The 72,089-nt window shown below is 35.1% G+C and overlaps 1 protein-coding gene, 1 long non-coding RNA gene and 1 pseudogene across 2 annotated transcripts; 2 read left to right on the top strand and 1 right to left on the bottom strand.

The window, feature by feature from the left end:
• Positions 1-5,012: 5,012 nt before the first annotated feature.
• Positions 5,013-7,837, top strand: LOC141839595 (zinc finger BED domain-containing protein RICESLEEPER 3-like; annotated as a pseudogene).
• A 5,194-nt stretch (positions 7,838-13,031) lies between these two features.
• Positions 13,032-13,982, bottom strand: LOC141837102 (uncharacterized). The gene is made up of 2 exons (XR_012602522.1): positions 13,789-13,982; positions 13,032-13,339 (listed from the first exon to the last, which is right to left on the bottom strand). It is a non-coding gene; the product is annotated as an uncharacterized LOC141837102 (long non-coding RNA).
• A 10,296-nt stretch (positions 13,983-24,278) lies between these two features.
• Positions 24,279-68,536, top strand: LOC141838852 (vacuolar protein sorting-associated protein 52 A). The gene is made up of 19 exons (XM_074726450.1): positions 24,279-24,379; positions 25,404-25,461; positions 27,293-27,388; positions 31,728-31,829; positions 36,006-36,089; positions 36,791-36,871; positions 37,753-37,896; positions 40,046-40,137; positions 45,787-45,868; positions 49,631-49,813; positions 59,748-59,863; positions 59,958-60,016; positions 63,468-63,568; positions 64,608-64,658; positions 66,471-66,650; positions 66,772-66,906; positions 67,011-67,085; positions 67,850-67,907; positions 67,993-68,536. Exons 1-19 carry the CDS (start codon positions 24,279-24,281, stop codon positions 68,292-68,294), a joined length of 2,100 nt encoding a protein of 699 aa, XP_074582551.1. The 3' UTR covers positions 68,295-68,536.
• Positions 68,537-72,089: the final 3,553 nt, after the last annotated feature.

Raw genomic sequence — 72,089 nt, 5'->3', positions numbered from 1 at the left:
CAATCGTTGATTTTTCGATCAATTAGGAGTCATGATGACTAAATGTCATTCATGATCGTTCCTTAATTAATTGTTAATTACGGATGATCAATATAGCCAAAAATATATTGGGTCATACGCACTATAAGTTTCTCCAAAATACTTAAAATGAGTTTGAGAACTGGATTCTCAATATGAGAGAAATAAAGTCTGATTGGATCGGACAAAGGGCAAAGATGATGAGATTCACCTTATGAAGACAAAATGAACCAAATGGTTTGGTTTTGATTGAAGAAATTTTGGTAGATCGGAAGCAATGATGGGTGTCTTCTTATGAAGATGAAGTGAACTAAATGGTTTGGTTCTGATTGGAGGTGTTTTGGTAATTAAATCAAACGATTTAGTTATGAACTAAATTAGACCAATTTGGTTTGATTTTGAACCGAACTTAAGTTAATTGACAAATGAGTTTTTGATATTGAGCTAAGAGATGAGGTTCTGGATTAGATCCAAACCCAGTAAAAGATATTGTATGAGATATAACATTAAAAGAGGAATGGACGATTGAGATTGAAACTAGATCTAATCACAACCATCCATCTTTTAACCATCAATTATAGATGCTACAGTAACTCTAAAAATGGTTAAGGGGTTTTTCTTTGGTTTTCGCATGAGAATCGCAAGAAACAGGGGTTTTCTTTTCTCGCGATAACAGCTTCCCTAGTTGTTTCCTTCGACGGCGAGCAATCAAATAACCCTAAGCCAGTCGACCGTCGATCCCGATCGGGTTTTCCTTGAGTGCGTGCGCCCAGAGCCGACCGCCGGAGAAAGGGGAAAGGTTCCTCGACGTCGTATTTTCCCTTCTCTATTGGAATCGCGATTTTCTCCCTGCAAGGTCGGTGCTCCGATCGTGATTTGGTCGCCGCCTCCTTCACGAGAGAGAAGCGATCGGAAACCCTAGCATCGCGTTTTTCCTTCCTCCCTGGCTTCTCGTGATATTAGGGTTTTCCTAAGGTGGCCAACCGTATGAGAACAGAGGACATCGCGATCTTTGCCCTCCGGTGCGCCATTGGCCTTCCATGCCCGATTGTGGTTTTCCAGCCGCCTCTTCTTCTTCTCCTTGCTATAGCGACTGTCGTCGGAGGAGAGAAGATATCCAATCGGCTTCTCCCTGAGCCGCTTCTCCCGTTTCATACCAAGAGAAGAAAGGGAAAACCTAGACGACTTCTTCTCCCTAGCCCGCTTCTCCCCAAGCAGTTTCTCTCTACGTCGGTGGTCTGGTTTTCTATGGACTGTAGCCGTCAGAGAAGGAACATCGGTGAAATGTTCACCATGTTCAGCCGCCGGAGAAGGAACGTCGGTGAAACGTTCACCGTGTTCAGCCACCGGAGAAGAAAATTTGTCATTGTCTAGTTGCTGCCAAGCAACTCTAGTTGTAGGATGACCATCTGTCTTCCTCGCAGAAGCTTGTGAAGCTTTCAAAGAATTATTCCATCTTCGTTGGAAAGAATTCTGGCCATTTTCCCTATACCGACAGTCAAAGATTTGTTGGGATCATCCTAGTGCATTGCGTGTGTTTACATGTTTCACAAACGTGCGCAACAGAAATAAACTAATAATTACACCTAATTATTATAGCACACGCAAGCAAATATAGAATATAACAAGTACATGACATAGTTGGAAATTTAAAATTTTATAGAATAATAAATTATTCTTCGCATACTTGATAGATGACATTGAGCGGGTTGACATCAATCGAGTGATCCTTGTCGAAGTTCTGCCTTTACTGGTGATCTACGTCAAGCTCTCGTCTGAACGACTTCCGAAGGCACGAGTCGCATCACCGTCTTCGATACTAGCCGACGATCGACAATGATCGATTCAAGAAAACCCCTAATTTTGAAAACACGCAGCAGCACTTGTCGCGATTATTTTTTAGAGCTTTCTAACTATCACCAAGAATCGTATTTCCGATATAATTTTTGGTAGTCAACCTTTGACCGCCGATAAAGGGGCAAATAGCCAAAACGTTTCTGACGTTGATGGAACGATCTCCGAAAACTTCACAAGTTTCTATAGAAATGGTTGATAGTCGTAGACGACTGGGATTGATTAGCAATGGTCGGACAACTTGTCCAATGGCTGAAAATAATTTCTAGTGACTAGATAGCAAACTCCAATGGTGAAACAATCCGACAACAATTTCGACATTAATGTAGCAGCAACTCCGCTCCGGTAGCAATTTCGGCAGTGACTCCACTCTGATAAACAATCCGATGGTGGAACCCTAATTCGGCATGGCAGTAGTAAATAACAAAAAAAGGAGAAAATAACGATCTTCTCAGTCAACCACCGCTACCCGGCACCACCGTCAGCCACCGCAGTCAAGCATTGCCGCCCCAGCCACCCTAGCCAGGCACCGTCGTCAGCCATCGCATCCCACGATCGGGAGAAACAAAGCACTTAGGAGTAGCCTTGGCCAACGGTGTTTGCGCGGAGGAGATGCTCAAGCAGGCGAAGACTCTTCTCTCTACAGATGGTGGTTGACATGGGAGAAGAAACAGGGAAGGCAGTGCTCAATTCCGGCGATCTCCCACACGAAGGCAGGCGACTGCTCAGGAAGAAGGAAACCCCAAAGCACTAGGATTTCAGTATGATTCCTCTGTACCTCACCTCCACGCGGTCGGCGAAGCTGTATATCACGACCAGGGGTGATTCTTCTGCAAACAGACACGGTCGGGAGGGAGGAAATGGCTGAGCAGGCGGCGCGATCCCATCCTCTATTTTTCTCGCACCCAAGAGAAGCTACAAGAGTTGGATTTTTAAACCAAGATCAGAACGTGATTAGGGTTTGGGCTAAACCAGGTTTGGTTTAGACCAGTTACTGTAGCGAATTAGATTTAGATTTGGTTTAGACTTAAGTCGCTTGGTTCAATAACCAAACGACCTCCGATTTGATCCAAATTAATTTTGTTCACTTCGTCTTCATAAGACGAAGCCCCTCATCTCTTCTGTTTTACCAAAATATCTTCCATCATGAATCAAACTAAGTTGGTTCTATTTGATTCAAAATCAAATCATTTGGTTTAATAACCAAATGACATCCGATTTGAATCAAACTAATTTTATTTATTTCATCTTCATAAGTTTAAACTCATTATTTTACCTTTGTCTAGTACAACCAGACTTTATTTCTCTCGATCTGAGCATCTAATTCTTAAACTCATTTTAAGTCCTTCAGAGAATTTGTAGTGGGTGTGACCTAATAGGTTCTCGGTTATGTTGGTCGTCCACAATTAACTATTAATTATGGAACGATCATGAGTGACACCTAGTAGTACATCATGATCCCTAATTGATCAAAAAATCAGCGATTGATTTCAGAATATTTCTAAACCCTTCAGCATCTATAATGAGACATGTCTCGTTCCTTTCACCATCTTATACCCGCTTGGTTCAGGACATGGTCTATATGTGTCAGTCCCCTTTAGGCTGACTACATCACACCTAGCCCAAGCTTATTTTCTTATCTTGTAGATTCAAGTTACATGTATATGTGTCTAAGAGTATCATGCTCTTGACATATGATGTTTTGGTCAAAGACTTTCAGTAACAATCCTAACAAACGGTCGCAGGGTATACATCTCTTTTTACAAAGAATAGTGAATCTTTTGTGGGTTATTCAAACACCTTCAGGCACTTTGACTTATACTCAATCATCCCGAGTCCACATCTCCTCAGAGATGTTTGCTTAAGATGTCAAAGTATAAGCCTCCACGACCAAGGTGACTTGAATACCGCAAGTTTAAGGAAACTCGCACTGAAGCTGCATTGAGATCTTCATTGACATGTATCGAACCATATGAAGTCTCATGGCTAGGTTACTCAAATGAACTGGTTACCTTTAACCAACATCCACGTTTAACTCTCAACATCCAATGTCTCCAACAAGTGAGAACAACTGCTTGGCAAACCAAGGAGTTTAAATGTGTTAGTCTCAACAGAATTGATGATGTCCATGTTCATCAATTCATAGACTAGAGATAATTTCAATACATTCATAATTGCACGTATAGAGATGCTCACAAGTTGCAAATTCTATCATGCTATGAATCATATTGCGGATATTCAGTAAATGAGTTTAAAATCCAATCAAACACATAGAAAATATGTACTCAAATAGTGAATTGCTATTTATCCAAAAATAGTATAACCATAAGGTGATTGCCTTAAGACACCTATCAAATATAACAAAATTGACCACCGAAAACTACATCGGGATACGATTATCGGTGATAGTAAGAAAACCTCAGAAACTTATCGCGATAAGTGTTGTTGCGATATTAGAGTTTTTCTCTTGAATCGACCGTTATCAATTGTCGGCTAGTACCGAAGACGATGACATTACTCGTGGCTTATGAAGTCATCCAGACGAAAGCTTGACGTGGATCACTTGTAGAGGCAGAGCTTTAATAGAACCGCTCGATTGATGTAAATCTCATTCCATGACAGTTGTCAAGTATACCTAGAATAAATTGTTATGCTGTAAAATTTTAATTTCTAATTATGTCATGTACATGTTGTATCATGCATGCGTGTGTTGCAAATATTGTAATAATTAGTTTTAATTATTATCTTTTTTTCCACTGCGCACGTTTGTGAAACATGTAAACACATGCAACGCACCGGGCCGATCCTAACATCTTTGTCTCTCTAACTCGTACAAATAAAGCCCTAGCTTTGACCGTCCCTATCCCATTCGATCATTCCCTCCCATCTACCTCATTAGTCATCGCTTGCCTCCACACCCTCCTTGCCTCCCTGTGAATCGCACAAATTGAGAGAACAACAATCCCTGTCTCTGATCTCCAAGCACGAATCTCATTCCCACCAGTTCAGCAATCTCTTAATCTCCAAGAACGAATCCCATCAGTCCGGCAGTTCTTGATCTCCTATTTGAGGTGAGATTTTTTGCTTCCTTTACAAGTTTCATTCTATTTTCCTTCTTTTTTTCTACGTTTGTGGTTTGCATGGCCTTTTGCCCCTTGTCTTCTGCCCGTGTCCTACATGATATGTGCGTCGAGCATGGTAAGACATTAGACAAACTACCGTGCTTGTTTCTTTCTCTCCCTATACACACATAAACCCTAGTTTCTTTCTATTTGCTTGATTATCAAGCTTGGAATCGCTGCAATTAGCACCAATCTTTTCCTTAATGGTGATCAAAATGTGTTTGCCTGTAGAGTTTGCTCAATTGATTTGATGCTTAAAACTGTTGGTATTTTAAGTGTGATTGTGTGAACTAAAGTCTAAAATTTTTTTATAGGAATTTATATGTGTATACACCATGCAAATTAGATTGTTTGTTTTTAAATGTCAATTAAGATTTAATATGCTCTCAATCTGATAACCTTATGAATATAGAATGTTTTAACATTTATTTTGCAATAATATTTCATCATCTAGTTCTCTCTTTTGATGCTCAACATATCTTTGAGAAGACATGACTTTAAAAGAGCCAAGTTTTGATTTTTTTTTTTTGTTGAGATCCAAAGGGGTAACACAAAAAATAAGTTTTTATTGTTCTGCCGCTATTGACATTTTTATGTTTTATTGATTTTATATTTTTCTTTTTTATTACAGATTGATTTTGAGGTTCTACTTCTCAAAAGCAAACTATTAGTTTAAATGTTGATGAATTGGAAAGTGCTAAGCGGGATAAGGGGTCATAAAAAGTCTAGAGAAACTTCTATTAGGGTGTGTTTTAAGAAAATCACAGAGATTGATGGTATCATCAAGCTGAATGTAATGGATGTAAAAAATAGTATAAATATGAGGGTAAATATTATAGAACTTCTATGTTGTGGCATCATCTTAAAATTTACAACAACTGATTCTTGATCAAGATACGAAGATGAGATTTAAGAAAATAGACCAAAAGATTTTATGTGAGTTATTGGCTTGTGCAATCATCAAACATGATATTTATCATTTTCATTTGTCGAGTATAAAGGTATTAGAGCTTGGATGAGGTACATACATCCTGATGTTGCTTATATTTCTAGAAATACTCTTGTTTCTGATATTAACAGAATCTACTTGAGGGAAAAAGAGAAAGTTAAATATGTTTTGGTTACTATACAAAATAGAGTTTGTTTAACATCAGATTTGTAGACGGTGTGCACTAGTAAGGGTTACATTTTCTTGACTGCCCATTTTATTGATAATGACTGAAAATTGAACAGTAAAATACTTAATTTTTCTCATATGCCTCATACAAGCTCAGGAGTTGAATTAGTGGCAAAATTATTTGAATATTTGAAGGAATGGGGGTTGAGAAAAAAAATTTCCTCTTTGGCATTGGATAATGCATCTAGTAATGACAATATGCAAGTTTATTTGAAAGAGCAACTCTCTTTACATGATAACTTATTGTGTAACAGTGAGTTTTTTCATGTTTGTTATTCTGCTCATATATTGAATCTCATTGTCCGAGAAGATTTGAAAGTTGTTGTTGTTGTAGCTTTGAATAAAATTAGAGAGTCGGTCAAGTATATTAAAGGTTCAGAGACTAGGATGAAGAAGTTTGGAGAATATGTACAAGCAGTTAATTAGTAAAATTGATAGTTTTTTCTTCTCTTCAATTCAATGACAATAATTACAAATATTGTCCTTCAAGTGAAGTGTGGGAAAGAGGAGAGAAAATTTGTGAGTTCCTTGAGCCATTTTATGACACTACTAATTTGATCTCTGGTTCTTCTTATCCTACATCAAATTTGTATTTTATACAAGAATGAAGTTCTATTAAGGGAAAACTTATCAAATGAAGACAAGTGATCAGTTATATGTGTAAAAGAATGATGGAGAAGTTTGATAAGTATTGGACTCAATATGGCATGGTGCTTGCATTTGGGGTTATTCTTTTCCCATGAATAAAGCTATCAATGTTGGAGTTTTTTATTCAAAGGTTGAAAGTGATTCTCTTAAATGTCAAAAGAAGATGGAATTTGTAAAGATAAAATTGTATAAGCTTTTTGACCTGTATTCAAATCCTAACAAGTTCATCACAGCTACATTCTTCTTCTATCACATATACACATCCTCAAAGTGGAGGAGGAATTAAAGGAAAGAGCAAAAAAATCTTTGATGTAAGTACTTTAATTTTTTTTTTCTTGTATTCTCTAATTGGTTTATATTTTTTTGTTACTACTATTCCAATTAATATAGGAAATAATGGCATATGACAGTCAAACAATTACAAGTGTTGGAAAATCTCAATTGGATCTCTATTTGGAGGAGCCAAAATTTGAATTTGCATATTATCAAGATTTAGATGTTTTGGAGCATTAAAAGAATCAAAAGCATCGATACCCAACCCTTACACTAATGGCATGTGATGTTTTAGCTATTCTTATAACTATTGTTGCATCATAATCAACTTTTTCCATTAGTGCTCATGTGTTTACCAAGTATAGAAGTTGCATCCTTCGTAAAAAAGTGCAAGCTCTTATTTGCACTCGCAATTGGTTACATGGTTATACTATTGGTAATTTTGTTTACTTTAGTTATGTTCTTGACTTATTGATATATTAGTTTATTATGATTTTATTTTTAACTATCTCCATCTTTGTTTGTATATTTATATGTAGATAAAGGTAATGAAGACAATGCGAGTATCAAAATAACATTGTCCAAGCAAGGATCAAATACTCTAGAAGAGGATATTAATGAAGAGAAAGGAGATGAAGAAGAATTAGTAGAATTTGATATGAATGATGTCATGATTGATGAAATTTAAAAAATATTGTATTATTTGTTTAGTTTTATAGACTTTATTGAACTATTTGATTATGTAAATGATACGTGATGTGTGTGGTTGGAATATGAGTCTTCATTGGAAACATAGACTCTCTTTGTGGTAAAGTCTTAGTGAAGTTTCAGGCCATTCCTTTTGATTAGATGTGTATTGTTTGATACAATATAATGGGTCAATAGATGTATCAGAAACAACATTTAAGATAGTGAGAATGTCGATAGTTCCTTTGTTATGAGCTGGGAATACAGTATTCCTTTAAATCTGTTATAGCAGCTAAACTTGGAGCACAATAAAGGTTCATGTCATATGATCAAGTGTTATATATGTTTGTATTCTCCTTACTCCCGAGAATCTTCATAGGGCATTGGTTTTTAATTTGCTTGTATTTATAGGAACACTCAACCCAGATTTCAATTTATCATGATGGATAGGCATAACACAGGTTGGAAATTGGTTCATGTTGAAGTCATTTTTAAAGTTCTTTTATTTATCTATTTTGACAGTTTTCTTAATATTTTTTGTTATGCTTCTTCCTTTTCTTAGTTCTTACCTTTATTTCCCCTCCTATTTTTGTCCAAGTAAGTACTCTTAGTGGTCAGTTTTAGTAGTCAAAATATGCAAATGAAAAGTCATCTGTAGATCTGTTGTTGAAAATCTTTTCTTGCAGACTCCAAATGGATCGTCTATTTGATATTTTCAGAGACATTTCTACTTTTCAATAGCCTAGGGATTATGTTGTCAGTGTTTCGTGGAAGGATTTAGAGCTTTGAAATAATAGAGATTCTAAAGAATCAATAATGAGCAACTGTCAAGTAATAAGTTGTAGATTAGGGATGCAGTAGGGAATTACATACCTAGTTTTCTCAATCTTTGAAAATCGATTGTTGGGAGGGACAATAGGAAGTATGAGAAAGTCATGTGCATGAACCTGAACTCTACAGGTCTACAAAACTTGTGAACTCTACAAGCCTACAACTGTAAGTCACGAAATTAAATTACATAAAATAAGAATTTTGAATAAATAATTTTTTTATTTGTTCTATTTTTTTAGGTTCATGGGCTGATCCGCTTAACCCGCAATCCACCTTGAATTGGGTTGGATTAGAGATTTTGCAATCCTCCGAGATGGTGGGTCGCGCGGCTCGGCCCGACCCGTCATATGTTGAATTTTTTATGGGTCGGCCCGCCTCGTCATGGGTCGGCCCGCTCCATCATTGGTCGGCCCGCCCCACTATGGGTCGACCCGTTTGACAGCTCTAAGTAAAGATCCAGCTTGGAAAAGCGATAATGGTTTTAGAATCGAGTATTTGATGCATTTGGAGAAACTCATGGTTGCTAAAGTACCATCAAACAATTTGAAGACTACCCCTCATTTCAAGTCAAGGTACAAGCTACCGAAGAAGTAGTTTCATGATATCAATGAGATGCTAAATCATAGTAGTGGATTTGAGTGGAACGATATTAAAAGTGTATCATTGCAACAAACGATATCTTTGATGATTAGGTTAAGGTAACTTTTTTATTTTTGTGATTTTTCATATCTTTGATGATTGTGGGTTTTATTGCTAATGATATGTTTTTAATTTAGAGTCATCCAGCCGCTATTGATATGTTCGGAAGGTGTAGCAGCTAAATGGCTTGGAAGGTGTAGCAGCTAAAGCAACTGGATATTTGGATTAATTAATATCTTCGGTCAAAAGGTGAAATTCGTCATCTATACAATCGATTTCATGACCATTTATGAGGAGGTAAATTGAGAAACTACAGTTGGTCATGACGCAGGAGAATATTGTCTGACTTCGCCAGGATTCGAACCCTTACCCTCTTCTGCAACTCTATTACATCGTAACTAACTCAGCTATGATATCTAGATTAATATCAATGCTTATAAGAGGTGGTCCTGGTGATTCTAGTACATGGGTCGATACATGTATATTTGTCTTATTTGTTATACTTAACTGTAATATAATTTTAAAAATTAATAAATTAATTATATATATTATAAATTTATTATTATCATTAATATTATTAATTTTAATAATATTTATTTTAAAAAATTAAATATTAAATTAATTTAATTAAAAAGTATCTAATATTAAATTAAAGATAATAAATAAATATTAAATTAGGTTATATATTAAAATCTCCAAACAAATAAATTTTTATTATATTATTTAAGATTGAACTATATTTTATTTTGTATAATTTTGATTATGTGCATGATTATTATCTTCATGGGCCTCCAGCTAAGGGGACGCCTGGGGGCGGTCGCCCCCCTGCCCCCTGCCCCCTGCCCCCTGCCCCCCTGTGTGCTAATGAAAATAACACAAGGCTCATTTAAAGCTCTAATAACACAAGGTCCTTTTGAATTAAAAATCTCAAACCTAAAGCTCATAATAGTGCGAGTTTTTTTATTAATTTTTTTTTGTTTCACAAATCTCTCTAAAAATTTTACATTGGAGATGTCCTTTAAGTAAAAAAAAAGACATATTATATTATTATATTAATCAAAGTATGATCTGTAATCCACCGGATAAACATTGGAGTTAAAGTCTTAACTCTTAATCAAGTTCTATAATCTAAAATTAATTACAATATAATTGACAACAGTTCTAAATTTATTAGTTCCATTTCTATGGTGCATGTGCGACTCCACTTGCATCCATTTAATTATAAAAAAAATTAAATTAAAAGCTCCCCACATTTTCGTATGTTCCATCTCATTTGGTGGCTCCACCTCATGGGTACCTCACAATTACACGACATGAGAAATGAGAATGAAGACAAAAGAATCACAAATTTTATTTTATTTTATTTTTCATGGCTTCAACATTTTTATTGTTTGTGGGCCTTCCATTTATTCATTTTTTCTGATTATTTTTATTTTCCTTATTGTTATTTAGTAATGTGGCATGAAAAAAATAAAAAATAAAATCGTTAAAGAAAAAAAAGGAAATTGAAAGAAAAAGGGCTGGGAAAAAGATAAGAAGCAAAAGAGGGGTTCTAGAACCGTCCATCTGAAGTGCTGACGCACGGATCGTGAAGTTTGACGTGGTGATGGTGGCTGCCGCAAATATTGAGAAGGATATTGTTCGCAGTTTTGATGTTAATTTTGTCATAAATGAATTTGAGTCTATGAAAAAGCGAAGAGCGCAATTTAGATTGCGTTGAATGTAACTTATTTCTTAATTAATTTAAAATTTATTTTATTAGTATGACAATGCGATGTTAAAAAATGGCTCCCCTCGGTAAAAATACTGGCTCCGCCCCTGATTATCTTGCGTAGGCAATGGTCTCATGAATAATAGCATAAATTTTGTTTAGAATGTGACGTCATGAAGGAAAAAGCGCATGGGCTATTTTGTTTTCGCCGATATTTAATATCTACACAAAAATAGAATGGACACCTCAACTCAAATAAACAGGACGAGATTAATATGTCGAAATATTACATAGATACTCATGTCTCTTGCCCCAAGTATCGATGCATATAAAAGTAATTGATCGATATTAATTATACAAGCAAATTTTAAAAGAGAAACACATTAAGAAAAGGAAACAATTTGAACTACATGATTGATTCAGTGGAGGAGGAAGTAACCAAAGAGAAGCGGCGCAGAGAAGGCGGCGATAGCAGCAGCAGGCGCAGAGACGGAGGCGCTAGTGGCTCCGGATGCAGCAGGGCCGGGAGCAGGAGCTTCCGCCGCGGCGGCCTTCTCTACCAATGAGGAGGAAGCCACGACGAGGGCCACCAGGGCCACGGCGAAGAGCCTGAGCTTGAGAGCAGCCTCCATTGTAGACAAGAGAGGGATCGATCGGATTGGCCTGCACGTTGTTTTGAAGTGAAGGAGGGGAGGGGTTTAAATAGCAGGCAGACGACGTGAAATCCAAATCTATAACAAAAGAAGCTTCAAATATAGAATTTGAGGGCTTAATTAATGGGTGCCAGATCTTTTTGGAACAAAGTCTCCGTTGACTTTTCCAAATGTTTTTGGCCTTGAGTTAATTTGGTTGGCTAGGCGTCAGAATAGTAGTCGATTCTGAACAAATTAAGGAATGGTAGCAGATGAAGTTTGGTTGCATTCACCTATGATTACTGGTGTTCAAATTCTATCTAACATATATATCAAAAAAGAAAGTGATACATTATAAATTGAGTATTTAAATTTCATATTTATCAAAATACATATTTATTTTTTTATTATATCTCTCCTGTTAATATTAATAGTGGATTGATGATGCAGGAGTAGTCGATTGCTATACGGGTAGTCAACTGTCGTAATCGATTGCTAAATTTTTTGTACTTCATTTGTAAATTCCGATCGACTATAAAAAAACTTATAGTTACAAGTGCAATGAATTTGATTTAAAATAATTTTAAAGTGTCCAAAATTTAATATCTCAATCTTAACACTTCAATCTATATTTGAGAGTATAATTACACTGAGAAAATACAAAGAGTATAATGAATTTAGTTTAAAGTATTTTTTATATATCTAAGATAATTAATGAGTTTTGATCCAATCGTTGATGATCTTATAATGTCTAAAATTTTAAAATCGTAAAATGGTCTGAACGAAAAGAGCCTTGGAATCCTTTGGTAGTATTGATAAATGAGTATGATAAGCCTAGCAAGTCCTCTAATCAGCTCTTGATAAAATATCTCAAAAATTATAACTCTCTATTTAGACTATGAAATCAATGTTTAAGGGCATAGTTACATTTAAGAGGATGCAAGGAGTCACTACAAGAAAAGCAGTCATAGATATCGGTTTTCCACCGATGTCTATGAGAAAATCGACCGATGTCGAAGGCGATGTAAAAGGTCTGATATTTTAGACATCGGTTTGTAACCGATGTAGTATCAATTAACAACATCGGTTTGTAACCGATGTAGTACCGATGTAGTATCACTCAAAGACATTGGTTATGCAACGGTGTAAAATCGATGTAATATCTGTTTAACATCAAATTTAGCAACGATTTTCGATCGATGTAATATCACTCAACGACATCGGTTGTGCAACGGTGTAAAACCGATGTAATATCTGTTTAACATCAATTTTAGCAATGGTTTTCCACCGATGTAATATCACTTAACGACAACGCTTCCAAACCGATATCATTGAATTTAAAACTGTTGTAATAACACTTTTTTTATGTTGTTTGTAAATTATAATCGAGCAAGAGTACAAAATTATCATAATATTATAAATTCACCCAACAAATCACAAATAGCAAAGCACCGATATATTTAATCACCTCAATATTTACAAATAACCAAAAGTAACTAACACAAATATTCTTCTTACAATATATTACACATTCCCTCAGCGTTTTCATCCCCAGAAGGATCACCTTCAGCCCCATCGTCCTCTTCCTGGTCTTCGCCATCTTGTTCATCATCATCCTCTTTGTCCTCATCTGAATCACCATCATCCTTGTTCTCTGGCACAACTTCATTCTTGCTCTTTCGAAGTAGCCTAGCTTCAAAGAAACGAAACTAAGATTATTCACTGGTACCATATCATTGAAGTGTGCCTACAACCAAGAAATAATGAACAGGAAAGTCAGTAAATTATGTAAAATATCAATAAAAATACTTACAATGTTCACTTGGACTATGCTTGCTGAGTTTTATCACAGATCTATCCATGTATTCATACAACCACAGACAAGTATGACTACAACAGTACAGAAGAAATGAGGTGCAACCTGCATTCATAGAGAAAAACATACTCTGATGATGATGTATCAATACCTAAACAAAATAACTACTGATATTAAGACTTCCTCTTGACCAGCAACAAATCTTGCCAGTAAATCCACATAACGAACAGAGAAACATTAATGAGAATAATGACTAACCTACTGCAATATAAAATATGAGCTAATAATTACAAGTACCTACAGCTTACTGTGTCTGAAAAACAAACCATACATGTTATTTCAAGGTTTTAATGAAAGGCATTTCATAATGCATTAATAACCTGATGGTAACTTGGATTTTGAGTTATTCAAATCTGCCTGTTTTGACCGGAGCTTTTGCATATCCTTTTCCACTTGTTGCATATCCTTCCCTTAATGATGGAACATGCCCTAGAAAATTTCAAGCATTGTTAATAGAGGTTACAGAAGAGGATATTATATATACAAAAATCTACTCCAAAGATAGTCGAATGTCACTGAGTAGTCAGAGTAATAGAAATGAAATAAAACTAGCAAATCATGCTTAAATTGGATAGAATTGGAAGTGTGAGGGATAAAAGATACACTAGTTAAGAGATTAATATTTCTAGTGGCATAGGCTTGCATAGTATATAATGTCGTATCCATATAGCCAACCCTAGGTAATTTGGACTAACACAACTTGATGCAGAAAAAACTGCTTAGAAGAAAATATGGCCATATTTGAGTTTCCTTCTTTCCATTTTCTTTCCTTTTCTAAAAAGGAAAAACCATATCATTATTATCGATCAACACCATTACTAGTTTATTTGATTTTATTATAACAGCAGTAAATATCTATTATACACACTACTCTTTCAAACTTTTCTCCGTTTGCCTGCCTAATAGATCCATCAAATGAGGGTAGACATCCTATTTACTAGCTAAAGTTGATCAGAAACGTAGCATCAAAGTACTTCATGATATCTTGGTGCAAACAAAAATGCATTTAAACTATAGATATCTTGCTTCTCGTACCGGTCTTGATGAAGGAATCCACTGCCACAGCAAATCTTGCTCTGTTTAACGTATTCAATACTACTGATTTGACCTAGCAAAGATGAAGAATGCACATAATAAACTTACTGAAACAACGGTAAAAAAAATGGTACACAACACCTTAAGCCAACAGAGACTAACCTCTTGATATGAGCTAAACAGATACCCACATGACAAGAATGTGAATGAGGCCACCAAAGATGGATTTCTTTTTTATATCATGATACACAGGCCAGTACCCAACTTAAACAAGAAGAGAAAATTTTCGTCAGTAGCATTTTGATACGGTTCTACAGCAAAAATTTGTAAAGGAAAGAAAATGAGGGATACATCAGACAATTTATCTGAATCTTGAAAGATAACATTACTCTGTCAAGCATAAAGGCAACAGAGTGTAACTTATTCAAAAAAGAATGTATTCCTGATAGTAAGAATGAAGCAAATGCAAGTGAAGAATTGATTGATAGAAGATGAAGATCTTTTTAGAACAGGAATAAAAAATGCAAAGGTTTTACCCTTTTGGATGGTTAGTTAGCGCATCAGTTAGCAAGGTAACTTTAACAATGGAACCACACTTTGTAAAATGAGAGAATAGTGCTTCCCTTGATGCATGCTGCAAAATGTACCTGCATCAGAAGCATCAGATACATGAAGATAGCATTTTTCCTATGACCTTGTGTACACCAGCAATACGCTCTGCGGCTTCCTGCCAGCGCTTCGAGGCGATAAGAAAAACATTGATGAAATGGTCGATGTTGGAAGGATCAAACAAGAGGTACCGGCGGAAGACGCGTAGGGAGGTATCCACGGGAACATCGGGGAGGGAGACAAGGGTGAGATAGGGCTCCCAGATGCGATCGTGCTGGGTGACAGGGAGGGAGCGTAAGGCACGATCGAACGTCCGACGAGCGCTGGTGAGGAGCCGCTGCTCCGAGAGAGAGGTGAGGTACATGAGCCAGATGCGGGGCATCTTGTGCATCGTCACAAGGGTCCGCTCAAATGTGTTGTTGAGAAGGTCGAATGCCGGGTTGTTGATGGGGCGGCCACGTACTGCTTCGAGGCGCTCGCGGGAGGTATGCATGCCACAGTTTGTAGCTTCCAAGTAAGGCCTTGAGCGCGCGTTCGTAGATGACAGCACAACCCCGGAAGGGCGAGGAGGCGCGAGCGATGAGGTAGCGCCACCACAGCTTCAGACCGAAGGGGTTGCGGAGGATCTCCTCCTCGTAGGGCAGATCTTCCTCTCCGGGGTACAGATATGGCGAAATCCCAGTTTGAGAAGCCACCGCCATGACCATCGATGCTTGGATGGAGTTTCCGATGTGGGCGGGCGTCGATATGAAAGAAACCTAAAAGCCTAGAACGCAGAGTGATAAACGAAGGGATGATAGCAGGAGTGGGAAGCGCAAGTCGGGGTTATGTAAAAATACTTGGGGGAGAGAGGGAAAGAAAAAAGCAAAAATATACAATGGTTTTAAAACCGTTGTTGTAGCTTCCAAAACCGTTGTTGTTGTTCCACATAGACAACGATTTTCAAACCGTTGTCGTAGTCTTCAAAAACCGTTGTTATAGTCCCAAAATAACGGACATAGACAACGGTTTTAAAACCGTTGTTGTAACCTCCAAAAACCGTTGTCGTAGTCTCCAATCAACCTCCTAAAGACATCGATTTTTGTTAAAACCGTTGTAAAAAAGTAAAAGACATCGGTTTTGGCATAAAATCGATGTCTTTTCAGTGTTGTTAAAACCCGATTTTCTTGTAGTGAGTGTAATGAACTTGATTTGAAGTGTTTCAGATGTGCCTAAAGTTATTAATGAATTTTGGTAAAAATTCGTTGATGGTTTTATAGTATCTAGAATTTTAAAATCTTGGCATGATTTTTAACCATGAGAGTACTAGAAATCTTTTGGTAGTGTTGGTGAGTATATATGACTGGCCTAAATTTTTTAATGAGTTTGTGTTAAATTATTTTAAGATTATAAAAAATTTAAAACCCACAACTTTCTATCTAAGCTATGAAATCTAGATTTGAGAGCATGATTACACTCAGAAGGATATAAAGAGTGCAATGAATTTGAGTTGAAGTGTTTCAGATGCTTAAGAACATTAGTGAATTTTGATTAAAATTTACTAATAATCTTATAGTGTCCAAAATTTTAAAATTTGACATAGTCAGAACTAGAGGAGTCCTAAGAATCTTTTTATGGTGTTGATCAATGAGTATGATAAACCAAGTCTTTTAATGAGTTTATATTAAATTGTCTACTGTGAAAATTTCAAAAATCCACAGCTCTTGATTTGGCATGCGAAATCTAAGTCTGAGGATATGATTATACTCAAGAATATGTAAGGAATACAACGAATTTAGTTTGAAGGATTTATGAGGTGCCTAAGACCTTCAATGAATTTTAATCAAAAATTTACTAATGGATCTACAATGTTTAGAATTTCAAAAGCTTAACATGGTATGAATTAAAGGAGTTTCAAGAAACCTTTGATAGTTTTGATAAGTGAGTAGATCTAGGTCTTTTAATGAACTTATGTCAAATTATCTCAAGACTATACAGATTTTAAAAACCTAAATCTAAGCTATGGAAGTCAAGTCTAAGGGCATTGCTACACTCAAGAGGCTTCTAAAAATATAATCATTTTGTTTAAAATAATTTTGATATTTTTAAAGTCATCAATGAGTTTTGATCAAGCTCATACACTTTTTACTGTTATAGATTTTTTATAGGCCACTGACATAGTTGATTGGAGTTCACAGATAAAGATTAGAGCATAAAAAATTTAATAGCCAACTAATAGTCGACTACAAATAAAAGAAGAATATAATAGGAAATAGATATATATTTTGGTAAATACAAAAATTTAGAGTACAAAGTTTAGGAACACTATTTAGTAAATTGGCATTATAAATATGCTTCCATCCAAATAAACTACTTAATGATTATTGGTGTAAGGAGCACTAGATGATCAAACTTTAGTTTTGATGATAACAAAAGGTTCAAGTTAAGTGTGTGGTGATTTATAACGTATTGATCTAAGTGTGCAGGGAGCATAGGAAAGTCCTAGTTGAGGTTAGGCACAGACAAATCCTAGTGGAAACTAGGCAATAGAAAGTTCTGGCCGTAGGCTAGACAGCGGAAGTCCTGGTCTGGAGGACTAGGCAGAAGTCTTGGCGGATCAAGTGCACCAAGTGAAAGTATAGACAAGTCAGGTGGACCAAATGCATGGCGGTGGAAGTTCAGATAGGTTAGGTGGACCAAATATTTGGCGGAAAATCTAGGCAGGTCAGGTAGACCAAATGTCTAGTAGCAAATCTTGGGAGTTGAGGATCGAAGTTAAGCAGAAAGTTCAACAAGTTTGGAGGACTTGTTGGTAAACAGGTACACTTTCCCAAGTGGAGTGGAGGCACGTTTCTAGTGTGGGAATAGTAGGCGTCGATCTAACCTAGGATTTCACTGAAATCTAAAGTTAAGACCATAAACAGTTCAAAAACTGTTTAATTCCTTCCTATTATATTTGTTTTGTGATAACTTGTAATGCAGGAAAGGAGGGGTGGAAACTTTGATTCCAGGCGCCCTTATCTGGAATCCAGGTGACTGGAGTCCAAGCGTACGGATTTGGTTCAGGCGCCTGGACATCAGCGGAACCAGGCCAATGAAGCAATGAGGTAATTAAGCAGAGTCCTAGTGGTCGAGACACCTCATCTTTCAGATGCCCATAGTGGTACTAGACGCCCAGATTCAGATAAGAGTTGCGAAAGTCAAAGTTCATCCAGAACCTCCATATCAACATACAGACACCCGGAAAGGGATATAAACGGTTGGAAGTGTCGAGTCAGCACCGTCAATGGTGGATTGGGGGGCATCGTGGAGGCGCCTATAAAAGTTTTTAGGTGCCCGAAAAACCCAATATAAGAGGTTCAAGGGAGATCCCTCAGAATATCAACTAAGAGACAATCGACTATTGTCTACGCACGAAGGAACACCCAGGAACGTCGTCGTAACGTCGGAGTGCTGCACGAAAAGTCTGCAAATCTTCTACTTCGGTAATACTCATTCAATTCTGTACTTATTTTTTTATCGTTATGATATTTTGTAATCGTTAAACTCCCTTTCGTAAGAAGGAGTTACTTAGTGGATTGTCCAATGTAAATGATCAAACGATCGTGAGCCTTGGAGTAGCAATTTGTGGCTGTGAACCAAGTAAAAAATACTTGTGTCTTTTGTGTGTCTTTATGTTTGATATTTCCGCTGCAACGTTACTTCACTCTATCGAATTTACGTAATCGAATTTACAAAAAATGAAAACGCTATTGATAGCGCTATTCACCCCTTCTAGCGTCTCTTCGATCCTACAATTGATATCAGAGCAAAGGGTGCTCAAACACAGTGCAACCACTAGTCAAGCAGGTTTTTCAAAATTTTTTAAATTTTTTTAAAGATATTTTATTTTCTCTCGCACTGTTAATCCAAGACCAAGTCTTGGAACAGTTTTGTTATTCTTTCTGTGTGTTAGAATCAAATGGCCCATCAGAAAGGATTCAGTACCGCAAGACCACTTCTGTTCTCTGGGGAGGACTTCATCTACTGGAAAGGTAGAATGAAGTACCACCTGAAGACACAAGTGGAAATGTGGATCATCATACAGACATGATTCACAATCCCAGACAATGATGGTTTACCTCTTACAAATGTGCGACCAAGGACCTCAGAGGACAACCCAACTCTATGTGACCAAGTTGAACATTTTCATAGCACCTCGGATACAAAGAATTGTCAGCATAAAGGTCAGAGATATCTGCTCATGAACAAATTGTACAACATCAAAATGATGGAAGGAGAATCAGCAAGCGCTTCACACAAAGATCCAAGATATACTGAATGACCTTCATGCAATCGGACAACCCATTGAGAATCGAGATGTCATAAGGTACGCTTTGAAAGCGTTCCCAAGGAACACTTTGTGGGCATCTATGGTGGATGCTTACAAGGTCTCCAGGGACCTTTCCAAAATTAAACTAGATGAATTATTTTCAGAGTTTGAATTGCATGAATAGACTAATGCCAAAGTGGAAGAGAAAGGTGTAGCTCTTATTGCAGGACATCCAAAGAAAAGAAATCCAAAAAGGTGACAGAAGAAGAATTTTATGTACTCATCAGACTCCAAGAGCAACGACGAGGTTACAACAGAACTGGTGAACTTGGTTCGAAAGATGCTGCAAAAGAAGCATGGAATAAAGAAATCAGAGGTGAAGAAGATGGTACAAAAAGTCAAATTCCAACAAACCTTCAACCAGCAAAACGGAGCTCACTTGCTACGGGTGCAAGGAGAAAGGTCACTTTAAATCAGAGTGCCCAAATCAAAAGGAGGAACAAATCAAGAAAGAAGACACTAAAAACAACGTGGGACGAATCATCATCAGAAGAGTCAGATGAAGAACCTACGACGAGCTTCCTGCACTTCCGGCACGGGATGAACCAACGGAGACCGACAGCGAGTCAGACACCGACTCAAGCTTCAAGCCACGGATCCACATTCGTTTTCGAAGGTTCCAATACTGCTGTAAGTTCTGAAAAGTTATATTCCATTATTTTTAGTTTAACAAAGAAATTAATCAAGTCCAATGCCTTAGTTGAATCGCTCCAAGAGGAGGTAGCTCTCCTCAAGGAGAAAGTCAACTCTATCGTCAACCGAAGTCACTCAAATTGAGGATTCAACTCAAGTTCAACTTGAGGAAGAAAATTCTCAATTGAAACTTCAAGTTGACGATCTAAAAAGATCGCTTGAAAAATTCACCTCAGGTTTCTAAGTATCTTGATATGATACTTGGAAACCAAAGGGTTGGATACAATCGATCTGGTATTGGACATAAAGCAAAAAATAGAGCATTCATGACATTACTGCACAGACCCAAGAAACCAAGAGTCCAAGCATGAGTTCCAAAATCTAAACTGACAAATCCAGTTGGATCGAACCAATTCTGGGTCCCCAAGGATCAAATACATTATTTGATCAGACCCAACAGGGGTCGTGATCCAGGGGGACCTAAAACCTTACCTAATTGATTGCCTTTTTTTATTTTTTATTTTTTTATTTATTTCTTGCATTAGATCAACCTAGGCTAGGTAAGGACAAATATTTGATTAATTCTTGCCCAACATAGTACCAGGGTGGGGCGAGATGATAGTACGTTAGGAAAATCCTAGTTTAAGTAGTCAAGTGGGGTAAGGAGTACCTTACTTGGTCTGCTTAGCTAAGTCGAACTAGCCGAAGCTACCTCGCCACATCCTAGACTAGTTAGACCAAAGTTTTTCCCTAGATTAGCTAAGCATATAATTTCCTGAATCAGCTTTGTCTTAGAAAGTGGTCGTTGTTCTGATAACCAAGAAGGCCCCTGTGCCTCGCCACCGCCTGGAAGCTGACTCTTGAAATGTATGTTTAGAGAGTCGAACGGTTAAACTTGAATCTAACCCAAGGTTAATCAAATAATAGATAACGATAAATTAATTAAATAAGATAAAATTGAAAAATCATCTCACACAACTCATAGGATTAACTGTGTGATCATCTAGAAATGGGTGAGATGAAAAATTAGGAAAGAACCAACTATCTCTAAATCCACAATAGATCCAAACCAAGCATCTTTTGTGTAGGAACACAAGGACTTGGATCAATGGATGTTGGATAGTGGATGTTCCAGACACATGACTGGAGATCGATCGAAGTTCACCAAATTGAAGTTCAAGGACTTAGGATCCGTTGCCTTTGGAAACAACGGTAAACTTAAGGTAATCAGATCAGGTAACATTGAATTAGACTCGAACTTTATAATTAAGAAAGTTCTTTTGGTTGAACAATTCAAATTTAACTTATTAAGCATCAGTCAATTGTGTGATTCTGGATATGTAGTTAGGTTCACTAAGACCAAATGCTTAATTGAAAATTTAGAAAATCTAGAAATTAAACTTAAGGAATTAGAAAGAATAACATATACAATATTGACCTACCCATCTCCTCAACCAAGTGTTTATTAACACAACAAGAGGAAACTAAGTTGTGGCACAAAAGATTGGGTCACACTCATGTTAGACTTATCTCAAAGATAAGTCAAAATGGCCTAGTAAGAGGACTACCTAAGTTAATACCACTAGAAAATGAAATTTGTAATGCTTGCCAACAAGGTAAACAAACTAAGTCAACACATAAGGCAACCAATCAAAATCAAACCAACTCAATACTTGAACTTTTACACTTAGACCTCTTTGATTCTCATGGGGCTAAGTCACTAAGCGAAAACCTGTACTGCTTAGTAATAATAGATGATTATTCTAGATTCACTTGGGTAAAATTCCTTAAAATCTAAAGATGAAACATTTGATAAATTTACAAATTTATGCAAATTATTAGAAAATAAAAAAGATATAAAAATTAAAAGAATACGTAGTGATCATGGTGGTGAATTTAAAAATTCTAAATTTATTAAATTTTGTCAAGATAATGGATACCACCATGAGTTCTCATGTCCTAGAACCCCACAACAAAATGGAATAGTAGAAAGAAAGAATAGAACCCTACAAGAAGCAGCTAGGACAATGTTAAATGAATATAACTTAACCAATAAATTTTGGGCTGAGGCAATAAGCACAGCCTGCTATATACAAAATCAAATATTAATTAATAAAAATCACAATAAAACATCCTATGAAATATATTATAATAAAATACCTAATTTAAATTATTTAAAAGTGTTTGGGTGCAAAGTACATATATTAAATACAAAAGACTACCTAGGAAAATTTACTTCTAAAACCTCTCAAGGAATATTTCTAGGATACTCAACCACAAGTAGAGCTTACAGAGTATATAATAAAGAATCATTAAAAGTTGAAGAAACCACAAATGTAGTATTTGATGAAGATAATTCTCTCATAATAATCAACTTAATGAACTTAATCAACTCAATCAACCTAATGACAATCAAATCAATCAACCTAATATTCAATCTAATGAATCAAATCAACAAGAAGAAGAAGATTTACAACCAAGTACTAGGGATATAGATCCTGAAGATAGGTCTGACCCAAACCTAACTGAGCCAGAAACTACTCAAGCACCAAGACTAAGAGCTAGTCACCCAACTGATCAAATTTTGGGTGATCCAACCTTAGGAGTTCGAACCAGGTCATCTTATAGAAACCTAAGTCAGATAGCTCTGATTTCAAAGATTGAACCAAAGACAATAGAAGAAGCACTACCAGACCCTGACTGGATAATAGCTATGCAAGAAGAGCTAGCTCAATTTGAGAAGAAATCAGGTGTGGGATCTAGTTCCCAAACCTGAAAATAAATCCATAATAGAGACCAAATGGGTCTTCAGAAACAAAACAGATGAAAAAGGGGAGGTAGTAAGAAATAAAGCTAGGTTAGTAGCTAAAGGGTTCAGTCAAGTTGAAGGATTAGACTATGATGAGACTTATGCACCCGTAGCTAGACTTGAATCCATAAGAATGTTGTTAGCCTATGCGGCTCATAAAGGATTCAAGCTCTACCAGATGGACGTAAAGTCCACATTCTTGAACGGGTTCATAAAGGAAGAAGTCTATGTAGGTCAACCACCAGGGTTTGAAGACAAAGATCATCCTGATTATGTCTTCAAACTCAAGAAAGCCTTGTATGGACTAAAACAAGCACCTAGAGCATGGTATGAAAGGTTATCAACCTACTTAGTATCCAAAGGCTTTCAACAAGGACAAATTGATCCCTCTTTATTTGTAAAAACCTTAGAAAAAGACTTCTTCATAGCTCAAATTTACGTAGATGATATAATATTTGGATCAACCAATACAAAATACTTAAAGGAATTTGTGGAATTAATGAAAAGTGAATTTGAAATGAGCTAGGTAGGGGAACTTCATTTCTTTTTAGGTTTACAAATAAAACAAACTAAGGATGAAAATTATATTTATCAAACCAAGTATGCTAAAGAATTAATAACCAAATTTGGAATGGAAAACTCAAAAGATATAAAGACACCAATAGCAACCAACACTAATATTGATAGTGACCCAGAAGGAAAACAAGTAGACTTGGCAAAGGAGATCAGATCTGAGGTGAGTTTTTGACTTGGATTATGGTCTTTCTTCATATGGTTTGTATCGGGGGTTAGTGATCTTGATAATCTGGAACCGGTTACTGTTTGAATGGGTTGTTAGCTTTGGTTGGATGCATTGATGATGATTCTTGGGTGATTAATGTTGAATTAGGGTTGATCAGTTGGTGGGTTGATGATTTAATTACTGTTGGATGGTTATGATTGTTGGATGTGACCTATGTTAGGGATTTATGTTGAGAATATAGATGTTTAATTACTGTTGGAACAAACTCACACAATGAAGATATCAAACTTCAAATACCTCCAAGAAGAGTGACTTAAAGGGTAATTAACAAAGATTAAGAGAGTAGATTAGTATGTAGACTAAGAGAAGAGTTAAGATAGATGAGCAAGAGTGAGTGTGTGAGACTTGCACTGCTCAGTATGGGCTGTAGGCCATCTATCAGGTGGAATGGATGAAATATATTTTAGGGACACTTGTTTTTGTATTTCCTCCTCACTATTTTTTTTCCTTTTCTGTTTCTGTTATTCTCGTGCCAGTCAATCAGGCACATGTCAGTCTCTTTGGAACTTAATCTTGCAGCTATTTGTACACCTCATCGTGATCATGTTTCAATTTTTTGGACTAACTTTATATGCAGGCTGAAACAAGCGTCAAGATGCAAGACACTGATAAAGAAACATTTGACTTGGGACTGTTTGTTGGGGAGTTGACTTTAGATGAAGATGCAAGCAGGTTCTTTTTTAAGTATCCTTTATCTCGTTAGAGTATTTCAAACCTATAACTTTTTTGGTGGATGTGAATGTTTCTTGGACATCTTTTGAGAATAATTAAAAGCATACTTATTGTATTTGAATGCTAGACATGGTGAGCTATATTGGTCATTTTAAAACTTATTTCAAATTACTTTAAAATCACTTTGTCTTTCACATAACCATCCATGCACTTTGGTGCTTGTATATTAGATATATAGATTGCTCAATCTTCATCTATCTTCTTAATATATACATTTTTTTTACAGCTCAGTTAATCTGCTTAATTGTTTCTTTATTGCATTTTCTAATTATCGTTTGAGTATCTAAATGCTTTGCTTTTTTCTTGAATTACACCATTTTGAGAGTTTTCAATGGACATAATTAAAAGTTTAGGACTAGGACTAGCATGGCATAGCCAACAATGAATAGGAAATCTTTAACTTTACAAATTTTGCTCTTATCTGAAGCTAGGAACTCAAAGATGGATGAAAAAAATGTTAGCAGTCAAAGAGCATAGCCAGTGACTGAAATAGGAGAAATTTTGAACTTCGACAGATTTTTTCTTAAATTTGAAGTTAGGAACTCAAAAGCTGAGTAACTTGTGGCTTCTAGAAGAAAGTAGTGGAGATATTTCCTTGATGTTAAAGGATTGCACATATTCTTGTGAATAGAACCAATGAGGCTGAATGTAGTGTATGAACTGATAAGGTTATAATGTTGAAATTGATTCCACCTGTTTGATTTGGTACTAAACTCCTCACACGACCACACAATTCTAATTTCCTTGTGATATGTAGTTTTTGATTAATTAATTTTCTGCCTAGCATGAGTATGTGTATTTTGTAAGTTATGATCTACTATGTTATACTTATTTTGAACATGTTCCTCTTTATTAGAGTTCTATGTTTCATTTATTAAATCATAGTGTTCCATGTTAAGCTTACCCTGAACTTGTTCCTCTTGATTGGAGTTCCATTCTATGATTAAATTATTCCTTTGTTCAGTGATGATATTTCTTTGGAGGGATTGCAAGAAGAACTTGAAGAATGCAAGAATGACAAAGTAACTATCACCTTTATCTTAAAAGTTTAAGAATTAAATACTTAGAAATATGGGGCTGTAGGATAGCCAGATCATGATTTATACATTTGTTATAAACATGATAAATTGTTAGGGCCATCTCAATTGTACTGCCTGCTGCTATATTTCTTTGATTGTTAGTGATTCATGATTTTTGTAAAATGTTTGTAGTTGAATTAGAAAAATTTGTGAGCTTTGTAAAATGTTTGTAGTTTTACATAGCCTTTTTAATCTTTTTTTGTTTTTGCAGAAAGCTTGGTTGTTTCTTTTTTTTTCTATAATGTATAAGTTAAGTAATTCTGTGTATAATCCTTTTGTCTTATGTTGTTGACCCGATTTTAATTTGGATATCAGTTGAACATGCAATTGTGTTTGTTATCAAAAGCTATGTTTCCAAACTCTTTCCTGTTCATACGAAAACATTTTTACACTTGATTTTACAAATAAAATTATCTAAAAGTTCATAAAGTGTATTCACACACACACACACACACATATTCGCAAAAACAGTAGAAAAACATGCAAAAACCAGATCAAGATTCAGTTACAGTTGTTTGCCTCATGCTAGTTGAATTTCGTTGCTTATGTGTTTTTTGTCAACAGAGTAAATGTCATATGTATGTTTGATTGTGCCTGGCATTTAGTTTAGTCAAAGTAGCATTTGAAATACTGAATCTAACATGAATCTGAATCCACTAAGGGCATATTTACTTTCTGAATACATAGTAGTTAGGAGGTGTAGGCACAAAGCTGACATGCTTGTCATGATCCCGAAAACCCAATTTGAATCACGTTTCAGCTATGACATGTTTAATTTCAGGTTTGGGCTTGTATAAGCCTAAAATCCCAATTTGAACCACTTCAAGGGAATGAGATTTATCAAAAAGCGAGTCATCAAAAATAATGTACAATGATTTATGAATCTTTGGCCGATGCTACCAAACATTTTTGAAACCATGATGCCACTTTATATATACCTGAATTTAAGATAGCAACTGTTAGAGAAACGGTGGCCCACTAAATGAGAAGACTCATAAAACGTAATGTAACACGGTTTTGAATGCGGCTACCAGTTAAACCCTCAGGGCAACCCTATACTCTAATAGGGTGCTGGTTCAAATGCACATATCTAGGTTAAACCTACATGAGCTTAAGATAGGTAGAGGCAGACAAAGATTTGATAGTCAATATAATAATCTACCCATAAGCTATAATATAATATTTGCAGAACCTTAAGCTCATTCAGTAGTATAAAAACCAGAAAAACCTGATAAAATCTTGGAAAACCCAATAAAACCTGGAAAATGGAAAACCTAAAATCTTCTCTGACCCCAAATATAAAGATCGAGATTTTTTTTTTTTTATCTTATCCTTTTATTTTCATTCTATTTTTATTTTATGGTCTGGTTCTGAGTTCTTTCCCTGATCAAAGTAGTTTGGTTTTTTCTTAAAATCTGTCCCAGAATGACCTGTGCCCACCCTTAATCATGACGATTAAGAAATTGGACAAATAAATGCGCTTTCCTCAAAGCAAATTGGAATATACTTGCAAAAATATATTGAGTGGTCAATTCTACAGCAATCTGGATGTTAGTCTATTATCTGGCCGTATAGCATTTGTTTGTATTAGGGTCAATTACCTAGATTATAGTAGTCATCAATAACATTACTTTTTTTTCCAAGTTGTTCATTTTATGAATTAAATTTATTTATTCTTGTTTGTGTGCTTTCCTTTTCCTTTAGCTAAATATTTATAATTCTACTTTTTTCCTTTAGCTACATATAATTATCTTCATAATTGACTCTTCTACAGGAAGTCGCCAATATACTTTCTAAGGGCACAAAACTACGAGAATACACAAAAGGTGTTGAGAACAATGTACGCCAAGTTGAATTGGACTCGATTCAGGTTGGTATATTTGCTTGCAGAGCTTTATAAGCCTTGTGACTTTTAAACTGAATTTTATGGAGTAAGAAATATTTGAAAAAAATGATGATCTGGCTAGGATTTTTTTTTTTTTTTTGGTGAAGATCAGTAACATGAATTTTATTAAAAATTATAAATGCTCATATATGTAAAGAAACTATACTTTTGGCTTGCTATATGTAAGGGATGATATTTTTTTATTTTGTAAATGGAAGTTTGACATATTTTCTCTAATAGGCTGAGATACAATTAAGAAAATATTATCTTAGGCTATTGCATTGAGAGTGACAACATAAGAAGGAGGTTTCATTTCCATCTTGTATAAAAAATCTTTTCTGCTTTAACATTTATAGGACTGTAGGGGATGCAGATTGAGCTTGAATTCGAGGAAATTACTGTTTTGTTAACTTATCTTTTTTATTAGTTGCAATATATATAAACATGGTTGCATATAAATTTGCCCAAGATGAATGACATTGTTAAGAAAATATTATCTTAGGCTATAGCATTGAGAGTGACAACATTGAAAGTGCATATTTTCTCTAATAGGTTGAGATGTAGTTAAGAAAATATTATCTTAGGCTATAGTATTGAGAGTGGCAACATAAGAAGGTGGTTTCTTTCCCATCTTGTATAAACTCTTTTCCGCTTTAATATTTATAGGACTGTGTAGGGGATGAAGATTGAGCTTCGAGAAAATTACTTTGTAAGATTGTCTTATTTATTAGTTGTAATATGTCCAAGATGAATGTCATTTTTAAAGGTATTGAGCTAATATGGTTACTGTAGAGGGTTTAGTCCTATATTGGTATCTTAGATATAGTGTTTCTATTGTCTTATGTAGCTTATTTATTGTTTCAATATATACAGACATGGTCATGGTTTGAAATCTCGTACCTTGCTAGGCGAAATAGTTGAAACGTATTGTTCTGATAAATTATCAAAACTCGATACTACTCTACATCTAGCTAATCTCTCTTGTGTTGTTGTATCATCGACGAGCATATATATATATATATATATTGTAGTTGGCCTCCATATAAGATAATCTCAAAATCATAGTGTTCTAGATGGAAAACATATAGTTTATCTTTTTCTTTTCCTTCTTTATTTCTTTCCTCCGTCCACCTCTAATTTACTACTGACACCATACATCGAAACGTCTATATAATATTGAAATAGTATCGTTCTAATCAAAAACCAAAACAACGGATTGAGATTTTGAACCTTGGACATGGTTGCACAAAATTGGTCCAAGATGAATGGATATTGTTAGAGGTAATAGGCTAATAGGGTTATATTGGGTTTAATATCGGTGTGTTTATATATATATATATGTATAATATAATATTTTCTTTTCTATAAAATTTTATATGGTTTTTAAGGTTAGGGTTTTCTAAAGAGGTATTCCCCTTAGGAGAGGTTGAAGCCAATGCAAGTGGTGTCTCCTCATCCGAGACACTCTTCTCTTCTCCCTCTCTCATCTGTGTGAAGCATGCTGCCCACTGCCACTTTCATCCTTTCATGGAGGCACCGTGCCAATGGTGTTGCATGCTCACAAGTTGGCATCGCTCTCCTTGTGAATCCCTGAAATCATCTCTTCATGGCACATGTGGCCTCCTGGTGAGTTAGTCCTATGCCTTCCTCGGTGCAGACACCACATTGCCTACTTCCATGCACTGCCGCTATCCAGGATTAGCTCAATGTTTAATGCCTCTTGGGAGGCCTTGCATCTCTGCCAGCCTTTATCAGTTAGTGTGATATCGTGCTTAGAGCTCTCTCAGCATTTCTCTGCCTTTCTTGCATTGATGCTGCTTTTTGGCATGCCAACACATGTCCTTGCAGTCTCCAGAACACCAGATCTGTTGGCATTCCCAGAGCACTCACCAGTGGCTCTTGCATTCCCTACTTCTAAACCTCACACTTCCCTGGGAATGATTACTCCATCATCCCAACCTATGATGCTGTTCAACATTCCCCACCTTGACATCAATTCTGCACATTAAATTGCTTGCCTTCCATCATATCATGAAGACATTTGCCTCTGGTTTCCCTCATCTGTGAATCTCCTTCCCCATCTCTTACTCATCTTAATGTTCGGCAGCTGCAACAGTCCCATAGATTCACAGTGCTATCTGCTCTTGGTTCCTAGCAGAAATTGGAGCCAACTTTGTTTTTCTTCCTGCAGAATTCAATTTCTTCTTGGAACTCTAGATTCCAATCTCATGCCTTCTCTTTCTTTCCTTTTTCAGATCATCCCAGCATCAATGTTCAATCAAATTTATTCATCTCGATTGTTTAGATCAAACAAGATTATCCTTTCTTCCCCTTTCTTACCTTTTCAGTTGCTTGCTTGCTGATGGGTCTAGCAATGGCTTCTTTTTTCTTTCAATAGTTTCTTGTCTTGTTCAGGTTGTGTCACTAAGGTGGGTTTGTGGTGATGTCTTCCTTATGTTGTTCATTGTGTTTCTGCACTGCAGTTTTTTTTCTCAACAGTGTTTTGCTCCCTTTTTTTTCAGTACATCTTGTTCTATCCAGTAAAGACCTTAACAGAGAAATGTAATATTCTCAGTTTGCTGTTTCTAGCAAAACATCAATGTGTGTTTTCAATCTTGCTAGTTAAGACATGGACATATAAAAATCCTGTTCTCAGTCTGCTATTTCTAGTAAAGGGCCAAGATAAGTATCGTCTTTCCTCGATGACCCCTTGAGTTTTATCCTTTTCTGTTAGTTAATTACATGTCAGCTATCCCTTTCCTTTTGTGTCACTTTAGTAAAAACCCACTTGGAGAGATTTATTCTTTTGATCTCTCTTCATCCTTGTTTCACTTAATCCTCTCTCTTTGTATTCACTTTCTTATATAATGCTCTGTATGAGGACAAGCATTTTTTTGGATGTGCATTGATCTGAGATTGAAGGGAACATCAACTGCATGCTCCTGCATGCAATTATTTCCAAAGCTTTGCTTTGTGTTTTCATTTTCGTGCCCATGTTTTTAGTTTATATTGCCTATATTATATTTTTGCTTAAGAGCTTTTTCTAGTTTATGTAACAAGTTGGATATTGATAATATCTATGGTCTAGCCTGAGAGTAGTATCAAAGTAAATAAGTAATTATGTTGATAGAGTTGTTGGTGTATGGATTTGATAAGCAGGACTTTGTTGGACTAACTAAATTCGTTTGTGACATTAGGCTACAATTTTAAAGCACTTTGTTCATCCCCATTTTTCATCACTAATTGTTTCTCATGACTCTGCTACCTGCAGCTATCCTTGATTACCTAATCTTCCATTTGTTGGCCTTTCTCATTAAAGTGCCCTGGCATAATACTTGTTCAACTACCTGCTTTTGAGGTTGAATTTCGTTATTTTCTGCTTTCTTTGGACCATCTCCCTTTTGTGAATGTCATTATTCAATATGGATAAAAGGAAGTTTTCAGTGGATTTTGTGGCTAATTTTCTTGTGATACAGCTTGGCCTCAGGTATTTCAGTCCCTTTTGAGCTCAGATCTACTGGATTGTAAATGTAGTTTTTTTGCTATAATAATCTTCTTTCTTCTAATGGAAAACTAAGCTAGAGTGAATTTGAATTTGTGCAAATGTCACCAACAGTTTGAATATATGTCACTAAGAATTGTGCCTTTCACATAATATCATAATATAGACATTGGATAGGCATGCATTTACCACATTATATCATAATATAGCCTACATCTGTTGCACTTTCCTTGCAGTGGAAGGAAAAGCACACAATCCATTCGTGTCGTCCTTCTCTGTGTAATGAGGAGGTGCTGGAATTGCTGGTAGCATTGAGCTGGAGGACTTAACTGAACTGGAGAAGAAGATCTTCTGTCTCTTTTGTGTCTCTCCTCTCTCTTTTTCTCTTTTGGGAGAATTTTGAGAATTGAGCTTGCTTATTTGATAGAGCTCATGTCAATTTGGTTGGTTGTCAATCTTTCTGAGTTCCTGGTGTTTATCTGGATTGTTAAAATTTGCTCGAGTCCCTAAATGTTTGAGAACCATGCTATTATCTTGTATTCTTTTTCCTAATAATTTAAAGCTCCTAATTCTGCATAGAAGCTGTTGATTTACTAGTTGTCGCATTCTGACTTTGCTACCTTGTGCCTTACTGCATACAATCTGGTTGCATAGCCCTCGTATTTCTGCCTGTATTTTTTGTGTTGTCCACTGTGTTATCATAAATGTCTTCATTAACAGTCAACATATGCAACAGTAGCATTAATTATGCCATTTAGTTGCTAATTTTTTTCTGATTGCATTACTTAAGTTAAATTGTTTGTATCTTTTGTGTTGTTTCAGGATTATATTGCTGAGAGTGATAACTTAGTCTTACTACATGATCAAATTCGTGATTGTGACATCATCCTATCACAAATGGAAACAATTCTTAGTGGCTTTCAGGTATGAATGTTTTCCTAGTTGAGCTGTAGGATTATTTGAAGACCTTGTGGGGTTGATAAATATCTTGTACAGACCTCTTTCTGGAGATAGTTTGTTTTTTGTTATTTTTTTCTGGGTGTTCTTTCTGTGATGATAAGCACTTTGAAATAGACATGACACCTACGTTTCTGATTTCCACAGATAATATCAGATTAATGATGTTTTCTGGTTATAAATTTTTTTCTGTAGTAGACCGGTTATTACAGTTAGCTGATTGACTTGTACGAACCACTATTGTCATGAAAAATTATTAAATAAGGAAGACTTAACTGATTGCTTATTATTAGTTATTACAATTTCCTGTTAAAACTGTGGTTCTTGGTATTGACTCTCAAAAAGTTCAAACAAGTACGGAATTGGTGTTTCAAGGAAGTGCTGAAGAAGAGACCATAGATGTGAGGTGATGATGTGGCAATCCTTTGCCATTCCTTATCTTACGATGGAAAGGAATGTGATGTCTTTCTTGATATGGGTGAGATGGCAGTGAGACTTTATGCATTACTTGTAGGCCATGTTACATGTAAATTGAAAGAAAGGAATTAAAGAGAAAGGAAATAGTGGATTCAAGGAAGGAAGGGAGAAAAAGGAAACATAGCAAAGATTTGATTATTTCCAATTAGAGGGTCCTCCTCTACCTGTTTTACCCCAAGTAATTAAGGGATTTCTGCTTGGATTCCCTTGAAATTGGATCCCTTGCTACAAAAACCACCAAAATCATCCCAAGTAAATGGAACCTTAGTTTTTACTTGAAAGATTCAAAATAAGTTGAATGAAGGGGGAAAGTTTAGCTAAATTTGTTCGGTAGCCCTGTTCTACCTAAATATATTATTCATTAATGTTACATTTTAGTCCCTATAATATATGTTATTTACAATAGATCTTAGTATTTTATTTTGTCCCTAACACTTCCCCTTAATCTGGCTCAAAGATATAATAAAAATCTAGTTTTTTTATAAATCTAGGATTTCTCAATAAGGATATAGTAAATCTGCTAGCTTATCAAACAAATTATGTGACAACGTCATTGAATTGTTCTTTCTCTTTGAGGCAGTGCCAATATTATTTTGTTCTCCTATAGAACACTAGATTTGAGGTCATATGCATGGTAGTTTGCTTCTCATAATACAATTTTATTGGCACTTTAGGAGGTTATCTCCGAAATTATTGAAAGAACATAGCTTGATGTGGATCTCCTATCTATGGTAGACGTACCTAGTCAATACTAGTGTACCCATAACCTAAAGGTGACCTTAATTTTAAAATTTTGATATATGAGATCTTTCCCTATAGCATTCTTCAGCTGTAGTAGAATTCTCAAGGTTGCTTTCAAATGATCATGGCATGAGACCTTAAGGAACATATCATGCTATTGGAAATACTATTTGGTCATGGAACGGTGAGGTATTTCAGTTTTTCAATGTCTTTAGTACTTTCCTAGATTAGACAATGACTCCTCTTGTCCTGGAATCGATTTGACATCAGGATCTATTAGTTTAGCTCCCAACATGCTAATTTCGTCAAGCTTATCAAACACTTATTTCCAATGGGAGATATAAATGTTCGCCCTGAGTGAGCCTCCTCTATAACAAGAAAATATCTCATGTCTGAAAGTGTTGATGGAGATAGACTTTCAATCTCGTAAAATTCCATCAATTATAATAATATTGTTTGAAAGGGAACCTTGGCATAACGGTAAAATTGTTACTGTGTGATCTGAAGGTCACAGGTTCGAGTCTTAAAAATAGTCTTTTTCAAAGCAGGATAAGATTGCTTACAATAGACCCTTTTTTGGGACTCTGTATTGTCGGGAGCTTTATGCATCGGGTTGCTCTTTTTTTATAATAATATGATTTGCATAGACAACAAGGAGAATAAACTTAGATGGGGAAGTAAAATGACAAGTCAAACGTAAGCATTGCATACAATTTAGTAAAACACATAGCATTAAACGAATTGAGATTAGTATGCACTTCATTAAAGTACAGATTGGTGCTAATTTAGTTAGTACACCTTATGTTTCATCGAGCAATCACTTTATTGATGCACTTACAAAGGGTCTATCTATAGCTAAGTTTGTTATATTGATTCGCCAGCTTGAGGGGATTGAAGGGGTGTGTTGAATTTTTGGAATATTTCTTGAAATATCTTCTAGAATATTTTTTAGGATGTCCTCGTTAGTGCTTCATGTACATAAGAATCTTGCTTATTACTCTCCCTTTAGTCTCCTATTGCTCACTATTTCTTTATTCTTATATCATCTCTTTATGCATTTATGATTTTTTTCGTGGGGAAGGGACCAAGGTTTAAAATTTTGAGCCATGCCGAAGTTTCGATTTATGAATATGATTTCTATACTATGGGGGTGTTTGGTTTTAAGTTGTATTTTTTCAACGGAAAGTTGAGGTTGAAAATATGTAAATGTATAGTTGGAGTTGAGAAAAGGTTGAGAAAATATAAATGTAAATGGAGTGTTTGGTGAATATGAGGTTGAGTTGTATTTTGGATGTCTATTTACTTATTTACTCTTATTAAGAAAATTAAAAAATCCTTATATATTTTTCACAAGGGTAGATGTGTAATTTGAACTTTCAGGTTGGCAAAAAGGACCTCCACAGATCCTTTTTGCCAACCTCCAATTTTCAGTTACCCCAACCTCATATGTACATTCACCATTTAAACCCAAACACCCATCATCTTTCCATTGCACAAATTTCAAGAACTCAATGGAACATTTACATCTGGAGAACCTTAAACCAAACACCCCCTATATCTGCTATGTCGATATGGTATCAATACTTTTTAAATACAAATATCTTAATTAAAAAATATGTTTATTAATATTTGATTGTTATAGATGCTTATTATGGAGTTATATTTGAGATATTTTATGTTGAATTCGAGTTTTGATATTATTTCATAAAATATTTGATGCTTATTGAGTAAAAGTTAATTTAGTTGAAGTCCACCAAGTAAACCTAGCAGGATCAAGTAGATTTAAATTGAATTTAATTTGGATTTATTATGATCAGTTTAAAATTAAACCAAATATATATATAATAATTTAATTTATAGTAGAATATTTTATAAGGTTAGAAATTATATTGTATTTATTTCTTAATAATCTGTTCCCTTGATCTCCAAGAGGTTTATTTTTTATTTTTACTTATGGATAGATGGAGGGGAAAAAATTAACCATTATTTTAGATGGAATTTTTTGCTCTATCTCTTGGATGGATGAAGGGGGGTAAAAATTAACCATCATTAAAGAGAGTTTTTCCCTCTCTGTTTATACTTGTGGAGGAAGGACGAAAAAAAATTAATGGAGGACAAGGGAGGGATAGATGAAGGAGCGAAAAATTATTAGAAAAAAATAACCCTTGTTTTTTCCTTTCTTAGACATACGAAGGAGGTAAAAAAATTAATAAAGGAGGGAAAAAAATTAACGGATAAGGAGAAGAAAAATTAAGAGAGAAAGGAACAAGGAGATCAATTTAAATTAAGAGGAGGAATTTAAATTAATCATAAAAAAATGAAAAAGTAAAAAAAGGATGCCATGACCTTGTGGCTTCCTTCGCGAACTCGCTGCTTCCTCCGTGACCTCGTGGAGGACATTGTAATGTTGCAGTTGCCTCTGCAACTGTGCCTGTGTCGATCTGCAGATGGAACGAAAAATTCCGCCTATGCCGACTGACACGACGCATTATTTTATACCATGGAATGGATTATATATATCATGGACTAATGCTTGTTCTGTAAATGATTGAGAGTTTCTTCTACACATCCCATCTGTAATAACTCAAAAGTGCCTGCTGATTCAAACATTATAGTAGTTGTCATGTTGCTGTTCAAAATGCTAGTTCTCTGTATGATAGAATAAAATAGCATTTATTATGGTACTTTTTGCATATGAAACTTCTTTTGGAAGCACAAACATCCTTCAGCAAAATTTCTGTTCTTGTGTATGGATATTGCGACACTCAAGATTAGCTCGCTTCCTTTATTCATCCACTAATTCCAAGGAAGGGCTTTGGTTGATCTATTTAATATCTTAATTCTGTTGCCGAGTTAAAAATTTGTTGGTCTTTTCAATGTTGTTCTTGACTTGTATCTTTACCGATTTAGAACATTTTATGGTAGGCAGAAATTGGTTCAATAAGCTCAGAGATAAAAAGTCTTCAAGAGAAATCAATGGACATGGGCCTGAAGCTGAAGAATAGAAAGGTATGGACTTTTTTTTGTACTTTGTATTGAATTGGATTTTCATTTCAATATGGAATATATTTTCTTTTTTTTTGTCTACATCTTTACTTAATGGTGAGGAAGTTTTAATTTGCAAAAGGAGGATGTAAACAACACTTCCTATTTACAGATCCATCAGCTTTACATGCAATCATAAAAACTGACTATCAAGGATCTAATATCTGCTCATTTGCAAAAATATTACACATTCTTATACTTCAGCCCCTGGTCTAACATAACTGAATATGTCTGCTGCTTATAATCTAAAAACCACCTTTTCAAGACACTATCGTCAGCATCAGATCCTTGTCTGAAATTTAGTAGAATGTGAAACAGATATTCAGTTCAGTCCTCTCCGGACAGTTTCTCTTCTATAGAAGAACAAATAGACATCCATCACTTTATTAGCTTCTTGAGAACATACTGAAATTTGAGCTTCTGAGGGTATTGCTTTACCAATTCAATTAGACAGCACATACAGAATGGCCCAGGCAACATTTCTACTTTAGGTTTTTGGATTACCATGTGCTTCTATCCTCCTGAATTTTCTCCTTTGTGCCTCTTGAAAGCCATGTCTAGCAACCAACTTATCATGCGGTTCGACATTTCATTTAACTAATAACTAAATAGTCTAGCGAACTTTTACTTTTTTATGTCTCTAAGATATGCTTCTACGGTTACAGGGAGCGGAATCTAAACTTTCTAAATTTGTAGAAGACATTATTGTTCCCCCAAGGATGATTGACATTGTGATTGATGGGGAGGTAAGAGGTTGTTATACATATTTTTTTTTTACCTTATTATTAACATACTCTGATATAACAAATTGATATGACATCAAAGCATATCTTGTCCTAAGTACATTGTTGTTGGATCTTTTTGTACGATGGTTATGCGTTCATGCCTAAAGGGATCTTAATGTAGTCCTTCAACCAAATTTTATAAAGTTACATATTTATCCTTCTATCTATGAAACAGTCATACAGTGTTGGCTCAGTGGATAATCTATCTCACAAAGAAGCCCGACGGGCAATAACAATGAATTTTTGACAAGACACTTTTTTGAGGATCATTGAAATTTCTATGCTATGTTGCACCTTTGTGTTTTTCCCCTCCATGGCAGTGATATTATATCAGCTCATTGGTTAATCTGTCGTATAAAGAAGCTCAAGAGTAATGATTGTACAAGACAAACTTTTTGAGGTTTATTGAAGTTTTGTATAATGCATTAAAGTTCAATGAAGGATAAGGAACCATATGGCATACTCCAAACAGTTGGATAAATATAGCTCTACAACTTGACATTGATGATATCTGCAGTTTTTGTGCTATAAACCAAGGCATTTTTTTTTTTGGAAAAGCAGACATCCAGTTTGTATTAGTAGTCACTATCCCTCCCAGAAATGCTGTAATGTGACTGGTTGTTCTTTCAGTCCCTTACACAAAATTAGTATTTTATGCAACTGTGAATCAATAGAATATCTATTTTTTATGGTATTCTGAGAACCTGTGGTTAGTAAAAGTCTATATGACTCTATATTTGATATATTTCTAGGTTATCCACCTGATAGGTGATAGATTCCTAAAGCTTACTAGCTAAGATTGGTTTAGGCATTTAACAACTATATATTAATAAATGGTGCAGGTTAATGAAGAATACCTCAGGACTCTAGAATTGCTGAGCAAAAAACTGAAATTCCTAGAAGTTGACTCTATGGTCAAAGGTTCCAAAGCTCTTAAAGACATTCAACCTGAGCTAGAAAGGCTAAGGCAAAAGGCTGTTGCTAAGGTTTGTACATCATTATGTCATTTTCATATTTTATATTTCAAGTTGGTGTTCTAATTATCAAAGTGGCAGTCTGCAATATGTGTTTTATTGTTGAGTTTACCATATTAACAAGTTTTCTCCTGCATTTTCATGATGCTGCATTCCTGGTATGTTCACTCCATTAGATTTCCGAAACTATCCAACGATTTAGCTAATGAAATTGAATCATCTAAAAGTAAAACTATTCTCTATTGGTTTATTGATTCCATGTTTATGTAAAGTGTATATTCTAAATTGCATATGAAGATTGCAATACCTGAATAATTTCATATGAGAGAGAGAGAGGGAGTTGATACAAAACTTGATTTTCTACTCTCCTATCTGATGTAGGCTGAGTGTAAGATGGACTTGTGGGCTAATTGTGTCAATTGAAGTGTTGGATTATTATGGAATCACTCAAGAACATGCCATATTTATTTGGTAGATGAACATTATGCTGGATTTTGAAATTTACAACATACTTATATGGGTATTAAAAGGATGTCTATATGGAGGAAATACATAATGAAGTCCTTGGCCAATTGAATTGGAGCAGATATTACTGCATTCATGGATCAGAAATGCTGAGTTTATTCTGTAAATATAGTATTTTGCCTGTAAATACACTAAGCTAAAGGATGTAAATGTAAATAGGACAATCAAAATATCTATGTAAAGGTAGAGTGAAACTACTTTTGAGGATATGCCTAATAATTTTCTCTATAGTAGTGTACTGTTGATTCCTTTTCATTCAGGATTTTAGGGTGTGTTTCCTATGGAGGAACGAAAACAGGAAGTAAAATGTCAGAAACAATTTTCTAATTGAAATTTCCATTTTACTTGGAGGAAAATTGGAGGGAAGCAAAATGCTGAGAAAATCTTTTTCCTTTTTACCTTTATATTGGCTTTGCTCATTTTGGGTGGAAAGCTTTTTATTCCAATATAAAGTTCAAATCTGCGCTTAAAAATTTATATATATTTTTAATCTTCAAATCATTTATTATTATATATATATATATCTTTGAGAAATAAAGTTTGAACTTTTTTTCTCTCTTCCTTCTGTCAAAAGAAATGGTCAGCTTGAAAATATTTTTAATCTTTCTCATGAGGCTTTAGATCTGCCTTCCCACATACAAACATAAATTAGTTGCTTAAGGGTGATCATGTCAAATAGTAATTGCAGTGGAAATAAAAGCAAAAGACACTCTAATCCATGGCCTATAACACGCTCAATGCGTCATACTCCAATATCCCCTAGCAATTGCTCCTTCGACCTTCGTGGAGCTGTCTTACAATCCCAACCTATGTTGTTTATAATAAGCTCTACTCTTTCAAAGCTTATAAATGTAAATTTCAGTGACATGGAGATTACTAAGAGCTTTAGTTGAAGCCTTCCACTTTGATCGAAAGCGTTAGAGACTTTTAGCACTTGATCACGTGTTCATAGCAGAGTTGGGATATTTTTGTGCAAAGTTTTTGACACAAATCTCCCTAATAACTTATTTAATTAGTTCTCCAATAACCATATTTTGCCCACTTCTTGTTGACTAGAAATACTCTCCAATCGACTGATGGGTATAAATTTTAGTCATCTTCTATTCCCTCAAATTCCAAATAATTTTAGTGTCTGCAAATATGTGATTATGTTATCACTACCCATCAAATTTGTTGTCATTATTATCAACCATATTTGTGGCAAAATAATTCTCATAAATACTCCTGCACAATAATATTTGAACTTTTAGCTTGGTGAACCTTTTCTGATTCTGATGCTGAAAACAAAGTAAAGTTCTTGAAGGCTTCATCTTGGAGCTATATTAATTGACTTGGAAATGATCCAACATTAGCTTGGATGTGACTGACATTGTTGTGTCTAAAAGTTTTAATGTAATCAATAATGTTGGATGCCGACTCAAAGTATTAGAGTTTGACATGGGAACAGAAGGGGGCACATGAAGAGAAAAGACCAAGTATTAGAGGTTGAGAGTTTATTTGCAAAGAGTACAAATTTCTAGTTATGAAATTGGCTAACTGTTTCATTTAGGAATTTCTTTCACAATATTCAAGTCAGTTTGCTACACATTTAAGTGTACTGTCTAAATCATTGATATTTTTGAACTTCTTCCTGAAGGTGTTTGAGTTTATCACCCAGAAATTTTATGCATTGAGAAAACCGAAGACAAATATTCAGATTCTACAACAAAGTGTTCTTCTAAAGTATAAGTAAGTTGTTCTTAGTAAGTTTTTTTTACCTATAAAACATATCGATCAAAATCTATCTGTTTGCAAATTATGTGGCATTTGTTAATTTGTTTTAGTTTGTTGGATATATTTTTTATATGCCAAAATATCTTATCCCTGTTTCAGCAATTTTATGTTTGACTTTGATAAATTATTTTTATGGAAAAATGGGGCAAGGTTATTAGGTCCATGGTTTTTCTAAATTACCATTCCTTGGCTAGGACTGGTATAGCTACAAAGAAAATGCTTGCATTTACACCATGGGAATTCACACTTCTTAAATTCTGTCCAAAGCATTTAAGTTATGTGCTAACTTGTTAAAATGTGCCTCAGAGTCTTAGATCTTTAAAAAATTAAGTATATGCTAGCTGACATTGGATACTTATCTATGTAATTCATATGCTTTCATGAATGAATAGAAAAAAGAAATGTCTCCACGTAACATAGGTCTTCTACAGAAGAATTGATGCAGTGCAATATATGGATTTGATTTGTCTTTGGCTCTTCCATTGAGTGATTGAGCCCAACTCAACATCATGCAATATCATTTGGAGAGCATTTATGTTGTTGGATCGAGAAAGAAATGACTTAATCATTGAAGGGAGCCTGGATACTCTAACCCTTAAGCTGGAGTATAGATATTAATTATCCTAGTTTGTTATATAATTATGAAAATTGAGAAGCTCCCAAAGAATTAGTATATTTATCTGTAAGTTGGTCTTAAAGCATGGAATCACAACCTTTGAAATGACTAAATCACAAATGAAATGAAATGAGCACTCATTCTATTTAGCAATGTAGATGGTTTCCTTCTTATCTCAATGGTTAACCATGAACTTGGAGATCCAACACCAAACTCATCTATCAAGGTATTCACCCATCATATCTCACAAGCAAAATTCGAGTCATATCGCAAAAGTCAACCTAAACTCTAGAATGAAAACCTTTTACTCTTTCAAGTGACCAATTTCTGTGAACAGTATACTAATTTTGGTTTTCCATCATTAACAAGGCCATCATAGTATTATTTTGCAACAACATAAAACTTCACATGTAAATTTCGTATCTTCCTATGTAGAAGTCCTTTTCTAGACTTTTTAATGATCAAAGAGTTTCAATGGATCCTCCCAATCAACTGAGACAACATATATTGACTAATAAGTCCAATTTTATATGGTATGTTGAGTTTAATAACAGTAAGATAAATGATTTGTCACAAGACAAGCTGATCACAGCCACGTGGATCATTAAGAAGTTATAGGCTTATCCATGGGTTTTGGTATTGAGCTGAGTTGGTCGGCATGGGCCAAATTTACCATTTCACTAATCGACATTAAGATGACTTCGACACAGTGGCATAAAGGAAATAGGAGGGAAGAGAAAAGAGATCGAGGGAGAGAAAGGAGAATAAAGGAGAGGAGTGTAGCGGAAATGAAAGAGAGAGTGCGGAGAAAAAAAGGGAGCACCAGATAGCGGGCGAGTAGGGACAATTAGAGGCAGTAGGCGGTGGTAGCGATCAGTTACAGTCAGCAGTGGCAGTGATCAATTGAGACAGACAGTGAAGGGCATGATAGGCATCGATAGGTGTGGAGAGGAAGATGTAGAGAGGAATTGGGATTGGGAAGAAAAAAAGGAAAGAAAAAGAAAAAGAAAAAGAAAGTGAAAGTAAAGTAGGATAGGATAATTCCCTAACCTTTTAAAAATACAAACCTAATTGAGTATGATTAAACTCAATTTATTTATGTATAAACTTGGTTCAGTTCCAAACTGTTCAAAAGAAATCCAATACGAGCTTGGTTTGAATACATTTGACTCTAATCGCTATCTAGTCAATAGACTTCACCAAATCTTAAACCAAGTTTCACTTGATCTCCAAAACTTAAAATATTAGTTTGATTTAGTTAAATAAGTTATTAAATATTTTAAAAAATAATTTAAAATGAAAAAATATTAAAAAAATAGTTATATAGGATAAAATTCGATATCTAACATTAGTATTTTTTTATTCTTTTGTGTTTTAACTTTTATGAAGTTGAAAGGCCATGTGAGCGAGCGATGAAAAAACTAAGTTTGACAACACGTTAATTAAATAAAAATTTATTTGACTAAATCTAAACAATAGTTTATTTTTTCTTTTACTATTTTTAATTCATTTATTGGAGATATATAATAAGTACAATGATGTTTACTAAATCGATCAAATTATTTTTTTATAAGAAAACTCTATCCACTTTGAATTAAAGTATAATTTTTTTTTTTCAAATTTAAATTTTATTTTCTTATTTTTTTTTTAAAATTTGCTCGAGTCAAGTAATTTTTTTTTTAAAAAATTTATATTTATAAAACTAAATAAATTTAATTTTAAAATTTAAAATCTAATTTAAGTTTTAAATATAATGTTTTAAAATTTGAAAATCTTGTATTTTTTTGGCCCAATCTAATAATTATAATTACGTGAAAGAAATAAATTCAAATTAGAATAAGACAATAGGATTTTAAATTATTATTTTACTTCGTCCTAGAGTTTTATCAAACAAAATACATGAAATAAAATGATAGTTAATGCATAAATTTTTTAATTAAATGCTACTATATAAATTTCGAATATAATTACATAAAGCGATAAAAATATACATTCATTTAAATAAAATTTTATCTTTAACAATGAAAATTTCTTGGTCTTTAAATTTAAAATTGATCTAATGTTACAAAATATGTCCCAATTGTAGAGTACTACGATCTCATTCTCTTATTGCTCTTTCCAGTGTTTACCTGTAAAAGTTGAATAAATTATAAGCATAAATTAAAACGAAAGAAGTATATAATTTACAAATTGCTAAAGTTAAAAATTAAAATTTAATTGGTTGTAAGCATATCTAATGTGAAGAGTGATGTGGTTAAATTAATCAATAAATATAAATATAAAGACACGAATGTATTAGCAATCTAATTAATAATTAAGCAATCAATTAATTATGTATTCATAATTCAATTAACAAGTATCAAAACTGTACAGACATAACACAATACGGTATTGAAATCATATTGTTCTGGTCAGAGACCGAAACTTCGACATAGCTTGAAATTTTAAACCTTGGGCTTATCAATTCATTTACAGCTTATCTTAGGAAGATTAAGACATTTTCTCTTTGAAGAAGACACCCTTGACACTTACTGTGTGCTAGTTCATTCCCAAGTGTACTAATTCTGTCCTAAACTTTAAGTTCCTACTTCACCAATTGTTTCTTTTCAGATAGTGTTCGCCTTCCAAGATACATTTATGATTCCTTAGCTAGATAAGTGACATATCGAAAAGCAAGTCACCTTTAAGATTAACACCATATCTAGTTCAATCCTGAGAAAATATTTAGTCTCTTAATGTCTTTGGTAACTAAATTTTTGTCTTTAATATGGTTGACTCCCAAGGCTCATTATGATTGCTATCATCAACAGAATGTGATATCATCAATAGAAAATTTGTCATTATTTGCTTCACATATTTTGTGAATTACCAGCAAAACTCCATATGCAGTTGTGTTGTGCAAATGTAGCTTGACATTTGGATTTGAAGAGATAGTAAAGGTCCCAATGTTATTTTTAGTTTTGAACATTCTAAATAGAAAGTCATTTACACAATAACAGTGATAATTAACAATTGGTATCTTAAAAATGGTCTAGGCAACCACATGAGCTTATATGTATTGCATATTGGCATATGTGGTCTCTTAATGCAGTTTTTTATCTATGCTATCTGAGAAGTTCAATCCATGCCCCATATTTGAAATACATGGCCAGTGTTTGATTTTAAACATGACTGAATGCTAACTTGGAACCATATGAAGCTAATCTGTACATACCACATTAGTTTTGGAAAAAATTGAACTTCTTTACTCATATACTCACTATCTGTTGCGTGCTTTCCCCTCTTGATGGAGGCACGTTTTCCTAACAAAGACCAATGTCCTAGCTACTACGACCTCAACTCTAGCAAATTTTATTAGTCTATTGACACCCCATCAATGTTGAAGGCTCAATCTTGTAGCATTTCATTCTTTATCTCTGCATGACTAGCCACCAATCATCAATCTGTGAAGTTTAGGATTTTAGTAGTGCAAATCATGCCAGTATGAAGTTGGTGACAAACACATTATTACTAGGACATGCTATTTTTGGAATTAGGAAAATCTATAAGCTATTATGGTCTTCTCTAGGGTTCATGTTCTTTTTTTTTCTCCTTGGAAAATAACTCATAATGTCAACAACATATTTAATCTGATATAGCATTTCTTGCTCTAATTAGTTCATTATTTTATTTGATTAATGTGTGTTGCTACCTTAAGAGTTGGAGCTTGTCTTCAATAAAAATTCATGAATTAGTTTTTGTTCCATGCTTGTTTTTGTTTAACTTGTGTTTAAGCTTAATCATTTACAACGAATATAATAGATATAATGTTTTTTCTTTTGTACAATTTGGTATAATTTTGAATAGCATTTTTTATGTCTTTTATACATAAATACATGCCTGCTTATGTATGTACAGCATAGGTGCCTGCAGATTGCATATTTATTGAGCTGCTGATCACCTGCATAGTGCTTGCATATATATGTATGTGCAACATGCTTGCAAATTGCATATGTATTATGCTGCTGATGGACTGCATAATGCCTGTTTTTATAAAAACCTTGTTAACCATTAGAATCTACGTTACTTGGACTCTTTGCCCACCTCCTCTGTGTTGGCACTCGGACACCAACACTCTGTTTGGACATCTAATATTCCATTTTATCACAAGTAAAAAATGTTTTGAAATAGCCGTCTTTGACACTTGGATCCATACTTGTTTCAGATACTCATACTCGAGTCCTAGTCCTAGTCGTAGTCCTAGTAATATAGTGTTGGACAACCATTGTGATGCCTTTTGGTTTGATTTTAAGTAAGTCAATATGTTTTCTATTGGCACAGAATTAAATGTTCATGTGCATCTTTTTGACCATTATGATTGCTACTGAAACAATGCTACCTTTATGCTGGGACGAAGAATATGGATTGCCTATCTCTTCTCCTATCTTCATGTTTTTCTTTTCTTTTCTCTCTGGCATCTCCCACCTGCTTTCTAGTGCTGCTGTTGCTCTGTGTCTTTCTTCTCCCTCCTGCAACTCTTCTTTTTGTTTTCTTCTCTGCTCTCCTTTCTCCCCTCACTCTCTTCTTCTCCTCTCCATGTTTCCTTCTCCATCTCTTCTCGTCACTGAGTTGTAGCATGCCATCCTAACAAACAGTACATGTTGATAATTTGAAAGAACTGTTCTGATTGCTAACTGAATTTTAATATGGAATGGTTTATAATCCTGAACATGATGATTCAACTTTCAATTTCACATTTTTCATTTGCTGTAGACAACCCTAAATTTAAAGATTTGAAACTGATGACTGAGATACCAGAGTAACTTTGTGAGGTTATTCTGGTGGTTCCTAAGTAAATTATTATGTTTAGTGCTTGAAGCCTAGTGCTTGCTCAAAGTCTACTGTCTCATAAATTTGTTCCTTGAGTTTAGAAACCATCAATTCCTTCCGTAGTTACTTTAACTTTGCTGTGCTAGTTGTTTCTTAAATCATTTATGTTTAATCTGCAGGTATGTGATACATTTCCTTAAAGAACATGGTAAAGAGATATACACTGAGGTTCGTGCAGCTTATGTTGATACAATGAACAAGGTAACTTCTGCACAATTCCTCATTTAGTTTTATTAATAGTTGTTTATGTTCCAAGATCATATTTATTAGGTCCATCTATTTACTAAATTACTTTTTGAATTTTAGAACAGTAGTATGTCTCAGGCCACATCAACGTTAAAATTTTGGATTGCTACATAGTATTGCACTAATATCACATGGGGTTGCTTTAGATCAAAACTCTCACTATTCATCTCCGTGGATTAATGTATTCATTTTTTTTGGAGAGAGAAAGGAAGGGGAAATTTTCATATAAAGATTTGTGTAAACGCTTACAAATTTTTATATATAGGGCTTATTACAACAGAGTTAAAATGTGAGGAAAACACACAAGAAATTTTTAAGGAGATTAGCCTTTTATAGTGTAGCTCAGGTATTTGAAGCGTTAATAAACCAGTTTATAATCAAATAAAAAGGTTTTATATTTGTTGGAATCGATGGTAGCTGTGCCCATTCCATGTATTCTTGCTCTCCTGTTCTTGAGGGTATAGTACAGTTGGTGAGGAATGAGTTAAGAAACTACAGAACATGTTTAGTCAAATATTTTTTGGCATCTAACTATCACAAAGTAAAATTGAAAGAGAATATGGATACTGTCTCAAAATTATGAGAACATAGAGGGCAATATTGTCAGAGTGACTAAAATGTTGCACTTCTAAGAAAAAATATTGTCCGTATGTTAATTTGTTTTAGACAATAATTCAGGCATTGAATTTCACTTTAGGAGAGGTTCTAGTGGTCCAAAAATGAGAGGACCATGAATTGAGATGTTATAGAAATATTTGACAAAGTGGATGCTAGAATTGGAAAAGTTTCAGACATGGTAGGTGGGATGACCTAAGAGAGTTTGTTTGGTTTGTGATATACATATATATATTTCATTTTTTTTTCATTTCTATCTATAGAGAATATGAGAGTGAAAAGTTATTCCCTGTTTAAAAACACAAGTCAAAGACTTGTTTTGTAATAGCAAAAAAGAGAATTTGTATGGTTGACTAGGAATATGATCAATTTTGATAGTCAATTGTCATTTACAATTATAAAAAATCTACATAATAAATTAATTGATATTATACATTAACTAAACAAAATATTATATTTAGCTTTAGATACTATTGTACAAAAAAATTAACATAACAAATGAGAATGCTAAGATAGATGTGTAGAATTACTCAGAAGTAGAAGGATAAAATTAACATTATTAAATTTGATAGAAATTAGATTTAACTCTAATGAGACAAACGAGAGAAGAGGTTGAGATGATATGGATGTCTAAGGTCAATCAATAGATTCTATAGTTAGAAGAGCCAAATTTATTATGGTAGAAAGTGTAAGGGGTAGAGTGAGATTAAACAAAGTACTAGTCAATGTAATGGAATGATTTAATAAATATAATCTTACTTGTGATATTGTCTTTCATGGAGCTTAATAGAGAAATAAAATCTATGTAGCGGACCCTAATAGCTGATGAACATTGCTTAATGATGGCGATGATGAGATTCCATTATTTTATATATAATCATGTATACTTTTCCTTTTATTGATTTATAAATTATATTTGAAACATCAAAGTTTAAAAGTATTATGCAATGAAAATATAATAAATTAAAATATATCACACATAATTATATTTATATATTTATGTATGCTATTTCTTTTTTAAATTATTATAACAATGAATTAATTTAATTTATCAAATTAATAAAATTCAAAAGTTAGTTTTTTGTTTTTTTTTGGCCTGGCTATGAGGTTCCTCACACCATATTAGATGTGGGACTATTTTTCTCTCATTGCGGGGATGACAAGCCTTTCCTAACACTAACAATGTTGTTTTAATATTCGAATTTAGACTCTCGATCTTTGACTAGAAACACTTTTCGGGAGCCAAATAACTATTGGTAGATAGATCTTTTATTGATAACATACAATCTATTTAAAATAATTAATTTAATAATTTTTTACTATTTACTAATTTATATCAAATATTGTAATTATTTAAAGTTCTTTGGGTAAACAACTTTTGGAATGCAACCTATGACTTGTATTGAAAAAGTGGCTTTGTGAATCTGGTGTTTGGAAAAAAGCTTTACTACATTTCATTCCTAAAATACTTTGCATTCCTAAATACATATTAGAATATGAACCGAAGTGCATAAGCATAGAGGGTTTGTATATAGGTGGAGGAAAAGGTTACATGGTAACTAGAGGATAGGGGGTTGATAAGTAGCTGGGATGGGGATAAGCGTACAAGTGTGTGTTGGCCTCACGTTGAATGTTATGGGCAATGAAGCAATAAATAAAATAAGGGGACAAATGATTCCCTGATTTTGAGGTAAGCCTGATCCACCATACAAATTGATTTTGGTGGAAGCAAAGATAAAGAAGTCGAAGATGGAATAAGATAACATGAAGAAAGTGGGCAATGTGAAAAAATGCTCCAAATTATGGGGACGATCTAGGTGGGGGAATATGATCCACAATCATAGCCTTATGGTGGTTGATCATGGAAAACACATTCTGATCTGAAGTCGGGACCGGAACAAATTATCATCAAGCTAGTGTGAGGGTGATGTGAAGTCATCATCATTCCAATGAGAAGACGGGTTGCCATTGGATCTAATGTACGAGTGATGGAGTATAGTTGGTGGTGTGCTATCTAATAGAAAATCTCAATGGAAAATGACCACAATTTATAAACAACTTTAAGATGACAAGGAGATGAAGCATAAGCCCTAGCAGCAAATGGTAGCTCAAAATGCATCATTAGTCATGAAGGGAAGGCTAGGAGGGGTGATAGCGGAGGCATCATGATAGGAGTTTAGAGAGGAACTTTGGTTTAATATGAGGAGGTAAACTAGACGAATATGACGGGCAGGGGTAGGAAGGACAGGGTGGATCAGGATAGAAGGCTGGAAAGGGGGGAAAGTGGATGTGTTGAAGATGTCAAAGGTGGCTTCTATATATGGTTTGAAGGATTATAATCAATATATATTGGTTGGACCATGACCATGATAATCTAGTTGGTAGTGTTGTAGGATGCCTTTTCTTATTATTTATGGAGATATATAATGGGGGCCTTGAGATAGTTTTATGAGGTAAATTAAATAATAAAATGAAAATTTCTATTTGAGAGCAATTAAGTGTGAAGAGAAACCAAAAAATATGGTAAAATAGGTCAACATGGTTTGATTATGGTCAAAGACCATAAATGTTATGACAAGTGGGCCTTTAGATAGTTTTGTGAGTTAAATAAAATAATTAAATGAAATTTACTAACTGAGAGCAATTAAGTGTAAAGAGAAACCAAAAATATGGTAAAATAGGTCAGCATGGCTTGATTATGGTCAAAGAAGACCCATCTATGTTACAGTGAGTCAAACAGTCTAATTAGAGTGGAAGGTGTGATTGGTAAAGAGAAAACAGAGAAAACTCTAATTATAATTACTGTGATTTACAAAACTTGGATATCACTTGTGATACAAGTTTTACATAAAGTTAAATGGCAGTAACTTCATATGGCCAAGCCCAAATAATTCTGATTTTGTATTTATTATTATATAGTAGGTGGTACCTTTCTAACCATATCTAAAACTATTATTTGCAAAAGCTTCATCAATACTGTGAGGGTTTCATTTATTCTTTATTTTTTATGATTTGATATTATTGTGTGGTATATACTCGCAGATCCTACCATTTGTAATATTGAATGTTTGCTCTTGACAGCTTTCTTTGCTTTTCCCTTAGGTTTTAAGTGCACATTTTCGAGCATATATACAAGCATTGGAGAAACTGCAGTTGGACATTGCTACTGCAACAGACTTAATTGGAGTTGAAACTAGGAGTGCAGCTTTTCTCTTAAGAGGAAGAGAACCTCTAAAGTACCGTTCTGCTGTTTTTGCTTTAGGCGAAAGAATAAATATCTTAAAGGTACTTAGCAATAATGTGATATTTGACCTCGCCACTACTACATACTTGTACTTGAGAGTCTGAAACTTGTAGGAATATTTCCTCAAGGATATCTTTCATGATTTAATAGCATATGTGCCTAGTCTAAAACTACCTATCCATAGTTGTAGTTCTTATAGTGATTCATTATCATGCTACATAACTGCTCTATGCATTTCCAATAATCCAAATCTCTTTTACTCTATGGAAAGGATTAGGATTTCATCCTCCATCTACATTTAATCTTTTTAAGTAGTTGTTTCTGCACATATATAAGCCATGGATTCAAGTATGAGTCGTGCTGGTCAACACAGGCAAAATTCACTGTTCCACTTGTCGATCGACATGACAAGGCCGTTGTGACTCGTAGAGGCTGCCTCCACGACGTCACAAATGCAGCCATGACCTTTATTTTTTTTGTTTTTTCTTTACTGTTTCCTTTTTTTCTTTAAATTTTAGTTTTAGCATTGATTTTTTTCTCATTAATTTTTTCCCTCCTTTGTTCATTAATTTTTCCCCCTCCGTCTGTCCATGAAAGTAAACAAAGAGATTTTTTTTCTCTCCTTCATCTCTTCACAAGGTAAATAGTGAAATCTCTTAAAGAGATTATTATTTTCCCTTCTTCATCTGTTGATAAGGTAAATATAGAGAAAAAAAACCTTTAAGGATGTAGGAGACATATTATTAAGAAAGATAAAAAAATTAAATATAATATAATTTCTAACTTTATAAAATATACTATTACTAATGAACTAAATTATTTTATATTTAAATTTGATCTAAATTTAAACTGATCAAAATAAATCCAAATTAAATCTAGTTTAAACCTACTTGATCTTGTCATGTCTAGTCTACTAGGTGGACTTTAGTTAACTCTAAATCGATTTTTACTCAATAACATCATTTCACGAGATAATATCAAAATTTAAACTCAACATTCAACATCTTAAATATAATTCAATAGTAAGCATCTATAACGATCAAATATTAATAAAAATATTTTTTTAATTAATGTATTTTCTATTTAAAAAAATACTGAAACTGTATCGGCATAGCATGATATAGTACTAAACTGTATCGTTCCGGTCATAAACTTGAACTCCGACACGGCTCAAAATTTTGAACCTTGATATAAGCTTAAACAACCTCCTACAACATAGGAATATTGCCGTACATGGGAGTCCTAGCCATATATATATATGCCTTACATTTTCATTTGCTACATTCTTTTCAAGCCTCATTCAATGTAATAGAGATTTTGCTTCATGCAGATACTATAGGAGAACCTATTTAGCTCTTATCGGAGTCTAAAAAGGGATCTCTAACTCATTGACGAACAACCATTTTCTATGTTATGTTATTTAAACCTGGATATGAGCATCCAATACCAGTGTGTATCTAAGTGCTCGACATGGCTATTTCTAGAAGTTACACATGATTAATTCTGATAAAAAGTGTTTACTCATATTGTTTGTGCAAAGTGTCAGTGTGAGTACACCAACAAACAAATTTTTATTATAACCTGACCAAGCTTGGATCTAATAAAGATGCTGATAATTTACTTTAAAATATCTTAACTTTTAAAGCATATCTTCTTAGCATTATATAGAATCAGGGAAAATTGAAATTTAGATTCTGTAACACCATCTTTAGACAAAAACTATTCCTTATCTTTAGACGTGCGATAAAACACTGGCATCCAGAATGTTACTTATTTTGATGATTTTGTTCAGATTGATCAGGTGCTTGGAAGAGTATAATTTGCTCATGTCATGTTTAGTCTTTGTTAGTTTGTAGTTCTCTTCCCATCTTTCTTTTTCTGGAATCCTTTTCTATTTGTGTGGAACTATGGTTTCTCTACGTTCGTCATTAAATGTTTTTGGCCATGAAATTGACATTCAGTGAGGAACTAAATGTTGATCTTCAGTTCCATCCATCATTTTTGTGTTCCATGCTATGTATATTATTTGTAGGACTCAAATATCAGTTTGAAGTTTTAGCACAGAACTATAGTTTAAATTGTGAAGTGGATAATCATGTATAGTTTTCAATATTCAGTCCTTTGTATTTTGTTCTCACAAATGTTGTTATTTGGCGAGGTTCAATAAATGTGAACTCGTGGTTGTCTTTGGGAATTGAACATTTGTTATTCAATTCATATAGGAGCAACCTTACCATATTCTTAAAGGGTTCCTTATAAATTGGTCAATTGGTGTGAATTGATAAAGATGGAAAGCGTAGCTGGAGAGAAGTAGAGCATAGGTGGAGCGAAGGTGCGTTGGTTCTTAGGCGGGTTTCCAAGGTCATGGAGTGAAGGCAGCAGTTTGTTGGTGGTTGTACAAGGGTTTGGCGTGGTAGGTGGGTGGCTCTTAAGGAAGCTTGCAAGTTTGTGATTCGAAGAGTGGTGACTTTTAAGTGGTGGGTAGTCAGTGTGTCGTAAAGTTGTTTGTTAACAATGTTGTATGGTAGTAGACTCTCTAGGAAGTTCTAGAAGCCTATGTTGTTGCAAACCAACTATTGAGGAGATCTGGTGGCTTTGGATTCATTTCCTTTCTAGGGAGGATGTGGCTCTCGTGGTGTTAGAACAAGTGCACATTAGTTGGCTGGTCATAGACTCTTTGGACAAAGCTCGGAGGAGCCATCCAAGTGCCTCTTTGAAGCTGGAGCAGGGGTGTGGGCTAGGGGTTGAGGTCGTCAGTGGTTCTTGATGGATTAGAAGGACCATCTAGAAGTGACGAATAAACACTTCTAAAAATCTCGCAAACAAACACTTAAATTAAATTAAAAGATTAGATTTAAGTACACATGTGTGATATGTGAAAGGTGTATGAAAGTTAAGCAAACCCCAAACCCAAATAAAACTGTGTTATTTTAGAAAATCATAAGAGTTAAATTAAATAGCAGCATAGTTAAATTATAGGCAATGAGATAAAAGTAGAATAATAAAGGTATAGAATCGAGAACAATGATAACAAAGTATTTTAACATGATTCACAAACCTCTTATACTCCATGGTTTGTGTCGAGTGGGAGCGACACTTTTCCAAAGGAAAAATTCACTATATAAAACTTTTCAAACTATAATGCCCTTTACAAGATAAGCAGATTTAGGTCTTTATTTTGCTTTTAAGTACAATTTAAATATTCCTTGACTATTCGAAGAGGACTACAACTTGTAAAATAGTACTTCTCAATCTTAAAATCTATTTGAATTAATCCTCTATATCGATATAAGATATACACTTTTTTTTTATAATGATGTACAATTTAAGTTAGGTGATGTGAGACTATGATAAATATGTACATTTATCGAGGAAGAAAGAGATCAAAGAAGACTTGGTTAACAACGTTAGAACAGGATAAAATTCATTTAAATATAAATAATGATATTGTAGGGGATTGAGCCCAATGACGTAGGAGGATCTATATAACCGATCCCATTTAGTGGGATAAAAATTTGGTTGTTGTTGTTGTATACAATTCAAGTGCGATTGATAAAAATGAAAAACTAGGATCTCACCTTAAAGAATGTAAAAGAAGATTGATAAAAATGAAAAACAACTAGGGTCTCACCTTAAATAATGTAAAAGAATATTGCAGGTGAAGAGAGAAGTTGCAAAAATGAGAGCCCAATGTGTGTACAAGAACAAAACACACACAAAGCCCTTAGAAAAAGTATCTAATTAAAACCAAAAAGATAGAAGGTGATAGAATTCGGCTTGTTAAGCAGTAACCCTCTAAGGGTTATATATAATGAATTCACAACGGAACAAGAGACGGAATTCCTAGATCTTATCCACGAACTTTGGTCAACCAACATTCAGGGGATAACTGCTGGTGAAATGGATAACCATCATGCAGGGTCATTTGTGAACACTATCCACAAAATGAGAGCTATTTATAATGAATTAATAATGGATGGAATAGTTAGATTGATTTTATCCTCAAATTTTCTTCAACCAATATTCAGGGGAGGGGATAATAGTTGCTTAATTGATAACCATCATGCAACAATCACTTGTAAGGTTATCTACAGAATGACTAACTTATGGTTATTCACAAAATAACCAAATTTAATTGACTAAAACTTAATTTTGGTCAAACAATAGAAGATATTTTATCCACTGGAAAATTGAAATTAAAAAAATTAAAGCCACAAAGGTTTTTGTCGACTAAAACTTTTTGACAACTTCAAGCCTTTCTAAAATCACTTGTAACTTGATATTGATTCCTGTTAACCCAAATCTATCCAAAACTTTCTAACTCAAACATAGGCAGGTCCTTGATATTGATCCTTGGGATTTGAAACAAGATCAATATTAGTGTTATCAGGCTCCCTAGGTAACTACACTCCTTTGGTATAAGAATTGCATTCTCTACACTTTGTACCCATATTACAACAAGAATAAGATTTTGGGTCTTCAATTTAACTCCAAGCTTGATGGTGTCCCTTCAAGATCAAACCTTCGACAACTTTAGCTTGATTTAATGAGTCAATCGTTCTAACTTGAACCAAGTCAACCTGTTCACTTAAGTAGCTTGTTAAACACTAACCACTCACTTCAACCAACATTATTAAACATCAAAACTCATAAAGGGTTAACAATTCTAGGAGCGGTTTCTTGTAGACGTGCAGGAGTTTCTCCATCTTCAAATCCTTCGTCTAGGGCAGTTTTGTCCCAACGTTGAAGCTCCTCTAGTGTCTGCTCAGCCTAGATGAGGTGCCTTTGATTCTGGAGTGTGGGCACTTAGCCTCCTCGCGTTTTGATAGTGCGATATGCTATTGGTGCTGGCCCATGGTCACCATAGCAACCAGTGCTCAAGGGAATTGGCTTTATCCATTTTGATGGGTCACAAGATTGCATGCTGCGTACCTTAGTCGACCGTGATAATTAGATCAGCAGAGCAGTTTGGCCTCTCAGTTGTTCTGACATTCCAATGTTAGTAATTAAGAGCTTCAGTGATTTGGTTGAATCTCCTAGTTCTCCTTGACTGCTTGCTTGTTGTAGAAAGTTCCAGACATGCATGTTAGTTTGTTTGTTATGGAGAATTCCAAGGTCCCAGTCTCATGCCCTCATTTCATCCCTGTCAAACTGCTCATAGAGGAAGATCGAGTGCTAGTAGGCAAGTGTGAAGCTTGTGTCTTATGCTGGCTTCTGGAAGGGACAATGTAAGAGTGGGCACTTCATCAAAAATTTAAAGGTCCTAGTCTCATGCTCTCATTTCATCTGCGTCGAAGTGCTTGTAGAGGAAGGTGAAGTGCTAGTAGGCAAGTGCAGATCTTATGTCTCATGCTGGTTTTTGGAGGGGATGGTGTCGGAGCGGGTGCTTCATCCTTTTCTCAGATCAAGATATCAGGCATTTTGATCTTTTTTCAGTAGTTTGAGCTCCTTTGTATGATGGTTAGCTGTTGGGCTGTTTGTTAAATTTGGAGAATCCTTCTGGGGATTGTTTTTGCCAGTGATTATCTCTGTGCAATGTGGTTTTGTTGAGCAGATTCCGCACACTATCTTTATTACCATGGGTTTGGTGGCAGTCTCACGGTAGTTGGACTGGATTCCGGTTGGTGGTCTATCGGGGTCTTTGGAGCAGGTTCTGATATGGGCAGAGGAGGGCAGTTCGGATGATTCAGAGCATTGGGTAGGTGGGTAGCAGAGATTTTCTTTCCATTTCCTTGCAAAAGCTTCTGACATGTTGATGGGGTAGGAGGCACAACTCATTTTTGTGGAATCTTCCTCTACAAGGTCTGTTTGGGAGAACTTGGGGGCACAGCTAGGCTTTGATTTGTTGCTACTAGACCCAAACACACTTGGGCTTTCAGCCTCCCTCTTAAGTTGGGCTGGGGTCTGGATCTTAAACCACTAGGTGATTTCGGTTCATCATTTGGGTTGTGGCATGGGTTTTTTTTTTCCAGAGGGTGTGGATGGACATTTGTGCCTGAATCATGTTGGGCCTTATCTAGGCAAGATCTATAGGAGGTTGGTTCACATAGCGGAGGGGTGTGCAAGGCCAGTTCGGTTAAGTTGCAGTGACTTCTCCCTTGGCACTTCTGCAGAAGTTTTTCAGCGGAGTGCACAATTTTTCTCCTAGCCAAACTCTGGTCAACTAGTTTTTGAGAAATCCATATCTTATAAGTGAAGGTCCTCTCTTCCTCAGTCAGAGGGGTCCCAACAGTTCAAACAGATGAAAAAGAGGCTTCCCGTAGCCTGTTGGTTGGATTGATTTGGGGCAGATTGTGAATTTGGATGACGGGGTTGATAAACCTCATAATGTGAAGCTGTAGGATCCTTGTTTGGGGCACCGGCACCGGCACCGTGGATCAATGGATCAACTATCGATTCTATTTTGGCCTAGTTTGAGTCCGAAGATTGACAAGAGTTTGGTTGGGGGTTTTTAATACTATTTTATATTATGCCACACAAACTATATTTTTTATTATGGAATGTTAGAGGCCTCATCATGCTGGCTAAGAGAGAGACCACGATGGACCTAGTTAAGGAATATAATTGTGATGTTGTCATGCTTCAAGAGATTAAGGTTGTTTTTAGTAACATTTTTCTTCATGTCATTCTCAGTCGTTAGGGTTCCTTTTCTTCAGTGGTGTCGTATTCTGTTGGACATTTAGGAGGCTTGGCTTTGGGCTACTCTTCGAGGTGGCCCTTTTTCTTGATACTCATTTTGGTACTTCTCTATCTTGACTGCCTCAAAGATCAGTTGTCGCCCTCTTCCATTATGTTCAAACTAGTTTACCAGCCTCATTCCAATGTGAGCAGGCATTACCTTTTGAAGAATTACATTTGTTGGAGGTCTTTGCATCAACTCTTGGTTTGCTATGGTTGATTTCAGTTGTAGATTGGATGAGGGGGAATGTTGAATTGCTCAGGTAGTGAGACTGGTGCAGGGTTATTTTAGGAGTGACTTTTGGAGCAAGAGCTTTAGGACATTCCTCAAAAAGGGTGTCAATTCGTCTGAAGTAGTCATAAGGGAGGAAACCCTTGCTTTGCTAAATTGGACCACATTTTATGAATACCATAGTTTGCAAACTTTTTCAGGGTTGCTTAGCTGTTTTCTTACCAGGTGGCCTTTCTGATCTTTCACCTCTTCTCTTTAAGATTAGCAAGGTTGCTTCTCTATTTCCTAGTGTTTTCCAATTTGAAAGTAATTGGGTTTTCCAGTAGGATTTTCTTGCATTGGAGAAGGACATTTGGGGTTACTCTACTAGACGGAGGTGCCTAACTTTCATTTGGATGAAAAAGCTTCACTTCTTTGTGTCTGACTGTGAAGATGGAGTTAGCTGGTCAAGGGTCCTTAGCCAGCTGCAAGAAATTCCTGTTCAATGATCTTGAGAAGATTGCTTCTCTTTTGGAGCACATTATCAGATTCAGTGGTCAGTGCATTATCAGATTCAAAGGAGGAGATTCTTCAAGTGGTCAGTGCTAGGTGTGAATTCCTATAGGAGCTGGACACTCCAAAGGAGGACAAGACACGAAATTGGCAACAGAGAGCCAAGCTACTATGGGCTCAAGAGGGAGGTGAAAACTCTTTAGTATTTCCACATGGTTGCTTCTGGGAAGGCGGCAGAGGCGCTCCATGTCTTCCTTTCATATATTGCTGACAAGATGGTTACTCCCTAGCCTGCTGTTTTTTTCCCTTTGTCCTCTAGTCTATTCGATGATTCTGGCAAAACTCTAGATTTCATAGTGACTCCCTTTCAGAGGAGATTCTTCAAGTGGACAAGAGCCTTAGGAAGCTTAAAATCTCAGAGTCATGTGAATTCAACATGGAGTTTGTTCTTGTTTCTTGGGATATTCTCAAAGGAGACATCTTGAAACTCTTTAATGATTTCTTTGAGGGGAGAACTATTCTAAGTTGCATTAATTTCTTTTGTGTCACACTTATTCTCAAGTTTGGTGGAGCTTGTAATCCTGCAGACTTCTGGCCGATTGCTTTAGAACATCTCATGTAGTGTATTTTGTGGATATTGGGATTAGTGAATAGTGTTAGTTAATAATCATGTTGGAGGATTGGTTCCAATGCTAGAAGGGGGTGAGGCAGGGTAACCCTCATCACCTGCTCCTTCATTTTGTTGACTGACACTTTGCATTGTGTACACTTATAGTGGTTAGGCTGTTGCTATTATTCATGGGGTGGCTCAGAGTTGTTTGGATTCAGGGCTTCATATATTGCAGTATGCTGATGATACTCTCCTATTTTCTTATGTGGACGGATCCCTCAGTGGTTTTGCATCTTTTCATCCTGGTGGAAGCATTTTCAATATTCAGTGGGTTCAAAAATCAGTCTTTAGAAATCTACAATGACATACATTGTGTGGTAAGGTGGTCCGAGGAGACATTCTAGCAGAGATCTTTAGGTGCCCTTTGCAACAGCTGCATATTACTTATTTAGGTTTTTAGCTTTGCGCATCTAAGCCTATTCGAGTTTATTGGAAGGGGATTATCTCTCGGTGTCCCGAAGGCTTGCTCTCTGACAGAGGGTTTATCCCTCTATTAGGTACTTACCCTTGCAAGTAGTGTTCTTACATTACTTATTGTTTAGCTGTGTGGTTTATGTTCTTCCAGTTTGAATCAGATGCAGGCTAGATGCTATTTGACTTGGGTTTTTCTGGCATCTTCAACATGCTTCAGCTTCTCCAGTTAGGAACCTTGCATTTTGGAGTTCAGTTTACCAGCATAAATTGGTGGGTGGATCGAGTGTTCTTAGCATTCATGAACACAATCAGGTCAGCAAGTGGTGCTGGCAATTTTTTTCTGTGATCAATGTATCTGGAGGTGTGTAGTTTCTGATGCTGAGGTCTTTTATGCCATTAGCATTGGTGTTTGGGCCTTATATCAGTGGACCTCTACTTTTGGCACAGTCGCTGGTCCAGAGGGTTGGTGCTTAAATGGAATTTTTCCTCACTTTATTTGTTATGTTTGGAACAATAGGTGAAGATTTTTCAGCTGGATTTCTCCACTTCGGCAGGCTATCTTTCAGGTGGCCTGTACCATGTTTGGAGATGGTGGAGCTCTTGGAGTTGGTCCAAGAGATTTTGATAGAACCTTCTAGTGATGTTGTGTAGAGGTGGAGTATTGATGGGATTTTATCGATGAAGTCAGCATATGGATCACTTGCTGATTGGTGGTTATGATTGGCTTGGCCTAGTTTTATGCGGAGCTCATGTGCAGTGATCAAGGTGAAGCTTTTCACTTGGCTGATTGTGTGCAACAAAGTTGAAACATGAGGGCCAATCTTAGAAGAAAGTGTCTGATCATCTCAGATTGCTGTGTGATGGCCTGAATCTTTCATTGTTGCACAGGCTTGGTTGTATTCAATTTTGCTATCCCAATGTACTTCTACTTTTCAGTCTAGATGACTGATCTCACTCATATATTGTGGTCATAAGGACATACTTTTACTTTGGAAGGTGCGAGTGCCATTAAGGATAAGGCTGTATTCCTGGAAGCTCTCGGAAGGCTTGCTATCTAACTGGGAGCATTTCTAGCATGTTTTTAATCCCTGGAAGCTCTCTGAATGCTTGATGCTCTTATCAATTACTAATCATAGTTGGCATTAAGATGTCTTAACGCTTGTACTGATTCTTTTGCTAATAAAATTAAGTGGCACTCAGTCACTCTCAATCACTTTTCAAGATAAAAGGGGTTCCTTATTGTCCAAAAAAGTTTGTTGGTCTATTTTTATGAGTAGGCTGTTTTATCTTTTAAAAGGTTTGTTCAGGAAGTCAGTGGAGCTGCAATTGTCTGTCTGTTGCGATGTTGCCTAATATTTCTTATTTGCAGTGCTGTTGTGTTGTATCTTTATCAGTCATATTAATATGCCAGCAAAATATTCTTCTCTTTTGTTTTACTTTCATACTTTGCTTGAGTTTGGTTTTATGACCATTGTTCTTTGTTACTCAGGAAATTGATCAGCCAGCATTAATCCCACATATAGCTGAAGCTAACTCTATCAAATATCCATATGAGGTTCTCTTTAGGAGTTTGCACAAGCTTTTGATGGACACTGCCACTTCAGAGTACCTTTGCATTAATTTTCTTCAGAATATCTATCATGTGGAGATAATTCCAAAAATTTTACCAGTATAAGTTTTTTTCTTATTTAAATTTCAGGTACCTTTTCTGTGATGATTTTTTTGCAGAAGAATCTATATTCCATGAAATTTTTGCAGGTATTCCATTGATACTCTCGTGTCATTAGAAAATGCCCTCTTTTCACAAAAGAAAAAGGAAAAAGAAAATGCCTTCTCTTTCTCTCTATATTTGTTTCCTAATTGTTTTTATTCCTTTTCTTTTGTATTTAGTTGTTGACGCGTTGCTTGCATAATTGAATATAGTATCACATCTGAATCAGTAAGGGTGTGAAACTCTGTAATTGAAATAAGAGATGGAACTAAATAATCCTTCAAATGGTTCTTATTGTTAAGGGTCGTTTCATTAATACACAGTTGATGGTCCTACTTGTAAATATTGTTAGCTAATATATATTGATAGAAGAGACTACATGCATAGTTATGAACCCCATTATTTTCACATGGTACTAGAGCCACCAAGTGCCTGCTTCATTCTCACCGCTATGCCTGATCTTGGATTTTTAACTATGTATTGACCATGCAAGTTATTTCTTATCTTCTGCATAGACCATTGTGTTATCTACTTAACCAACTTCTCCCATGGGGATCATCAATAAGTAAGGACATAATTATAAATAGTTAGGATTATAGTTTTATTAGATAACATATATATGGAAACCCTTGAGCATGGCTTTGATGAAGGCAGACAATGCACCCTAAGATATTAAAAATAACTTTTAATGCTCATATCAACTAAGCTAGTTGGCACCTTCAGGTAATATTATAGTTGCATATATATAAAAAATCATGAATGGTAATGTAAGATGACAATGATGTAGTATTTACAAAGGTATATAGACTACCTACTACCTAAGGTGGATGAACCTTGTTAAGTTGCCCATTTTAATATGGTTTCAGAGTAATTGTTCCTTGGTCACTGATCTCTCTATCATCTCTCAAATTACAGCTTCATAAATTGTGATTTCCTCTTTCTTAGTATCATGATTTTATCCTGGCTGGATCAATGTGATTTAGTTCATCATGATTCCTTCCTCTGGGCAGACCTGTGCAACCTTGCTGGAGATTATCAGAGTACAATTATGATTTATTCTTTCATGCTGCCTCCTTATTGGGGCTATCATTGTCAGATCCAGATCCTGTGTCTTCTTCAACTGTCAGTTGCTGTTTTGCATTTTTTCTTTTCTCTTTTCCATGGGCACTGCAGACTCCTTAGTGAGACCTGATCACAAGTCAGCTGTGAGTTAAATCTAGATGATTCTGATGCTAATTAGTGAATAATTGTCAGTAGAGAACAGAAAGAGTACGGGAAAGAATAAGAATAACTGTAGTTCCCATTCACAGAGGCTCCTTCTGCTCCCTCACCATCAAGACCCTAGGATTTTGTTGAAGAATTCACTTGCCTAGCCTTCCCAGGTATCAGGATAACATGTCATACCTTTCTCCATGCACTCCACTCCCTCATGAAGGTTCCTTTGTAAATTTATTTATTTCACATAATATTTTGAACAGAAGATGCATACAAAATTTGGGAATTGCTCTCAACACCAATTTGTTAGGAAGTTGAACAATCTCAATGTGACTAGAGCACACCTAGTCGCCCTTTTACTGTTAGTATGGTTATTCAACTTATGCCAACGCGCAATCAGTATCAATAGGTTTTTGGGATCCTTGAGTTACGTGATTGAACTCCTCACAAAGAATTATTTTGTAGAAGCACTGGTAATCTTAATTGTGCGTGTTTTTCTTGATGTTGATGATATTGGGGTATCCAATTACAGATCTACTTATTCCACTACTGTTGGTGGAACAGTCAAGTAACTTCCCTACAGTGCTAAAGATTTTATTTTTCACGAGTATATTAAACATGCTGATGTGTTTCACCATTTCATTCAAGCTGAGCGTCATTTAAAAAAAAAAATCTGAAGATGAGCTTGCCTATACCATCAGCTTGAGAGGAAGTAGTGTTGTTAGATTAGTTGGTTAGGATGTGCTTGTCTAGCACACTTTGGAAGATTTAACTCAATCCATAATTAGAGAAGGTTAAGTTCTGTAGCTAGATGAAGAAGCATTATCTACGTGCATAGCATTCATCCTCTTGTGAAACAAAAAATGGCTTCTTTTCCTTATTCCCCTTTGTTGGCCTTTTGATTGCCTTAATGCAAATTGCTTAAATTCACACACTATTAGAAGCATGGTTGTCAAAAGTAGTATCCGTTTTGGGAATCTGACAGTCAAAAGATCTAGGTATCTGGCCTGAAGACCTATGTAGGAACCGTGTATTGGATCGATACAATCGACTAAATTGGAATCATTGATAAAAAAGTTTAAAAAATGAAATAGACAAATAATTTGATATGAAAGATGGCATATGATGTTTCATAATAATATCATGAAAGGACATAATAACACAATATACTTATTGAATAAGTAGAATTAATTAATTGAATTATTTATATTATCACTTATCTCATATTGGCTGACTCCACCTAGTGGGATAAGACTTGGTTATTGTTGTTGTATTGATTTCATATCATAGGTATTAATTTAATAGTATTAGATTGTTTTTGTTATTGTTTAATAAAATAATATTCTAGAAACTATAAAAGAATATTATATTATTCGGCTAAGTGTAACCTTTAGATTATGGATAGATAGTATGCCATATTTTATTAATATAGAATCAGTAACTAAAAATATATTGATATTACTATCATATTTAATGATGTACATTTTATTAAATTATTGTTTAAAATTTAATCGAGAAGGGTCTCGAGAACTAAGATATTCTTTTTCAATCAATAGTACCATCTCTTAATTAACACTAGATGAAGAAGAGATGGATGAGATGCTTTGCCTACTTAGTGTTATATTACATGCAACAATAAGGTGAGTCTTTTGATGGATGAAAAGAAGAGATGGATGATGTGATTGGTCTACTTAATGGTAGATCACATGAACCGACAAAGTTATTCTGTTGATTTTACATGAAATCTTAGGCAGTGTGGAGGTGAGAGATTTGAACTAGAATTCCTGATAGCAGCAAGGGCAATATGTTTCTCTCTTGAATATTTTTAGTAGTATTCAAGCTAAGATTGAGAAAGAGTTGGCTAGGTTTGTTAGTTTAACAAACTCAATTGAATTTGACAATTCTAATGTATTCTATCCTTTTAGTTCAAGATTTGATGAGCTTTCAATTAGTTTCATTTTGTTTTTAATGGAGTTAGTTTATTTCTAGGCAATTTCTTTGAATCTCTACTTTCTTTAAACTTCTCAATTAATCCTTGTGAGATGACTGAGTTCTTGGAAAATATTGGATCATCCTTTGCCAATACCAATCCAACACGGGTGATCTATATTAGTATTGTCTGTTTTTGACACCCATGATTAAAAGTTTCCGTTAGTTCTCAAAACAAAGTTCTTGCTTTATGGAAAATACTTGAAGAGTTTGTATGCGATTTGACTGAGCACATTAGTATCTGTATTGCTTGCTAAGAATAATAACAAATGGAATAAAATTCTTTTTCTCCAGGGCCATTTCAGGTCATTGATGAACATTTCAACACAGTGCTTCCAAATTATTATGATGCCATTGGCTTGATGCTTATGATTCGCATCATACACCAACACCAGGTACCTTCATAGAATCAATTAATAAAATAGTAAAGTCCTCCATGTGGTATTTTGTTATTTTATTCATATATAGTTATAAACAGTGAGGACAAGCGTGGATCGTGATGATGAATGATATACTATAAAAAGTTAACCTTGGCACTTTACTTGCTCAAATCTTTTACCTATCCTCATTTCCTTCAACTTGGTATCAATGTAGGTTTCCATTATCCCAGCCCATCCTGTCACCCCTCCCCTCTTTCTTTGTTCATGTGGAACATCCTCCACCCTTGCCTCGTGACAACTGAACATTATACTCGTTTACGCAATGTATCCTGTGTTGGTGTTTCTCCCTGCTGAACAGTCAGTTTATAGGATGCCAGTCGCAACATCGAACTTGAAGGTCCACTACATTGGGATTCTCTCTTGTCTGGACTACATCTTGACTTCTCCTATGTGATATCTGATCGTGATCCTACAACTTGAAATCAGTTCATGACATCCAACTGTGATTTTGTTCCATGCAACATCTTGTCATGGTTTTCTTCATGCCTACACAGTGTATTGATGATTTGCTTATATGCAAAAGCTCATAGAAGTGCAAAAAACAAACAAAAATTTTCACTTCATTCCTCTTCCTCCCCATCTCTTTCGACACCACCCTTCTAAACCAACAGCATTGATTTCTTTACTACTTAGTCTAACTTATTTTCCTACTTTTGAGTTTCATGTTGGGCTTGACTCATTATTTGTCTCCCAACTATTCAGTTGGTTACATGAATCTTATCCCTATAACTTGTTGAACAGTCATATTAGTCCCACTTGAGATGTTTATATCATGATGCTACACTATATAAAAACCCCCCTGGGCATTTACATGCTTAATATATATTTTTTCTCTTCCAACTTGTCATGATAGAGATGCCTTAGTTAAGAATGGGTTTGGCCATCTACATGTGTAGGAAGAATGCAGTCTTTGTTTTACAATATTTATTCACTTCGTTATATGTTATATAACATTGACATGGAAAGCCCACCTAATCCTTGACTGTCATTGCAGTTGATTATGTTTAGGCGCCGAATTCCATGCCTGGACTCATTCTTAGACAAGGTACTGTTGCAAATACCTTTTATAGTTGTAGGGTTCATTTGTCCCTTTTTGCGTAAATATATCTTTATGAATGTAATTTATCATTGTTTGATGGTTCTTGACAATCTTTATCTAGGTGAAGTGCTTCCTTCACTTACATATATGGAAGACTAATTATATAGACGAATATAAGTGTTAACCTGGGACTCTGATCTACTGAGATTGGCTTTTGAGATTGTGATATAAGATATGCATGTTTTCTCTCTCTAGTGGGCAGATAATTGTCAGTTTCAAGATGTAGTAGTTAACTAGTTACTGAGATGATCTTTGTTTCCAGCATGATTTTTCCACGGACCAGATTGTCATCAGGAATATCTGAAATTCCATCTTTTGAGTGGACAGATATTTTAGGCCAATGTTGGTTTTTCTATTTTGTATCTCTTTTCTGATTTGGCATCTGGCTAGAAAGGCTGGCTTAAAAATAATAGGCCGATTCAACTATCCGAGTGCCTAATCACTTGAGATACAAGTCAGTGTCAAAGAATTGCTACTTTCATCTATCATATTTTTCTTAACAGGGATGCTTGATCTTTGATTTAGGCATCCTGTAGGAGTAAACAGGTATTAGTCTAACTAATGAGTGCTAAAACCATGTCAAGGAGGCTTCTTTAATAAGCACCCTTCTTTGATAGTAGGATCCTTTCCCTAGCTTGCTTAGTACCCTTTTTGATTTTGTAAATATTATTGGAGTTTGATCTGATATTGTCATTCTAAATTAAAAGAAGTTACACATAAAGATAAAATAATTTAATTTCAAGAGTTATGTATTTTGATGAGTTTCAGAGTTTAGATGTTAATAGCTGGTTAGTCTTGTTATAGTATATGAAGGAATTTGTATTCCTAATCCACTGAGTTTGGTATGCCATATATGTGAAAAAAAAACATTGAGCAAGTGTTTCTCATTTTCAACAAGTGATGTGCTTTTTGAGTAAAAGATACTATGAAATGCCAAATGCTATGTTATCAGTATTCTGGTCAATTAATGAGCTATACTTCCACTTATCAACTGAGAAATAGTTGTGTATATCATTACCTGTGTTCCTGTACCAATATGCTACATTGGCCCCTGTTTGTGTGACTTCCTAGACTGGTTTGTGGAAATTGTAAGCTATCAAAATAATAAGCAGATTTGGTCCAATTTTCGGGATTCTGAAACAATTTCTTATCGACTGATTATTTGATACCCTGCAAATTACTGTTTTGGACTTTGGAGAGCTTGCCTTGGGTAAAGATGACCAGTAAAGAACCTTTCACCTCTCCCACTGCATCATTCCCATAATCAAAGGTTAATCAGTAGTTCTCAAAACTTGGTGGCAACATTATTTTTGATTAAGCGTTATTTTGGTACCATATTGGTACGTCCTGTATAGTTACAGAAAGCAATTTAAAATGGTATCTTCATGTACACCCAATGCTGTTGGGACAAAGAAATTGTAAATGTCAAGTTATATTTCTTGTCAGCTTTCTTCCCAGTGATGGGTCCTGTGGTTTGTGATTGTTTTGAAAAATCTGATCAACCTACATTAATGACTCATCTATTATTTCTTCTTAATTATGATCCATTGACTTTGTTACTGATATTGATAATTGAAGAGAAACATCTTACCCATCAAAAGAAGTGAAAAATGATATAATTGTAGTCATGTATATTCCCTTCCTTCTATATAAATTTCTTTGGCTCAGGCATCGATTTTACCTGTGGCATTCTTTCTAATTGATTAGATAGCAAAAGAGCATAACTGTGATTCACTGACTGATTTTCTCCTCGATCAGGTTAATATTTCACTGTGGCCTCGTTTCAAGATGGTATTTGACATGCATCTTAACAGCTTACGCAGTGCAAATGTAAAAGCATTATGGGAAGATGATGTCCATCCCCATTATGTTATGAGGCGCTATGCTGAATTCACAGCATCCCTTGTGCATCTCAATGTTGAATATGGAGATGGGCAGGTCAGCCATCTACATATGTTGGTTCTGATATTTTTGAAGATCACTTGCCTCACTTTTGAGATGCTAAATATGGTTATTATTTTGTACTAATCCAATTTTGTTTGGTTTGCTTAATTTGTAGCTTGATATGAACCTTGAGCGACTTCGGATGGCAGTTGATGACTTGCTTGTTAAATTGGCTAGAACATTTGCAAAGACCAAGTCACAGACAGTATTCCTTATAAACAACCATGATATGACAATTTCTATTTTGAAGGTCCCAATATCTTATTGTCTTTCTATCCATCCAGTGTTAATCAGTTATAACAAACAGTCTTTATATGGTTTCATGTTCCTATGATTTGGTGGAAATTGCTGCAGGAAGCAGGTGCTGGAGGATTGAAAATGCAAGAACACTTTGAGGAACTACTTAAGAGCAACATAGGAATTTATGTGGTAAAATACAAGTTCCTCAATACAAATTGAATAACATTCACTCAGAGTTGCAAGTAATTATGAATAATCATCTTTCAACAGTTAAGAGGGCAGTTGTCTTATTTTTATTGAAAAGACAAAACTACACCCATATATAGAGGTCCAATAACACACCTAATGACATAATATCTCGTCTATTCTAATGCTTAGATGATCAGTATTAACTTTAATGACATAACGAGATTTTGACAAAGTAATGCTTGTCGATGAGTTGATCTAAACTGCAAAGAATCAAAATCTTCTAAAGTAATTTTTTTTATCTTACTCTCAAATTGAAGATACCTTAGGTGATAAGTTTGTCAAGATGAAAGTTAAAACTTACGAATTATGAAAAGTTGCATAGAATAAGAGTTAAATATTAAGGTTTAATGTTTACACTCATGACATAAACAAAGAGTTAATAAGGAGACAGATTTTGTTTGATATTATTCCAAGAGATGAGAAGTGATAGATGAAATGGAGTAAGGTTCTGATATTGAAATAGTATTAGCATGACTTGAGATTTTGAACCTTGGTCAGGATTTTGATTAATTTGCATCTTCTAAAGCTGTATTCATATTTCCTCTTAAGGATAACATTTCTTGACAATTGAGGAAGAATGGTAGCAAATCCTTTTTTAACCATATCTAACTGGTGTTCTAGAAAATCCTTTTTAATGCTGTTTTAGTATTTAATTCCATGTTGATTCTAGAAGCTTTACTAAACAATTTGGCATGCTTATGCAGGAAGAATTGCTTCTAGAGCATTTTGCTGATCTTATCAAATTTGTTAAGAATAATGCTTGTAAGTTGGCATGTAATAGAATTTAGTACCTATTCGCTGCATTCAACCCCAGCCTAACTCGAATATCTCTTGATGCTCATATTAGCCGAGGATACAATTACCAGTGCTGGGAGGCCCACTGTTGCAGATGTTGATCCATTGGTGAAGGATTTCGCAAACAGGTGGAAAGTTGCGATCGAACTGATGCACAAGGATGTTATTACTTCTTTCAGCAACTTTTTATGTGGAATGGAGATCCTGAAAGCGGCATTGACACAGCTTCTTCTGTACTATACAAGACTCTCAGAGTGCGTGAAGAAAATTCCTGGTGGTTCTGCTCTAAACAAGGACTTAGTTTCCATATCATCAATATTATTCGAAATCAAAAAATACTCTAGGACTTTCTGATTTCCCCATATTAATATAGCAATTCCCCCCAAGAAGTTTGTTTTGTGTTTGCTGCTGCATCCTCTGTGTGGTGGTTAGTATGAGAACAGCAACATAATTATTTGATCAGGTCGTTCCGATATAGTCCCTCATTTGCACTGTGCAACACTTGTAAAATGGCAAAAATGATTCATGTAGAACATATAAACACAAAATACTTTCAAAGTTTGTTTTAATCTCTGATTTCATTCTATTTGAACCACTTAAGATTTTTATAAATATTGAACTTGTGAGTGTGATGAAGTTCAATCATGTTAATCTTGAATGAGTGATTATTATTATTATTATCATCATCTAATAATTGCTCAAACGTGATTCATGTAGAACAGATAACACAATACTTTCAACATTTGTTATAGTTTCTGTTTGCATTATACACCATGTTTTGCCAACAACCTGACTGAGATCCTTAAATATGACACCAACATCCACATTCCAAGAGATCAATCAAAATTCTATGGCTAACGCTGGAGTCAGAACCCTCACTTGAAATTCTTCAATTTGTTTAAGGTTGTGAGGACCGCCAAAAAGATAATATGTCTCAATGGTACAAGTTAGGTCGATCTTTATCTCAAGCTATTCAAGTAGTGCAAAATCATACTCGTCGAACTTTTCTTAGAGGTGGTGAGAAGAAGAAATGACCTTGAATTGACAATTCTCATCTTGATCTCTTGCTTACAAATGTTTTTATCGAGTTGATGATGCCTTTTAATCATCATACCCAATGATGTAATTGAGTAAACGATATAGCAGAGTTGTTGAAGTAGGCAAGAGTTGAATTTCGACAAAGCCAAAATAATGTCCTTATTCGTCGTGGTCAATTGCAGCTTTTCAATTTATCTCTTCACAGATGGTCGTGCGGCAATCGTGTGAGACCGTTAGGTGGTGGATTTCACCTTTTTGCTGAAATATGTCGATGTTGCTATTCTTCTGTAAAAGGTGGAATCCGCCACCTTAGCGGTCCCACACGATCGACCCCACGATCATATGTAAAGAGGTAAATCAAGAAACGTTGATGTTGCTATTCTTGACTCAATATTCGTTCACGTGTGAGCTTGTGGATAAAATTTTCAATATCCATATTTCTCTTTGACGCAAGGACATTTTTAACGTTTTACAGAGTGTTAGCTTAATTTCCTAATTGGAATGCTTAACATCAAAGATGGATAGGATACAAGACTATTATCTCTTAGAAAAATACACATTAGCAACCTTGACTTCTCATTTTCAACTTTAATCAAGAAAGAAACCCTATATACAAATTTCATGGTCAAGAAAAATATGCACGCATATTTGCCCACTAATGCCTGTTTGACATGACAGTGCATATGCATGCACGATGATGGTTATATAAAAACATGCCATATGCGTGAACCTACCTGTATAAAATAAAATAAAAATAAGAAAGAAAGAAAGAATTTTTTTTAATGCATCTATCTACTTCGTCAATATGATACAGTTATATGTCCATAATTGAAAATGCGGTGGAGGTTGAGATACGACTGTTAATTCTACCTGTATACACATGCCACTGCTAACTGCTACGTATCTTCAACCACCAAAACCCATAATATATATATATTAGAATTGATATCTTGCGCGTCCTAAAATACATAATTATACGCAATAAGGAGAGTCAGAAATTTTTTTAAAGATTTTTTCTTTAAAATTTAGGAGTTGGATTATAGTATTAAACATTAAAAAAAATTTAAAATAAAAATAAAAAAATATATTTATTGTTTCATGTGTTGAAAATATCGCCGCACCATTTGTCGGCGCGTTGGCCGGCGTCAGATTCCGATCGGATTGTGGTCAGAATCCGGCGCAATTTGGCCAAAATGCGACGGCAGTGGGACGCGCGCGTTCCTGAACAAATCGTGGTTGGATTCCGGCCAAATCACGGTCAGATTCCGGCCAAAATCGCAGTTGGAGATCAGCCGAGGAAGGACCGGGGTGTGACGCCGGTCCTTCCTCGATCACACCCCGATCCTTCCTCGGTCGGTCTCTAGCCACGATTGGTCGGAATCCGATCGCGATTTGGCCAGGAACGCGCGCGTCCCACTGTCGGCCGCATTCCAGCCAAATTGCGCCGGATTCCAGCCACAATCCGATCGGAATCCGACGCGCTGGCGAGTGGCTCGTCAATTGGGCCTGGTCCGGCGATCGGCGATGGCCGGACGGCGCGGCAAGGGCGGTCGGCAGCGGCGGGAGTCGGGGCGGAGGAACACTGTGTATTCCCACCTTTGGACAGTCAGATCTGCGTGCGATCGTGTGATGGACGGTGGATCGCGTGGCGCTCACGGATGCGCACGAGGGAGTCGCACATGGTATCAAAATCGTATATATATATATATATATATATATATATATATATATATATATATATATAGACCTCAATCATGGAATGCACGATTGAGATGAAAAAAATAGTGTTGTATGATGAATCTCAACTAAACCTCCAAGCCATGTTACATAGTGGGGAACCCACCACTAATGTTTTTATTTATTTGGACTTATTCACTGGTTCGGTCATCGTTCTACGATGCTAAGTAATCAGTCTGGCTCAATTAATGAAATTAGTTTCTAGATTGAAGTGAATTTTAGTGTGATTAACTTAAAAAGGAAACTATACTTCAAGGATATCAATCACCTTCTTTCGTCTAGCGATTAGTTACTATTGAAATGTATATATGCATGGCCTCTTTGTAACTACTTAAGCTAACAGGTAATCACAGTACTTAATTAATCAAAATAATTGCCAAATGTGGAAATCATTTAATATTCATAGGTATTCATTACAAGAAAAAGTAAATGGAATAAGAAAAGAAATAGAAAAGTAAAAAAGGATTACTAGAGTTTGGAGGTTGTTTGAGTCTAACGAATGCTTGGCGACACACTTGAAGAATCACAAGCAAATTCTTAATTTGTTCTTTGAACTCGCGTGTGGGGTGAGTAATGCTAAGAAACTTATAGTTAAGTTATACCAATGACATTTTGTTCATTTCAAATTATCTATGCTAGGTCATACCTTGACTAAGTAAGTTCAAGGTCTAAAGTTCTAAAGATTGGTTGTCAATGAACATAAGCAATAATCATCAAAACATGATCAAAGATTTAGTTTTGAGTTGTCAAGCGCATCTAACACCATAACATGTTGGAATTGATCCTTAACCAATGAATTCAAAACTTAAGTTCTTCTTTTGAGTCAAAACACAAGAGACATGTTTCATGACTCAAGCTAACAAGGGCTAGGGTTCATTTGTAACATTGCCATGTATATAGAAGTTCATCATAAATTTAATTTGAATTTGTTTGGATAACATTGAGAGACTTTCAAGCTTGATTTTGGGGAGCATTTGAAGTTTTAGCTAACCCAAATAAATGTGTTTAGGTCAAATATGAAGAAGCCCTAATTTGAGAGGCATTTTTGGAAATGGATGACACGTTGTAGCACTATTAGATTAAATTCATTGGTTTATAGAGTTTAGATAAACTTTATCATAAAAAAACTTCCCGTAGTTTGATTGATTTAATTTTTTGTTATAGAATAGAATATTAATGTTGAAGAATCTTAGTTCCTCTTGATCATGGTATTTAATATTTGACAATAATTTTAAGTTAGTCGTTTAGATTTATGATCTTGTCTTAAATTTACAATTTGACGTTTTTTATAGGTCATTGGATGATCCTAAGCTTGAATGAATGAATTTGATGATAGGTATAAAGCAAATGTGAAGTTTACATCTTGTAATTGTA

This window comes from Curcuma longa, chromosome 11 (genome assembly GCF_044706935.1).
Source record: "Curcuma longa cultivar G26 ecotype Majalengka, Jawa Barat chromosome 11, ITB_CL_G26_1.1, whole genome shotgun sequence".
Taxonomy (NCBI): domain Eukaryota; kingdom Viridiplantae; phylum Streptophyta; class Magnoliopsida; order Zingiberales; family Zingiberaceae; genus Curcuma; species Curcuma longa.
The sequence above is the reverse complement of the archived record's forward strand: the minus strand, read 5'-3'. Positions and strand labels throughout refer to the sequence as shown.

Excerpts from the sequence above, each read along its gene's own strand:
- LOC141838852 (XM_074726450.1), top strand. The coding sequence starts at position 24,279 with ATGCAGGCTGAAACAAGCGTCAAGATGCAAGACACTGATAAAGAAACA. Across the intron at positions 24,380-25,403 it reads TTAGATGAAGATGCAAGCAG|TGATGATATTTCTTTGGAGG; the intron begins GTTCTTTTTTAA and ends TCCTTTGTTCAG. Across the intron at positions 59,864-59,957 it reads ATGGACACTGCCACTTCAGA|GTACCTTTTCTGTGATGATT; the intron begins GTACCTTTGCAT and ends TTTAAATTTCAG.